The sequence below is a fragment of the Rhineura floridana genome, chromosome 11, assembly GCF_030035675.1.
Source record: "Rhineura floridana isolate rRhiFlo1 chromosome 11, rRhiFlo1.hap2, whole genome shotgun sequence".
NCBI classification, from domain to species: domain Eukaryota; kingdom Metazoa; phylum Chordata; class Lepidosauria; order Squamata; family Rhineuridae; genus Rhineura; species Rhineura floridana.
Genome location: NC_084490.1, coordinates 30,651,554 through 30,723,642, shown reverse-complemented (window position 1 = coordinate 30,723,642; position 72,089 = coordinate 30,651,554). Strand labels below are relative to the sequence as shown.

The following is a 72,089-nucleotide window of genomic DNA, read 5'->3' as shown; positions in this document are numbered from 1 at the left end:
CTGAAAGCAGTGACTGTGATGGCAGTCTGGCCTCCCTCTGCTACTCCTGACCGGGAGAACCCAACAGGACTCTTCTAATATGGTGGCCAACAACAGCTGGCTCAAACATAGGTATCCCAAATTTGGTAATACTTGTCTGCTAGGCTTATGCTAGCTCTTGCTCTATTATCAGTGCTGCATAGCCCAGAAAAGAGAGAGTGAACAGTGATAGCTACCAAGTAAAAAGTATTTATGAGGGAGACTAGGATTTGTGTGCATGAAAGAGACAGTGGGTGAATAAACACGTGTGCATGTCAGGTCCTAAGCTATGCCTCATATCAATCAGTTTCAGGAATATGGTTTTTTATTAAGACTTTACATAAGAAAATCAAGAAAATAATAGGTTGCACTGAATGCAAAAGATAGCAATAACTGTCAGCTGATCCTAGAAATGTGGGAGAAATTATTATTTATTTTATTTATTATTTTATTTTATTAAATTTATATAACGCCCCATAGCCGAAGCGCTCTGGGCGGTTCACAACAATCAAACATCAATACAAAAACCACAAATTTAAACAATTTAAAAACAATTTTAAAATTTGTAAATTCTTAGAAAAATTAAAAACAATTTTAACACATACTAAAATGCCTGGGAGAAGAGGAAAGTTTTAACCTGGCTCCAAAAATATAGTATTGTTGGCGCCAGGCATACCTCCTCAGGAAGATTGTTCCATAATTCGGGGGCCACCACTGAAAAGCCCCTTTTTCTTGTTACTACCCTCCGAGCTTCCCTATGAGTAGGCACCCAGAGGAGGGTCTTCGATGTTGAGAGTAGTGTACGGGTAGGTTCATATCGGGGAAGGCGTTCCGTCAGGTATTCTGGTCCCGAGCCGTATAAGGCTTTATAGGTTAACATCAGCTGAATCGGGCCCGGAAACATATAGGCAGCCAATGAAAGCGGGCCAGAATCGGTGTTATATGTTTGGACCGCCGGGTTCCTGTTATCAATCTGGCCGCTGCTTTTTGCACGAGCTGCAGTTTCCGAACCGTCTTCAAAGGCAGCCCCACATAGAGCGCATTGCAGTAATCTAATTTAGAGGTTACCAGAGCATAAACAACTGAAGCGAGGTTCTCTCTGTCCAGATAGGGACATAGCTGGGCCACCAACCGAAGTTGGTAAAAAGCACTCCGTGCCACCGAGGCTACCTGTGCCTCAAGTGACAGGGATGGTTCTAAAAGAACTCCCAAGCTATGAACCTGCTCCTACAGGGGGAGTGCAACCCCATCCAGAACGGGTCGAACATCCGCCATCCGGTCAGGAGACCCCCCCACTAACAGCATCTCAGTCTTGTCGGGATTGAGCCTCAGTTTGTTAGCTCTCATCCAGTCCATTGTCGCAGCCAGGCACTGGTTGAGCACATTGACAGCCTCACCTGAAAAAGATGAAAAAGAGAAGTAGAGCTGCGTGTCATCAGCATACTGATGGCAACACACCCCAAAACTTCTGATGACCGCACCCCTCGGCTTCATGTAGATATTAAAAAGCATGCGGGACAGAACTGACCCCTGCGGAACTCCATACTGGAGAGTCCAGGGTGTCGAGCAATGCTCCCCAAGCACTACCTTCTGGAGACGTCCCGCCAAGTAGGAGCGGAACCACTACCAAGCAGTGCCGCCAACTCCCAAATCAGCGAGTCTCCCCAGAAGGATACCATGGTCGATGGTATCGAAAGCCACTGAGAGATCAAGGAGAATCAACAGAGTCACACTCCCCCTGTCTTTCTCCCGACAAAGGTCATCATACAGGGCGACCAAGACTGTCTCCGTACCAAAACCAGGCCTGAAGCCCGACTGAAATGGATCCAGATAATCGGTCTCATCCAAGAGTGTCTGGAGCTGGCCGGCAACCACTCGTTCCAGGACCTAGCCCAGGAATGGAACATTTGCTACCGGCCTGTAATTATTAAGATTTTCTGGGTCTAGGGACGGGTTCTTCAGAAGTGGTCTTACTACCGCCTCTTTCAGGCAGCCAGGGACCACTCCCTCTCGCAATGAGGCATTAATCACTTCCCTGGCCCAGCCGGCTGTTCCAGTCCTGCTAGCTTTTATTAGCCAAGAGGGGCAAGGATCCAACCTAGAAGTGGTTGCACGGACCAGTCCAAGCACCTTGTCAATGTCCTCAAGCTGTACCAACTGAAACTCATCCAAGAAATCAGGACAAGGACAAGCTCTGGATACCTCATTCGATTCAACTGCTATAACATTGGAGTCTAAGTCCTGGCGGATGCAAAAGATTTTATCCTGGAAGTGCCTAGCAAATTCATTGCAGCGGGCCACAGATGGTTCCACCGTGTCCCTAGGGCCAGAATGCAGTAGTCCTTGGACAATTTTGAAAAGCTCCGCCAGGCGGGAAATGGATGATGTAATAGTGGCAGCAAAATAATGCTTTTTTGCTGCCCTCACTGCCCCTAAGTACAACTTAGTGTAGGCACTTACCAGTGCATGATTGCATCCATCAGGAGTTCTCATCCATCTGCACTCAAGCCGTCTCCTAGACTGTTTCATCGCTCTCAGCTCCAGAGTATACCATGGAGCTGTATGAGCTCTACACAGGAGAGGGCGCGCAGGAGCGATCATGTCAACTGCCCGGGTCATTTCTGTATTCCACAGTTCAACCAGGGTTTCGACAGGAGCGCCAGCCCTATCAGCCGGAAAACTCCCCAGAGCCCTTTGAAAATCATCAGGAATCATCAGTCTCTGGGGGCAGACCATCTTAATAGGTCCCCCACCCTTGCAGAGGGGAAAAGCCGCTGTAAGTCTAAACCTCAACAAGAGGTGATCTGTCCATGACAGAGGGACTGATGTAAAACTCCCAACATTCAGATCACCATCCCCATGTCCAGTTGCGAAAACCAAATCAAGAGTATGTCCTGCTACATGCATTGGGCCAATAGCATATTGTGACAGCCCCATGGTTGTCATGGAAACCATGAAGTCCTGAGCCGCCCCAGATAAGATGGCCTCGGCATGGATGTTGACATCCCCCAGCACTAACAGTCTGGGGGATCTCAACAATACATCCGAGACCACCCCCGCCCCTTGAGGGCACCCTCCGCATCGCACCTCCAGAACCAAAGCCAAAAAGACGAAGCGGGCGGGGCACACAAGACAAGCGACCGCAAGCAACCGCAAGCAGCAGGACAAGTAGCCGCAAGAGGCACAGGGAAGTGGCAAGGCCACCCTCTCCCCTGCAGCCTGCAATATTGCAATAGATGGCAAGCGGATGACAAGCGGCCGTGATGGCAGATTGGTTGGTCGTCGTGATCCTAAAAAAAAAAGTGGTGGCGGCGGCGGCGATGCAGGAAGCAAGGGAGAGCAGCACAGTCTGGTAGTCTGGCAGCAAAGCCCTACCTGCCCTTTCTTAATCACAGACTGATCCAAGAAATTCATGCCACTTTTGCCCACAACCGGGATGTCCTCAGCGCTGTAGTAGTAACCAAAGCAAGTGAAAAACCCCAACCACACACATGCACTCTCAGCCAGCAAGCATCGTACCTCTCATTCAACCATCTCCTGGACCTCACCCTACCACCAACTAAGGCACACCTGTCCAAGCAAACATTTTCTCCTGGGTTTCAAAAATAATTAAAACACTGCAAATGCAGCAAAGTAGCCAAGAAGGGCAGCAGAGGCCACTTCACGTGCCAAGTGCAAACACAGTATTCATACACATACAGACACACACACACACACACATGTCATCTTCTCTCATCCCCACAGTACTTCATCTCCATTCTGCTGCTGCCTCCTTCTCTTCCTTCATCCTAGAGTTGCCAGGTCAGAAGCATCTCAAACCCTCCAATTTTGGGGGCAGGCCCTAATGATGTCATGGATGGGTCCTAATGATGTCATGGGATGGGCCCTAGTGTGGTTTCCTCCTCCCTCCCCCGATGGGATGCAGGCAGTCCCAAAGCCAGGACTGCAACAACAGCCCCAAATCTCCTTTCCCAGAGTCTTCCTTGACTCCAGGGATTGCTGGTTGGGTGACAGTGGCTGTGAAGTATCAGGCAGCCTGCGTGAAGACAGTTTGTCAGCTGCAGACAAGCTCGTGGTATGTCTATTTAGAAGTAAGCCCTATTAACTTCAATGGGACTTATACCTAGGAAAGTGTCTTTCAGATAGCAGCCTAACTCCACCATGCTCTAAGTACTTTTCACTAATGCTGTAAAATGGATCAGGCATTACACAAGCCCCTTTAATACTCTGGAGTAGTTACTGACGAACAGGTACACACTGGATCATGTTGCACAGAACATTGCCTTGCATAAGGATCCATCCTTGCAGTGCCACTTTATGCATATTTACTCAGAAGTAAGTCCCACTTGTATTAGGCTAGGCCCTAGTAGGTGCAATCTTGCAGCACAATCCTTGATAAGTTTACATGGACATAACTCTCACTGTGGTCACTCAAGCCTGTTTCCAAGTACGTGTGTGCATACGATTCTCATCCTAAAGATGTTTGCACCTCTATCCTTAAATCTGAAGTAAACCTGCCTGAACCTCATTGATTTCAGTAAGGTTTACTTTCAAGGTAAGGAAAGTGTACCACCAGACCAAGAAATATATCCCACTTATCTGTTTTTCAATGGCTGTTCAAAATGCAGTGCTTCTTTCTCCAGGAGAAAGGACCACTGAAGTTATCAGAGGTCCAAGAACTGCAGATTCTACATTTTGGCTGCCTGGCTGCCAGTCAGATTGCTAACCAACACTAAAAAACTCATGGCAGCCAGTCAGCCAAGGTCACAGAAATCTTCATGCAGCACAGCCTGACCCAGGGGCTACAGTTAGTGCAGAATTCTGTTGCACAATTGCTAACATGAGTAAGACCCTATGAGCACATAATACCTCTGCTCTGAAATCTGCACTGGTTGCTGATTTGATCCCAGGCCAAGTTCAAGGTGTGATTTCCACATTATGGGTTCCACATAGTACTTGTTCTACTGTTGTAGAAAATCCATCACTTTGTGTGGCAGTATCTATGCTTTGGAACCCCCTACCTATTTACAAAACAACTGCCCTCTTGAACACTCCAGTAAAAATTAAACTTTTTTGACTCCTTTTTTGACATCTCAGGTGTCAAAAGCCAGTGCAAATATGTGCATCTTCAGCATTCTCCTAAAACTGTATAGTAAAGTTACCAAACACACCTCTATGGGGAGATAGTCCCTCAACTTAGGGGCTGCCACAAAGAATGTCCTCTAATGGGGCTACCACCATCATCCCAAGATTCTGAGGGTGGTGGAACTACCAAAAGAGCCCCCTCTGCTGAACTGAACACCCAAGAGTGTCTATAGGGAAGGAAGCAGTCTTCCAGCTATTTGGGACCTAAGTCCTTTAGGGTTTTGGACACTAAAGAAAGTGTTTTGAATGGACCTTAAACTTCCTCATTAGCATAGCTCCCTAGAAATGCAAGTTCCCCTATTGCGAGTGCAGCAGGACCTTTTCTTGGAGTTATTTGCATGTCGCTCCTAAAGCATGTATAAATCTACCATTAACCCAATGACACACACAGAGAAAGTAAAATAAATAGTGGTTTTATTAAGAGAAGAAACAAGGAATAATATTGCAGTGTGCAATTACAGTTAATATTTGAACAGTGTCTAACTATTACTCTTTCATTCATTTTGTAGTGCTAGACAGACTAAACTAAAGAGACTAAACCCTATACACACTTTCACGTCAAACTCAGGAAAGAAAAAGGAAAGAGAAGGAAAGGAAAGGAAAGGAAAGAGACCCAGAAGTTGTGTATACCTTTCCTGGAGAGTTGCTGTGAGTCTAAGCCTGAAAGAGAAACTTTTGTATCTAGCCCAATGAGCCAAGGTTTCACCCTCGTGTAACCAGTGTTAGCTTTGAAAGATCTCACCCAAATCCTTAGCTCTGAAGCTCTGCAATCGTCCCAAAGATTCTGGGGAGCGTTGGTAAGAAAGGCAGCTGTTGGAGCCCTCCAGAAGAGAAACTGCTGACCCCTTCAACCCTCATGTTTTATAACTTTTCTAACTGAACTGACCTCTCTGAGAACCTGACCAGGAAGATGTGAACATGACAAATAAGAACAATGAAAGAGTTTAAGTGTACTGGTCAAGGAATCTGTTTTTTTCCAGAAACCATTACCTAATAAGTTCCCAGACAATCCTTCCAGGGGAGACCAATCCTACCCATAACAGGCCGACTCCCCACCTCTAGGACATGAGCATTCTGGACACAAAACACCTGTATCTTTTTAGGATTCAGCTTCAATTTACTGGCCCACATCTAGCCCATCCCTGCTTCTAAGCACCAGTTCAACATCTCAGCCACCTTTCCTGATTCAGATGGAATAGAGACGTAGAGCTGGGTTTCATCTGCATATTGATGACACCTCATTCCAAATCTCCTGATGACAACTCCTTGTAGCTTCAGATAAATGTTAAATAGCATGGGGAACAAGGTGAAACCCTGTAGAACACCACAGGACAGTTCCCATAGTACTGAACAAGAGCCTCCCATGAATATTTTTGGAAGAGGTTCCGGAGATATGAATAGAACCACTGAAGCAGAGTGTCTCTAACCCAATAGCCCTGAGATGCTTCAGAAGAATACCATGGCCAACAGTATCAAGAGCCACTAAGAGATCAAAAAGGTCAAGCAGGGTTGCATTCCCCCTATCTCTCTCTGACCAGGTGTTATCAACAAGGGTGACCAAGGCAGTTTCAGTGCCATGGCTAGGCCTGAAGCCGGACTGGAACCATACCAAGTAATCAGATTCTCCCAAGCATGTTGGAAGCTGGACTGCCACCACCTTCCCAAGCACCTTGACCAAAAAGGGGATATATTGCCATTGGCTGATTGTTATTGAACACTTCTGGGTCTAGGGAGATCCTCTGAAAGAGGGGGAACACCACAGCCAGAGAAGGAAGTAATCACTCCCGAGACTCACCCATACAATCCCCTATAGCTACCTATAAGAAACCATATATGCAATTGTACTTTATTTGTATCCATTATAAAAGAAAGAAAATTAAAAAGAGGGTGAAGATGAACAAATAAAGATGAATGACATGGAGAAAAATCTGAATGGGTGAGTGAGAAATCTGTGTGACATAATTCCAAATATTGAAATAGTTCTAGTACAAGGTTGCCACTCTGGGCTTCCCCCAGGCACCTGGTTGGCCACTGTGAGAACAGGATGCTGGACTAGATGGGCCACTGGCCTGATCCAGCAGGCTCTTCTTATGTTCTTATATTCTTATGTTCTAAGGGTGGGATATAAATTTAATTAATAAATAAATACAAATAAGGTTAAATATTGCAGGACCAACCATTCAAATGCAGTAGAATCCAATTCTCAAAGAAGTCTAAATACTGTTTTAGAGGCATCTCCAACATCTAATAAATTCCACAAAACAGTCTTGATCTCTTTGTTTCTCATGCAGTAGATAAATGGGTTCAGCATGGGAGGAATTATGGTATATATTATGGTAAAAGGTATATCTAGATCTGAAGGAGCATCAGTGGGAGGCCTTACATAGGCAAAGAGTTCAGTGAAGGTACGCACCGAGACAACAGTGAGGTGGGGCAGGCAAGTGGAGAAAGCTTTTTTCTTGCCATGAGCAGAAGGAATTCTGAACACTGTAGAAAAGATGTGCATGTATGTTATGATGATGAAACTGAAGCATCCTAGTCCAATAAAACATGATAGAACAATAAGCCCAATTTCAACTAAGTAAAAGTCAGAGCAGGAGAGCTTCAGTAACTTTGGAATTTCACAGAAGAACTGGCTGACAACATTAGAACAGAATGTATTTGCAAAAGTGCCACAAGTGTGTAACAGGGCATAAAGAAGACTAGTAAACCACACAATGGCTGCCATCTGAAGGCAGGCTCCTCTGTGCATAATTGTCTCATATTGTAATGGGTTGCAGATGGCAACATACCGGTCATGTGCCATTACAGTTAGAAGGAAAAAATCTGATGCTACAAAGAAGAAATAAAAGAAAACTTGAGCTACACATTCAGAATAAGAAATTGACCAAGTGTTCATAATGGAATTGGTCATAGATTTAGGTACGATGACAGAAACAATGCCTAAGTCCATCAGGGCCAGGTTTGTTAGGAAAAAGTACATTGGTGTATGAAGGTGATGATCAAAGGCTACTGCGGCAATGATGAGAAGATTCCCAGTGATGGTTGTCAGGTACAATGCTAGAAACAGAAAGAAGTATAAGATCTGTAGTTCCCGTACTTCCGAGAATTCCTGTAGCAGAAATGTAGACACAGAAGTAAAATTGTTCATTTTGTATTCAGTATTTGTTTGCTATCTGTAGAAAAAGAGAAGTTATGTTGATTGAAACATGATTCATCAATTATAACAATAAAATATATTTATTTATTATTTGATTTATTATTTGATTTATATCCCACGCTTCCTCCAAGCAGGAAGGGAGGTGGAGTTCGGATTAGTATTGAGTAAAACCATATGCTTATGTGCCTTAAGAAGAAATCTTGTTAATCTTGTTAGCTTTGTTATCTGTAATAAAAGTTAATTTGGTTTACCAAAGGCCTGATCCTTGGCTGGGGTTTCACAGACCAGAAGGGAGGGTAAGGTAATGACCAAGGCTGAAGGGGAACTGTAACAAATGGTGGCAGCGGTGAAGAGAATAACAATACCAGTATTCAGAGTCTCTGGGAGTACTAGTATTGGGACGTTACTGGTGGTTGCCTAGCAGGGGGATCTGTTGAGATCTGTGCTAGAGAGGGGAGAGAAATCATAAGAGAGAGCGGTCCGGACTGGTGGAGTCCCTGGTGGTGCCTAGAGACAGGCAGTAACTACGAGCAGGTAGGAACCTGACAGGGAGAGCCAGGGAAGGACGCCTCACAGGGGTCAGGGGAGGGAGGATATGTTTTGTATCTTTCCTCCCCCTCCCCCAATTGAAAGCAGGAAGATACCATCATGTGGGATGCTACTCATTTGTGATTTGGATGACAAGAAAATGATGATGTGTGATAGACGTTAACTATCTGTATCAGGTTTATTTGCGTGTTCATCTCCTGATGATTGCAACAAAAGGTGACTATTTGCAGGTCAGAATTCATTGATCTCCCAATAGCTTACATATCACCTCACACACAATACTAGTCTATCTGAAGGCAGTTCAAAGAAACATAGGAACCTGCCTTATACAACTTCAGACCATTGGTACAACTACCTTAATGGTTTCTACGCTGGCTAGCCATGTTTTTCAGGATTTCAGGCAGGAGTCTTTCCCAGTCCTACCTCGAGACACTAAGAACTGATCGTGGGATATGCCACCAAGTTATGACCCTTCTCCATGACTATCTTTCCTAGTATTGTTTTCTCTGTCAGGGGAATAGGAGTTTCCTCTCAGCACCCTTCACAAACTACACTTCACAGGATTCTTTGGGGGAAGCCATGACTGTCTCAAGTGAAATCAAAGTCTGGTGTGGGTGTGGCCCCATGATTAGGCAAGCCAAGCAGATGTGAGTCTGGCTTTTAGAACACTGACAGTTGGTTCTTACTGAGCATGCCTGACATTATCACTGAGTTCAAGCCAAAATCTCTTAAATTAATCAAAAATCAGTCAGGTGTTATGTTAACTTTTAAAGTGCAGAAGATGAAGGTCAAACTATGGGGCAAGGTCAGTAATAGAATTACAGGTACTCTGTGAACATGGCTGATTTTAATGAATTTCAACAAATTATGAGCTCTGACAGAAAAAGATCCAAAGAGGGTCTGTTTTTTCCTGTTTTTACACTTAGAACTGTCCATTCTCTCTGACTTTTTTGTGTATCACCATGAAAATTTAGAGGGTTGTTAAGCAAGTGTTTCTGAGTTCAGGACTATGTGTTTTGTAAGATTTTGTTTTGAAATGTGCTTATGGGAAGTATCAGAATGGCATGTGGGGGTATTTTCAATTTAACATTGCAGAATGAGAAAACTCCACACTGGCTATATTCTCATAATATGGAAGAGGAGCAGCATAGTTGATCACTATGCTCTGCAGGTGAGAGCCTCCTGCAGTCATTGTCTTATCAGGAGGTCCATTATGCGCAACGTAGTAGATGGACCATTAGTGTAGTGGCACTTACCCTTTGGAATTCCCTCCCTTTAAATTTTAGAGAGGCACCATCTTTTTGGCGCCTACTGAAGACCTTCTTCTTTCAACAAGCCATTTAGTTAGAAACATTATCCCAGTCTGTGTTGGTATTGGAAATACTTTTTAAGATGCTTTTAAAGCTTTTCTTAAAAGATGCTATTATATATCTTTGTTTTAATGTGTTTTTAAAGATGTTTTTTGTTTAAATCTATTTTCAAGCCTTTTAATGATATTTTAAACTATTTGATGTTTTTGTTTTCCACTCTGGAACCCTAGTGAGAGGAAGGGTGGGATATAAATTTAATAAACAAACAAATAAATAAATAATATTTGGCATAGGTTCATTCTTCCATCATCACACACATGCAGCACCATTGAATAAACAGTAATTTGCAGAGCGTTAGTGGGATACAATAATTCTTGCATTGGTTTGTACTATAGTATTATACTGTTCATGTTAATATATGAGACCATTTGAAAATAGATATGTGACAGGAAAAGAAATAGCTGACAAACACATCTCCTCTTAAATAGCTTTGTTTTGTTTGTTTTTAAAGTTGTTTTGTTTTTAGTGTATTTTAAGGTCTGTTTTTATGATGTTTTAAAGTTTTTAGCATTTTTGTTTGCCGCCCTCTGCTCCTGCTGGGAGGAAAGGCGGGATATAAATCAAATCATCACCATCACCATCACCATCACCATCACCATCATCATCATCATGTAGATTGAAGCAAAATAATAAGAAGCAACTGAATCCCCTTAAAAGTTTTGGACTACCTTTAATTGTAAGATCCAATTTCTCCTCCAGCTGCTTTAAGGGTTCAGTGTATTGATGAGGTGCAAGTTCATGCATCCTCGTAACCAGGCACTTTCTATTATTCTCTGGCACTTAACACAGTAGATGCAGATGTAGATTTTGCCTTTTAAGATTGCATATGTAAAGATGATAGTTGCCAAATATTGCATCAGGAAATAGTGACAGCATGAATGGGAAGGAGAGTTATTAAAGTATGTTTGGGCTTTGGGGATCTTACTCCTAAGAGTCTGGTACACCTGATCAGAAAATGCGGTTGGAAACCTCCTGAGCTCTGTGTTGCTTCTTCTCATTTCTAGGAAACATAAATAATTAGTGCCTACAGTATGCATCCTCTCAATGCATGTAAAACAGTCACATTTGTGGGTGAAATCTGTGTATAACATTTTCTCAAATATCCAAGTACAGTTGCCAAATCATTTAGTGTTGAGGTACCAGGATAGTCTGGGTGGGGGAACCCCCTATATGAAAGAATGGGATAGAGCACGATATCTGAACTTTGAACCAGAAGGGGCCCTTTGACTGTACCGAGTGCATTTGAAGAAAATCCTTGGCTTCTAAATGGTGATGGAAGATTGTGGATGGAATAGCACCCTCCATTTTAAATTTATGCATGAAAACCAGACTTGCTTTGTATGCCAGCAGAACACTCACATAGTAATCAAGATGTGATGTCTTTTTAGTAACCTTCATTGTAGTGTCATCCAGATACCAATACTGAGAGGCCTGCACCCTGTATTACTACTTCACACACATATTCACCTGGCCCCATTGCCCTCCCTACATCAATTGAGTTAGGCAGGAGCCAGTTCAATCAACACAAGGAGTTATGAAACTGATTGTATTGCATCTCTTGTCAAAATATCATCCAGTGGTACTCCCTACCCTGCTGTGGGCTTACACCAACCCAGCTAGGTTACTGTCTGTCACCATTTTGATTTTCTCACAATAATCTAGTAGGAGTATCATGTTGGAAATTTCACCTCAATTGTGTTGTGTTGCTCTTGCTCTGAATCTAAAACCATTGGGGGCAATAAATATGGTCAGTCAGTTGAAAGGGCCCCTGCTTGAATTATCTCCTTGTTACTTTCCTGACGTTTAAGCTTACCTTTGATTTGTTAGCCATCGAGCCTGTCTTAAACAGTTTCAACTCATTTCACTGTTATTTTAGGCCAGTCACATCATGAAAGTTTCCTTTACAATGTGGGAGGCCATGTTGTTCTCCTGCTCCAGTTTGGTCCATTGAGCTATTTCTTGCATCTATGTATGTAGGTATGTATGTATGCATGCATTAAATTTATATCCCTCCCTTCCTTCAAAAGGAGCCAAGGATGGCAAGAACTAGCAATAAAAAGCTAGCAATAAAAAAATTAAACAAACTGAAAACTATCTAGAAAGAGTTCCAATGCAAATGCAGACTGGGAAAGACCTGTTTTCATTTCTGCAGCACTGTACATTGTGCACATATGCGTACTAGGTAGCCGACAGCTTGGCCTCCTGTCATGAAAACAAGTTTCTACAGGCTGTTTGTGGGAAACAGAAGGAGAGGAAATGGAAGAGGCAATTCTAAGAAGAGGACTCAGAGTGGCTTCTTTCATATGCTACCAAGCCTGCTTCTTTTCTCTGAGTGATACTAGTTGTCTGACAGTGCTGGGACAGCAAAGTGGCCCATCACAATGACTATGATGGCAGTCTGGCCACCATCTGGTTTTCCCACCAGCAGAAGCCAACACAGCTGTTCTAAACATGGTAGTCTAGCAGCAGCTTGACTCAAGTATGATTGTCCAAAATCTGGCAATACCTTCCTGCTTGGCTCATGCTAATAATTTACTCTGTTTCAGTGCTGCTTAGCTCAGAAAAGAAAAGAGAGTGATCAGTTGCAGCTTTTAAACAAAGTGTTTATGAGGGAGACTATGGTTTGTTCTCATGAGAATGAATGAGAGAAGTTGGGTGACTAGGTGTATGAATGAACAGGAAAGGTGGTGGAATGTGTGGGAATTTGAAATTAAGAAAGGAACATTAAAAGATAAAAATAATTGGCTGGATCAGGCCAGTGGCCCATCTAGTCCAGCATCCTGTTCTCACAGTGGCCAACCAGGTAATCAATAAGCAGGACCTGAGTCCTCTCAGCACTCTCCCTTCCTGCATTTCCCAGCAATTGGTATTCAGAAGCATACTGCCCGCAACAGTGGAGGTAGACCATAGCCATCAGGATTAGTAGTCACTGATAGCTTTATCCCCCTGCATTGCTCTAATTCACTTTTAAAGCCATGCAAGTTAGTGCCCATCACTGCCTCTTGTGGAATCAAATTCCATTGTTTAACTATGTGTGGTATATAGAAGTACTTTAGTTTCTCTGAATCTTTGAACATTAGCTTCATTGCATGACCCAAGTTCTAGCAGTATGAGAGAAGAAGAATGTTTTTCTCCATCCTCTCTCTTGGGAGAAGTGGCCTGATAGCAGTGACTGATGGCACTCTGGCCTCCATCTGTTTCTCTTGAGCAGCATAGGCCAGCAGGATTCTTCTAATGATGTGGCTCAACAGCAGCAGGGCTTAAGCGTGGTTATTCAGAATTTGGTAGCACCTGTCTGCAAGGCCTATGCTAGCGCTTGCTCTATTATCAGTGCTGCATAGCCCAGAATAGAGGAGAGAGTGAACAGTGACAGCTACCAAGTAAAAAGTTTTTATGAGCGAGACTGGGTTAGTGTGCATGTGAGAGATGTGGGCAAGTCAGGTCCTGAGCTATGCCTCATATCAGTTAATTTTGGCTAATGGTTTAAAGTATTTTTATTAAATACTTTACATGAGGAAATCAAGAAAATAATAGGTTGCACTGAATGCAAAAGATTGCAATAACTGTTAGCTGATCCTAGAATCGTGGGAGAAATTCTGTTCAGTTTGCCTTCCTAACTCACACGCTTACTAAGTCAATATGTGTGCTTCAGATGTAGTGAGGGTGTGCTGTATTTGAATGTCTGGAAACAGTTGCTCCTTTCTCAATGCCCAAGTTCACTTTGATCACTGCCCACTTTGGCATGCAGCTCTCTGAAGCCAATAATGAAAGCAACCCTTGGACCAAAAAAGGTTATCCCTCACTAGTTTATATGAGCATACTGTTAAGTATTGTGAGATTAGGAGAAGGAATATTAGAAGATATAATTTTAAGAAGAATAATGTAGTGGAATGACATCATACAAAATGTGCCACAGTGGTATTATCTGTTCACTAACAGCTAAAAACCTATGGTAGGAATGTAGTTATTTCTATCAAACTTCAAAAAGCAGGGAAATTGGGCAGTTATAAGGAATGTACCAGGGGAGCAAGAGACTTTACCTCCTCTCTGAAATATTGTACTGCCCTACAAATTTGTAAAAATGCAAACATAATTTGGGTTGGTCTTTCACAGTTCAATATGCTTCCTGAGTAGCTTGGAAGAATTTAGTAATGTGCCTCTGAGCATATGATGAGTGCTGGCAACACCTGCAATCAGCCCAAATAACAGCAACAAGACATGTGCCGTGCTGTGCTGTTCTCATTTGAGCATGGAGGAAGCAACAATACAAAGACAGTTGATTTAGTTCACATATTCCCGTTAAAGACGATTGATTTACTTTGCAATTTTAGTGAATTTTCCTATGGTAATTTTTTTTCTTTTGCTTCTGTGTCTATGATGTGCTAAATACAGTAACACATTCTTAAACTGCAAGGATTTTTAGATATTAGTGAATTTCCCTGTTTTTTAGAACAGAGGATTGCAAGTTTCGGGTTCCTTTGCAAGTTTTCGGAGAATGGTGTGTGTGATCATTGGCATACTTACGCATTATAATAGGATTTATATATTATGGATTTAAAGGGGAAAACTGTGTTCTAGCTTCTACTTGCCTGCAACGTCATGTGAACAATGTGAATTAAACAGGGATGCAAGTATCACCAATCTCACAATAAGTCGCTGTGTGAACGAGCCATTGGACTGTATGGGGGCTCAGAAATGCATTGTCAGCTGCAACCTCTGGAAGTTCAGTTAGTGGCCACCAGAAGGAGTGTTTTCTCTGTGATAGAAGTTTCATTATGTTACCAACTTCCCTTTAAACTTAGGTAAATGCCAATATTAATGGCATTCCAGCACCTGTTAATTAAATTAGTATTATTTTATTTATTATTATTTATTAAATTTATATCCCACGCTTCATCTCAAAAGGAGCCCAGGATGGCAATCATTCCCAGATCATTGCTGCTACTTAATTTCAAGATGAAATAAAATAATTCATCTCATTTTGCCTCTTTCTGGGTTATCTGATGTATTTTTATGCTGTATGGTGATTTTAATATTGATGTTGTTTAAATTGTTGAATAGTGCCTCCAGACTGAGGTTGGAATTGGTATAAAATATTTTAATAAATAAAAATGAATAAACCAGTGCAGCTGTTTCAACACTGGTGTCACACACTCCAATCACCTAGGCCCATCAGAACATGGGCAGCAACATTCTGAACCAGCTGAAATCTCCAAACATGTCACAGATAGGCAGCCATGCCTTTTTTTGCTATTTCACAAATACAGTATATGGTTCCTCCCAATCTGTATTACTGTATTTATTTATATGAAGCATTTGTATCCCCATCTTTCTATATCAATGTTCAAGATGGCTAACACTAATAAAACCATTGAAATGTTCCTCCAGTATATTACCAACATTACCAACCCTTTTTTGTCAGATGACAAAAAGATGGTGATCGTTGTTACCTTCGTCTTTTCAAAAATTCGCTTTAATCAGTTTTCTTTCATCCACGTCTCTGCCATCTCTTCTCTATGAAGCAAGGAAGCCCCAAGCATGCCATAAATTATATGGCACAGATATTGTTCAAGTCATGCTGTTCTGTCCAGTCAAGGTGACCACAAACTGCTAACTCAGTAATGTATTATGGTTCAATTGTGGCTCAATAAAACAAGTTCTCTTTTGCTATCTTCCTGGAATTGTACAGGTCATCATTTATAGAAGCACATAATTCCAGGCCATGGCTATTACTAGAGCTGCAAGAAACCACCTGACCAGTGTGTCTCCTCCTGACTTCACTCACTTGAGATGATTTGAGATGTAATATTTGTTAATGTAATCTTTGTGTAAACAAACAATAAGTGGGGATCAGGAGTGATGCAGAATTCAGATACTTTTGCTACCATGTCCAGTAATGAAAAAGTTGTATAGGACAAACTTCTTGCCTCCGGGATTGTTAGAGACAGTGAGAATTATGTGTTTAAATATTTTAATAGCTATAATTATTATAGTTTACAGACTTTGGTGCTTTACCTTTTAAAGTTTGTGTTTTAGTTTTAGACAGTTACAACATTGTGCAGGAAAAATGAAATGACTATTATGTGCGAATAACTGTATGAGTATGCACAGGTACACAGATTGTGTACTCGCTAAATGTAATGGATTTCCCTACAGAGAATGGGGTAAAGGGTTGAGAGAGTAATCTTTACGACAAAACTATTTATTTATTTAGCAAAAGTTATATCAGAAAAAACACTTCCTTCCCTAAAGAGAATCTTAGGTATTGAGATTGGCAGACGGGACCGTCTTGGTAGACTCATTAACTTCAGAAGTTCAAGGATAGGTGACCCAGGAGAAGGCATTCTCTTTCACAGCCCCTAAGCACTCCACAGAGGTGGATCTGGCACCTCCACTGCAGGGTTTTTGTCATGTGCTGAAGACACACCTCTTTACCCGAGACTTTGACAACTGAGATATAAGTTTTAGGACCCCAAACAATTGTAAATTGTTTTAACTGATTTCAATATTGCATTTTTATATTGTTGTAACTTGTCATGGGATGTTATGGTGAAATGCAGGTAAGAAACCAATAATGATGATGATGATAAAAATAATAAAAAATAATTTCATAATCAAAATAGTGTTCCACATAATAATACAAATTATTCATTAAAAGTGATAAAAACAGTAGACATAGTAAATTTATCACAATGTAGATGAAATCAAGTTGTAAAAATAAATATACATAATAAAGTTACATGTCTGGGCAGGCTTGCCTAAAGGAAAAAGATTTTATCAGGTGTCAAACATAGTACAACAAAGATGCCTTCTTGATATTAATAGTCAAGGAGTTCCAGAGAATAGGTGCAGCCACACTAAAAGTTCAATTTCTCACAAGTGCGGGACAAACATTATCTTGCACTTGTAAAGGTATAAAAATGTATACTCAGTAATTTATTTATATTATTTATTATTTAATTTGTATCCCACCCTTCCTCCCAGCAGGAGCCCAGGGTGGCAAACAAAGCGCTAAAAACACTTTAAAACATCATAAAAACAGGTCTTAAAATACATTAAAACAAAACAGCATTAAAAACATTTTTTAAAAAGCAAGTTTAAACAAGGGTTAAAAACATTATTAAAAAACATATGAAGCAATTCTAACACAGACGTAGACTGGGATAGGTCTCAAACTAAAAGGCTTGTTGAAAGAGGAAAGTCTTCAAAAGGCGCCGAAAAGATAGTAGAGATGGCACCTGCCTAATATTCAAATGATTAAGTAATGAAGCATTTATAGCACGACATAAAATATCACTCAGGTGCAGAAGAAATCTATAAGCCCATTCTTACAGCAATCTGAATATAGTTTTAGAGGAAGGCCCAACATCTAAGAGCTTCCACAAAGCAATCTTGATGTCTTTGTTTCTCATGCTATAGATGAATGGATTCAATGTGGGAGGAATGATGGTATATATCACAGCAAAAGCAATGTCCAGACCAGAAGAATAATTAGTGGAAGAACTTGCATAGGCAACAATTGCACTGAACATAAGCAAAGAGACAACAGTGAGGTGGGGAAGGCAAGTGGAGAGGGCTTTTTTCTTACCATGAACAGAGGGGATTCTGAGCACTATAGCAAAAATCTGCATGTATGTTATGACAATGTAAATGAGGCATCCTAATCCTAACAAACTCCCTACCACAATAAGCCCAATTTCAACTAAGTAAAAGTCAGAGCAGGAGAGCTTCAGTAACTTTGGAATTTCACAGAAGAACTGGCTGACAACATTAGAACAGAATGTGTTTGCAAAGGTGCCACAAGTATGTACTATGGCATAAAGAAGCCCAGTAATCCATGCAATGACTGCCATCTGAAGGCAGGCTCCTCTGTGCATAATTGTCTCATACTGTAACGGGTTGCAGATGGCAACATACCGGTCATGTGCCATTACAGTTAGAAGTGTAAGATCTGATGCTACAAAGAAGAAATAAAAGAAAACTTGAGCTACACATTCAGAATAAGAAATTGACCAAGTGTTCATAATGGAATTGGTCATAGATTTAGGTACGATGACAGAAACAGAGCCAATGTCCATCATGGCCAAGTTTGTTAGGAAAAAGTACATTGGTGTATGAAGGTGATGATCAAGGGCTACTGCGGCAATGATGAGAAGATTCCCAGTGATGGTTGTCAGGTACAATGCTAGAAACAGAAAGAAGTATAAGATCTGTAGTTCTCGTACTTCCGAGAATTCCCGTAGCAGAAATGTAGACACAGAAGTAAAATTGTTCATTTTGTATTCAGTATTTGTTTGCTATCTGTAGAAAAAGAGAAGTAATGTTGATTGAAACATGATTCATCAATTATAACAATAAAATATATTTATATATTATTTGATTTATCATTTGATTTATATCCCACGCTTCCTCCAAGCAGGAGCCCAACTATTCCTTCACTAAACCAATAGAGGGCAAACAATTATGATTAGCACAGATGCTGAAATAATAAATTTGTCAGCTGAAATTTTTATTGTTGTTATGTGCCTTCAAGTCAACTGATGTCAAACTAACAAATATACATATTTTTTGTAATACAAGGTAAGATTGATTATGAGGTAACTTACATTTTCTATTCCTGCATAGTCTTCCTCATGGATAGCAAACTCCAGATGTTGTTGGACTACAACTCCCATCAGCTGCAGTCAGGATGATCAGAGATGGTGGCAACTGTAATCCAATAACATCTGGAGAACATGACATTGCCTACCCCTTTCCTGCATTGTTTCAGTGGGGAGGGATTCTTAGTAAACATGCTAATAAACATATGAGGTGGTCAAGTCGCTTTCTAACCATTTTCTTTACCTTGGGAAGAAAGCTCTCATTGATGTCACTTGGAAACGCATTTCAAATAGAAACTGCAGCTGTATAGCTGTGGTTTCAGGCAGAACTGCCAACTGAAAAATATGTTGTGTCTGCTCCCTAATGCAATACCTGATTGGGACAAATTGTTAATTAAACACCTGTCACAAGTGAATCATTCTATACCATTCCTGACAGGCTAAGATTCCTGACCTCATGGGAGTAGAGGTGCCTTCAATTAGTCAGTTGTAATGATGATCAATAAACTGCTACAGCAAAGAATGCCAGAGCAAATATTTTACAAGGTCACAGATATCTTCTCAGGATGGGCACTACCCCTATGGATGGGTCCCAGAGAAACAATCCCACAGAATCCCAGAGAACTATTTCTTCATTTGACATGTATCTAAGCTAACTTCCACAAAAATGCCTTTCATGTTTTAGGCTAGTTAATGCCAAAGGGGACTGGCTTGTGCTATGGCATGCACATGTAATTTGTTTTTGTGTTAGCTGTGCCAGCCAAATGGGGACACATAGGGACTTTTTTTTACCAGGGCTGTACACAGCTTCTCAATCTGCCATGTGGTTCTGATGTGTAGGCCCCAGTCTTTCATGTCCTGACCAAAGGAACAGACGTCCCAACCTTGGTACAGCTCCAAAGAAATTCAGGAGGTGGGTCAAAATATTTTTTAAACCCTATTTGAAGTATATGGTGAGGAGGGGTCAGGGGAGGGAGGATATGTTTTGTATCTTTCCTCCCCCTCCCCCAATTGAAAGCAGGAAGATACCATCATGTGGGATGCTACTCATTTGTGATTTGGATGACAAGAAAATGATGATGTGTGATAGACATTAACTATCTGTATCAGGTTTATTTGCGTGTTCATCTCCTGATGATTGCAACAAAAGGTGACTATTTGCATGTCAGAATTCATTGATCTCCCAATAGCTTACATATCACCTCACACACAACACTAGTCTATCTGAAGGCAGTTCAAAGAAACATAGGAACCTGCATTATACAACTTCAGACCATTGGTACGACTACCTTAATGGTTTCTACTCTGGCTAGCCATTTTTTTCAGGATTTCAGGCAGGAGTCTTTCCCAGTCCTACCTGGAGACACTAAGAACTGATCGTGGGATATGCCACCAAGTTATGACCCTTCTCCATGACTATCTTTCCTAGTATTGTTTTCTCTGTCAGGGGAATAGGAGTCTCCTCTCAGCATCCTTCACAAACTACACTTCACAGGATTCTTTGGGGGAAGCCATGACTGTCTCAAGTGAAATCAAAGTCTGGTGTGGGTGTGGCCCCATGATTAGGCAAGCCAAGCAGATGTGAGTCTGGCTTTTAGAACACTGACAGTTGGTTCTTACTGAGCATGCCCGACATTATCATTGAGTTCAAGGCAAAATCTCTTAAATTAATTAAAAATCAGTCAGGTGTTTTGTTAACTTTTAAAGTGCAGAAGATGAAGGTCAGACTATGGGGCAAGGTCAGTAATAGAATTAGAGATACTCTGTGAACATGGCTGATTTAAATAAATTTCAACAAATTATGAGAACTCTGACAGAAAAAAATCCAAAGGGGGTCTGTTTTTTTCTCTGTTTTTACACTTTGAACTGTCCATTCTCTCTGACTTTTTTGTGTATCACCATGAAACTTTAGAGGGTTGTTAAGCAAGTGTTTCTGAGTTCAGGACTATGCGTTTTGTAAGATTTTGTTTTGAAATGTGCTTATGGGAAGTATCAGAATGGCATGTGGGGGGTATTTTCAATTTAACATTGCGGAATGGGGAAACTCCATACTGGCTATATTCTCATAATATGGAAGAGGAGCAGCATAGTTGATCACTATGCTCTGCAGGTGAGAGCCTCCTGCAGTCACTGTCTTATCAGGAGGTCCATTATGCGCAACGTAGTAGATGGACCATTAGTGTAGTGGCACTTACCCTTTGGAATTCCCTCCCTTTAAATTTTAGAGAGGCACCATCTTTTTGGTGTCTACTGAAGACCTTCTTCTTTCAACAAGCCATTTAGTTAGAAATATTATCCCAATCTGTGTTGGTATTGGAAATACTTTTTAAGATGCTTTTAAAGCTTTTTTTAAAAGATGCTATTATATATCTTTGTTTTAATGTGTTTTTAAAGATGTTTTTTGTTTAAATCTATTTTCAAGCCTTTTAATGATATTTTAAAGTATTTGATGTTTTTGTTTTCCACTCTGGAACCCTAGTGGGAGGAAGGGTGGGATATAAATTCAATAAACAAACAAATAAATAAATAATATTTGGCATAGGTTCATTCTTCCATCATCACACACATGCAGCACCATTGAATAAACAGTAATTTCAGAGCGTTAGTAGGATACAATAATTCTTGCATTGGTTTGTACTATAGTATTATACTGTTCATGTTAATATATGAGACCATTTGAAAATAGATATGTGACAGGAAAAGAAATAGCTGACAAACACATCTCCTCTTAAATAGCTTTGTTTTGTTTGTTTTTAAAGTTGTTTTGTTTTTAGTGTATTTTAAGGTCTGTTTTTATGATGTTTTAAAGTTTTTAGCATTTTTGTTTGCTGCCCTCTGCTTCTGCTGGGAGGAAAGGTGGGATATAAATCAAATCATCACCACCACCACCACCACCGTCGTCGTCGTCGTCGTCGTCGTCATCATCATCATGTAGATTGAACCAAAATAATAAGAAGCAACCGAATCCCCTTAAAGGTTTTGGACTACCTTTAATTGTAAGATCCAATTTCTCCTCCAGCTGCTTTAAGGGTTCAGTGTATTGATGAGGTGCAAGTTCATGCATCCTCGTAACCAGGCATTTTCTATTATTCTCTGGCACTTAACACAGTAGATGCAGCTGTAGATTTTGCCTTTTAAGATTGCATATGTAAAGATGATAATTGCCAAATATTGCATCAGGAAATAGTGACAGCATGAATGGGAAGGAGAGTTATTAAAGTATGTTTGGGCTTTGGGGATCTTACTCCTAAGAGTCTGGTACACCTGATTAGAAAATGCAGTTGGAAACCTCCTGAGCTCTGTGTTGCTTCTTCTCATTTCTAGCGAACATAAATAATTAGTGCCTACAGTATGCATCCTCTCAGTGCATGAAAAACAGTCACATTTGTGGGTGAAATCTGTGTATAACTTTTTCTCAAATATCCAAGTACAGTTGCCAAATCATTTAGTGTTGAGGTACCAGGATAGTCTGGGTGGGGGAACCCCCTATATGAAAGAAAGGGATAGAGCACGATATCTGAACTTTGAACCAGAAGGGGCCCTTTGACTGTACCGAGTGCATTTGAAGAAAATCCTTGGCTTCTAAATGGTGATGGAAGATTGTGGATGGAATAGCACCCTCCATTTTAAATTTATGCATGAAAACCAGTATTGCTTTGTATGCCAGCAGAACACTCACATAGTAATCAAGATGTGATGTCTTTTTAGTATCCTTCATTGTAGTATCATCCAGATACCAATACTGAGAGGCCTGCACCCTGTATTACTACTTCACACACATATTCACCTGGCCCCATTGCCCTCCCTACATCAATTGAGTTAGGCAGGAGCCAGTTCAATCAACACAAGGAGTTATGAAACTGATTGTATTGCATCTCTTGTCAAAATATCATCCAGTGGTACTCCCTACCCTGCTGTGGGCTTACACCAACCCAGCTAGGTTACTGTCTGTCACCATTTTGATTTTCTCACAATAATCTAGTAGGAGTATTGTGTTGGAAATTTCACCTCAATCAGTGTGTTGTGTTGCTCTTGCTCTGAATCTAAAACCATTGGGGGCAATAAATATAGTCAGTCAGTTGAAAGGGCCCCTGCTTGAATTATCTCCTTGTTACTTTCCTGACGTTTAAGCTTACCTTTGATTTGTTAGCCATCGAGCCTGTCTTAAACAGTTTCAACTCATTTCACTGTTATTTTAGGCCAGTCACGACATGAAAGTTTCCTTTACAATGTGGGAGGCCATGTTGTTCTCCTGCTCCAGTTTGGTCCATTGAGCTATTTCTTGCATCTATCTATCTATGTATGTATGCGTGCATTAAATTTATATCCCTCCCTTCCTTCGAAAGGAGCCAAGGATGGCAAGAACTAGCAATAAAAAGCTAGCAATAAAAAAATTAAACAAACTGAAAACTATCTAGAAAGAGTTCCAATGCAAATGCAGACTGGGAAAGACCTGTTTTCATTTCTGCAGCACTGTACATTGTGCACATATGCGTACTAGGTAGCCGACAGCTTGGCCTCCTGTCATGAAAACAAGTTTCTACAGGCTGTTTGTGGGAAACAGAAGGAGAGGAAATGGAAGAGGCAATTCTAAGAAGAGGACTCAGAGTGGCTTCTTTCATACGCTACCAAGCCTGCTTCTTTTCTCTGAGTGATACTAGTTGTCTGACAGTGCTGGGACAGCAAAGTGGCCCATCACAATGACTATGATGGCAGTCTGGCCACCATCTGGTTTTCCCACCAGCAGAAGCCAACACAGCTGTTCTAAACATGGTAGTCTAGCAGCAGCTTGACTCAAGTATGATTGTCCAAAATCTGGCAATACCTTCCTGCTTGGCTCATGCTAATAATTTACTCTGTTTCAGTGCTGCTTAGCTCAGAAAAGAAAAGAGAGTGATCAGTTGCAGCTTTTAAACAAAGTGTTTATGAGGGAGACTATGGTTTGTTCTCATGAGAATGAATGAGAGAAGTTGGGTGACTAGGTGTATGAATGAACAGGAAAGGTGGTGGAATGTGTGGGAATTTGAAATTAAGAAAGGAACATTAAAAGATAAAAATAATTGGCTGGATCAGGCCAGTGGCCCATCTAGTCCAGCATCCTGTTCTCACAGTGGCCAACCAGGTAATCAATAAGCAGGACCTGAGTCCTCTCAGCACTCTCCCTTCCTGCATTTCCCAGCAATTGGTATTCAGAAGCATACTGCCCGCAACAGTGGAGGTAGACCATAGCCATCAGGATTAGTAGTCACTGATAGCTTTATCCCCCTGCATTGCTCTAATTCACTTTTAAAGCCATGCAAGTTAGTGCCCATCACTGCCTCTTGTGGAATCAAATTCCATTGTTTAACTATGTGTTGTATATAGAAGTACTTTAGTTTCTCTGAATCTTCGAACATTAGCTTCATTGCATGTCCCCAAGTTCTAGCATTATGAGAGAGATAGAATTTGTTTCTCTATCCCGTTTCTTGGGGGAAGTGGCCTGAAAGCAGTGACTGTGATGGCACTCTGGCCTCCCTCTGCTACTCCTGACCGGGAGAAGCCAACAGGACTCTTCCTTTTTTTTTTTTCAATAATTTTTATTCAGATTTTCATAAAACATACAAGACGAAATCATAAAACATTCAAAGACAAAAAACAAAATCAAAAATAGTTAAACAAAAAGAAAAAAAGAAAAAAAAAAAACAAAAATAAAAAATAAAGAGTAAAATATTGACTTCCCATTTGTCAAAGATCAAATCAGTTATAAGTCTATAATATATAACAATCCTGTCTCTTAAGTCATATTATAAAATCACTTTCCTCCAGTAGTTATCTTACTTAATCATCAAATCTCATAAACATTACTTTATTCTTTCCACAAAAAGTCAAAGAGAGCTTTCAATTCTTTAAGAAATATATCTATCAATTTTTTTTCCAGATAAGCATATCGATTAATCCATCTCATTACTAATTATGATAATCTTATTGTCATAACCATAGTCAAAATAAACATTTCAATTAATCCATCACATCAGAATCTGTTAGGTTCAGTAATTTCAGTAGCCATTGTTCTATTATCCCTATTAGTTCCATTTTCCATCTTCCATCTTCAGTAGTCTTGTTAAGTCCAGTAATTTCAGTATCCAATCTTCCATTATCAGTATTCCATAATAATCTTGCTGTCAAAGCCATAGTCATATAGTAAGAGTCTGATGGGAATTACCTCTATCCCAAATATTTTCTTGCCATCCATTCTGAATAGGTTGCTGAAATACTGCTGTAAAATCATATCTCTGTTCTTTTTTTCAAAATACACTGGGTCATCTCTTGAAAGTTTTTCCATTGTCACATGGCTGCAGTTAATTCCATAGATTTTCTCTATATTGGGCTCCATCACATCATTCCAGTCCAGAAGATTATCCATGCCATTGATAACTTTATCTCTAGAATCTTCATTAATTTCTTCAGAGATAACATTGAGTTCCAAACAATAGATTTTATTTCTAAAGTCCATAGACTCCAAATCTTGTTCCTGTTCCACGTTTGTTCCAATCTCCGGGATCTCCTCTCTCACAGGGACCCCTGTTCCAGTCTCCAGGGTCTCCTCTCTCACAGGGACCCCTGTTCCAGTCTCCAGGGTCTCCTCTCTCACAAGGACCCCTATGTCTTTAATCTCCTGTGTCTCCAAACAATAGATTTTGTTTCTAAAGTCCATAGACTCCAAATCTTTTTCCTGTTCCACGTTTGTTCCAATCTCCGGGGTCTCCTCTCTCACAGGGACCCCTTCCAGGGTCACCTCTCTCACAGGGACCCCTATATCTTTAATCTCCTGCTTCATTTTACTCAATTCAATTTTCAGCTCCTTACAACCCTGTCGCAGGTTTTGTTTCGTTATCTCAATCTCATCCATTATTTTCTGAAACATAGTTATTTCCAGATTCTCAGCCACTTTCTTAATTGCCATTTTAAAAGAAAAATATAGGAAAACCACTTCTTATTTCAGCAACAATTGGGTTAATACTCCAAACTTGGTGACATCACAGTATAAACAGAGCAGACAGCCTTATCTCTCCATGCTTAAGTAAACAAAATGCAGTTCCCAGGATCGAAACAATTAATGGCGGTCGTCAGGAAACAGATTCGTCAAAATAAAATAGACCAAAAAGAGAGTAGTCTCAGACAATATAATATTCTTCAAAATAAAAATCTGGAATAGAAATCCCTCTTCTGTGTATATCTTTAGAATGCAAATCCAGGACAGCTTTTTGCAACAAAAACAGAGATAAGCTATTAATTAGTGAGTAGCAGAGAGAAGTTATGGCTCCCCAGTGAGATGTCAAAAACCGATCAATCTGGCAAATCTCTTTTAAACAGCAACAATTTAAGTCAAGTAAAAGAAAAATATAGAAAGAAGGGTGCTTGCCTGTTAGTGCGTTCTCTCTTAGAAGATAAGATGAACGTTCGCTTTATCAGATAGAGCTTGTTGTTGAAAATCCGTCCCACCTTCGTCGGCTGGACCTCGTCCCATAAATTAATGAGATCTGGTCGTCCCAACAAAAATAGGCTTTGAGGTTAATCTCTTCGTTTCTCCCTACCCGGGAGAAGTTTAATCAGTCAAAAAAAAAAAAAATCTGACTGATATATCTGAATAAGCTTCTTTTGAGGCAGGAGCCCGTCTCAAAAGCAGGCACAGGCTAAGTCACCCTTCCCGGAAGGACTCTTCCAATATGGTGGCCAACAACAGCTGGCTCAAACATGGGTATCCCAAATTTGGTAATACTTGTCTGCTAGGCTTATGCTAGCTCTTACTCTATTATCAGTGCTGCATAGCCCAGAAAAGAGAGAGTGAACAGTGATAGCTACCAAGTAAAAAGTATTTATGAGGGAGACTAGGATTTGTGTGCATGAAAGAGACAGTGGGTGAATAAACACGTGGGCATGTCAGGTCCTAAGCTATGCCTCATATCAATCAGTTTCAGGCATATGGTTTAAAGTATTTTTATTAAAGACTTTACATAAGAAAATCAAGAAAATAATAGGTTGCACTGAATGCAAAAGATAGCAATAACTGTCAGCTGATCCTAGAAATGTGGGAGAAATTATTATTTATTTTATTTATTATTTTGTTTTATTAAATTTATATAACGCTCCATAGCCGAAGCTCTCTGGGCGGTTCACAACAATCAAACATCAATACAAAAACCACAAATTTAAACAATTTAAAAACAATTTTAAAATTTGTAAATTCTTAGAAAAATTAAAAACAATTTTGTCACGTACTAAAATGCCTGGGAGAAGAGGAAAGTTTTAAGCTGGCTCCAAAAATATAGTAATGTTGGCGCCAGGCATACCTCCTCAGGAAGATTGTTCCATAATTCGGGGGCCACCACTGAAAAGCCCCTTTTTCTTGTTACTACCCTCCGAGCTTCCCTATGAGTAGGCACCCGGAGGAGGGTCTTCGATATTGAGAGTAGTGTACGGGTAGGTTCATATCGGGGAAGGCGTTCCATCAGGTATTGTGGTCCCGAGCCGTATAAGGCTTTATTGGTTAACATCAGCTGAATCGGGCCCGGAAACATATAGGCAGCCAATGAAAGCGGGCCAGAATCGGTGTTATATGTTTGGACCGCCGGGTTCCTGTTATCAATCTGGCCGCTGCATTTTGCACGAGCTGCAGTTTCCGAACCGTCTTCAAAGGCAGCCCCACGTAGAGCGCATTGCAGTAATCTAATTTAGAGGTTACCAGAGCATAAACAACTGAAGCGAGGTTCTCTCTGTCCAGATAGGGACATAGCTGGGCCACCAGCCGAAGTTGGTAAAAAGCACTCCGTGCCACCAAGGCTACCGGTGCCTCAAGTGACAGGGATGGTTCTAAAAGAACTCCCAAGCTATGAACCTGCTCCTACAGGGGGAGTGCAACCCCATCCAGAACGGGTCGAACATCCGCCATCCGGTCAGGAGACCCCCCCCACTAACAGCATCTCAGTCTTGTCTGGATTGAGCCTCAGTTTGTTAGCTCTCATCCAGTCCATTGTCGCAGCCAGGCACTGGTTGAGCACATTGACAGCCTCACCTGAAAAAGACAAAAAAGAGAAGTAGAGCTGCGTGTCATCAGCATACTGATGGCAACACACCCCAAAACTTCTGATGACCGCACCCAGCGGCTTCATGTAGATATTAAAAAGCATGGGGGACAGAACTGACCCCTGCGGAACTCCATACTGGAGAGTCCAGGGTGTCGAGCAATGCTCCCCAAGCACTACCTTCTGGAGACATCCCGCCAAGTAGGAGCGGAACCACTTTCAAGCAGTGCCGCCAACTCCCAAATCAGCGAGTCTCCCCAGAAGGATACCATGGTCGATGGTATCGAAAGCCACTGAGAGATCAAGGAGAATCAACAGAGTCACACTCCCCCTGTCTTTCTCCCGACAAAGGTCATCATACAGGGCGACCAAGACTGTCTCCGTACCAAAACCAGGCCTGAAGGCCGACTGAAATAGATCCAGATAATCGGTCTCATCCAAGAGTGTCTGGAGCTGGCCGGCAACCACTCGTTCCAGGACCTTGCCCAGGAATGGAACATTTGCTACCGGCCTGTAATTATTAAGATTTTCTGGGTCTAGGGACGGTTTCTTCAGAAGTGGTCTTACTACCGCCTCTTTCAGGCAGCCAGGGACCACTCCCTCTCGCAATGAGGCATTAATCACTTCCCTGGCCCAGCCGGCTGTTCCAGTCCTGCTAGCTTTTATTAGCCAAGAGGGGCAAGGATCCAACCTAGAAGTGGTTGCACGGACCAGTCCAAGCACCTTGTCAATGTCCTCAAGCTGTACCAACTGAAACTCATCCAAGAAATCAGGACAAGGACAAGCTCTGGATACCTCATTCGATTCAACTGCTATAACATTGGAGTCTAAGTCCTGGCGGATGCAAAAGATTTTATCCTGGAAGTGCCTAGCAAATTCATTGCAGCGGGCCACAGATGGTTCCACCGTGTCCCTAGGGCCAGAATGCAGTAGTCCTCGGACAATTTTGAAAAGCTCCGCCAGGCGGGAAATGGATGATGTAATAGTGGCAGCAAAATATTGCTTTTTTGCTGCCCTCACTGCCCCTAAGTACAACTTAGTGTAGGCACTTACCAGTGCATGATTGCATCCATCAGGAGTTCTCGTCCATCTGCACTCAAGCCGTCTCCTAGACTGTTTCATCGCTCTCAGCTCCAGAGTATACCATGGAGCTGTATGAGCTCTACACAGGAGAGGGCGCGCAGGAGCGATCATGTCAACTGCCCGGGTCATTTCTGTATTCCACAGTTCAACCAGGGTTTCGACAGGAGCGCCAGCCCTATCAGCCGGAAAACTCCCCAGAGCCCTTTGAAAATCATCAGGAATCATCAGTCTCTGGGGGCGGACCATCTTAATAGGTCCCCACCCTTGCAGAGGGGAAAAGCCGCTGTAAGTCTAAACCTCAACAAGCGGTGATCTGTCCATGACAGAGGGACTGATGTAAAACTCCCAACATTCAGATCACCATCCCCATGTCCAGTTGCGAAAACCAAATCAAGAGTACGTCCTGCTACATGCATTGGGCCAATAGCATATTGTGACAGCCCCATGGTTGTCATGGAAACCATGAAGTCCTGAGCCACCCCAGATAAGGTGGCCTCGGCATGGATGTTGACATCCCCCAGCACTAACAGTCTGGGGGATCTCAACAATACATCCGAGACCACCTCCGTCAGCTCAGTTAGGGAGTCCATTGGGCAGCTAGGTGGGCAGTACACCAACAGAATCCCTAATCTGTCCCGTTGGCTCAACGCAAGATGTAAACACTCCAGATCAGTAGTCACATGGACAGGGTGCCTGGAGAGGGAGATGGAACTCCTATAGACCATAGCAACCCCCCCTCCCCGACCCTCAGATCTACCCTGATACTGAATCAAGTACCCCGGTGGGCATAGCTGGGAGAGACTAACTCCTCCCTGCTCACCCACCCAGGTCTCAGTTATACATGCCAGATCGGCTGCCTCATCCACAATTAAGTCATGAATGAGAGAGATCTTATTATGTACCGATCTGGCATTTAGAAGCAGCATCCGGAGATCCGAGAGTTGGCTGATAGGACAACCAACAAACCTGTGGGTGTGGGGGAGACTGGAACAAGGCACAGTCATTAACTGCCTGGGCCGCGTTCCTCTCACCTGGCAAGTCTTCCCCACAACGCCATATCTCCCCCTACCCGTCACTACACCAATTGGGGCCCCCTCAAATCTTCCCACTTGGCTCTGAATCCTCTCTCCCAGGCACATGATGCAAACCCAAAAACTTACACACATAATCCACAAACACATTAACTCACATCACACATCACCACACTCTCACACAAAAACAAGCTGCAAATAAATACTAAAGCAGCAATAATAACAACTCTCTTTCCAAATAAAAATTGGGCAACGATGATAACAGCCAGAAGAGCAGCAGCAATAGCAACTGACAGCAGTCACAACTCTCCTTCCTCGAGCAGCGGTGACGCCTCTCTCCCGGCAGGCAGGCAGAAGAATTAACCACAGCTGAGCAAACGTCCGGGATCCAGTCCTGCAAGGCGCTACACCAGCCGATCTGCAACAGTCCAACTGGGAAAGACAACGAGGGCAACGACCAAAAAGAGCAGCAGCACTGTCACAAACGACAACAGCACTGTCCCTCCAGCAAACGACAACAATAGCGGCAACACCCCCGCCGCTTGAGGGCTCCCTCCGCGTCGCACCTCCAGAACCAAAGCCAAAAAGACAAAGCGGGCGGGGCACACAAGACAAGCGACCGCAAGCAACCGCAAGCAGCAGGACAAGTAGCCGCAAGAGGCACAGGGAAGTGGCAAGGCCACCCTCTCCCCTGCAGCCTGCAATATTGCAATAGATGGCAAGCGGATGACAAGCGGCCGTGATGGCAGATTGGTTGGTCGTCGTGATCCTAAAAAAAAAAGTGGTGGCGGCGGCGGCGATGCAGGAAGCAAGGGAGAGCAGCACAGTCTGGTAGTCTGGCAGCAAAGCCCTACCTGCCCTTTCTTAATCACAGACTGATCCAAGAAATTCATGCCACTTTTGCCCACAACCGGGATGTCCTCAGTGCTGTAGTAGTAACCAAAGCAAGTGAAAAACCCCAACCACACACATGCACTCTCAGCCAGCAAGCATCGTACCTCTCATTCAACCATCTCCTGGACCTCGCCCTACCACCAACTAAGGCACACCTGTCCAAGCAAACATTTTCTCCTGGGTTTCAAAAATAATTAAAACACTGCAAATGCAGCAAAGTAGGCAAGAAGGGCAGCAGAGGCCACTTCACGTGCCAAGTGCAAACACAGTATTCATACACATACAGACACACACACACACACACACACATGTCATCTTCTCTCATCCCCACAGTACTTCATCTCCATTCTGCTGCTGCCTCCTTCTCTTCCTTCATCCTAGAGTTGCCAGGTCAGAAGCATCTCAAACCCTCCAATTTTGGGGGCAGGCCCTAATGATGTCATGGATGGGTCCTAATGATGTCATGGGATGGGCCCTAGTGTGGTTTCCTCCTCCCTCCCCCGATGGGATGCAGGCAGTCCCAAAGCCAGGACTGCAACAACAGCCCCAAATCTCCTTTCCCAGAGTCTTCCTTGACTCCAGGGATTGCTGGTTTGGTGACAGTGGCTGTGAAGTATCAGGCAGCCTGCGTGAAGACAGTTTGTCAGCTGCAAAGGGCCTAAAAAAACCTGGAGACAAGAGGAGGGAGCAGAGGCGATAGATAAGTGATGAATTGTGTTGCATTCTCAGAGTTCCCTGAGATGAGAGACTGATTATTAAACCACTTTGGGAATGGTTGCTGTGTGAGGGGAATAGGGGTCTCCTAAAAACTTTCAGCAGATTAAGAAACCACACTTTCCAGGATTCTTTGGAGGAAGCCATGGCTATTGATAGTGGAATAAATGCATGGTGTGAAAGTGGCCTATGAGTTCTAATGTTCCGGAGGGGGAGAAAAACTATTCACTGTCCACTTTCTCCATGCAATGCATAATTTGATACACACTTTATGTATATGTACAGTACATACATATTTTATGCATAATGTCACCTCTTACCCGCGTCTTCTATAAACGAAAAAGCCCCAAATGCTGTAACTTTTCCTCATAGGGGAGATGCCCCTGAAAAGGTTGAAACACATTTATGTTATAGTTCCACAAAGGATAAAGACTGTAACAATGAGAACACAATTAATCAACAGTCTTTTAGTCCTGATAATTTATGCCACATTAAATGCTAGTTTCAAGGGGAAAGACTGTAGCTCAGTGACAGAGCATGGAGAAGGTCCTGGGTTCAAATCTCGTCATTTCTAGGTAGGGCTGAAAATGTCCCCTATCTAGAGAGCAGTTGCCATTTAGTACTGAGCTAGATAGACCAATGGACTGACAAGGCAACTTCCTGTGTTCAGCTGCCATCTGCTATCCTTCTTTCATTATTTTTTTATTATAAAAATCTTAACAAATTACTGATACCGAGACTCCCCCTGGCCTCTCTGAAGAAAATGGCAATGTTTAATAGAACACACCTTATTATCCCTATGTAACCATTATATTAAGCCAAGATAAAACATACAGAGATGTGTATCCAAGACTGTGATCCTAAACAGACATACTTGGGAATACGCCCACAGAACTCAACAGATATATAACACCTTGAAAGTTATATACAGGTGGCTCTAAAGTTACGGAGACCCTAAGCAAAAGTAATATGCCCAAGTGCATAGGATCATGCTGTATGCATAGGATTGCAGTCTAGCTGTGATTTCACATGTTTCCTCGGAAACAATTATCAAGCCTGGGGGGGGTGAAGGAAAAAAAGGGGTGGGCCAGGTACTAATTTTGTTCAAATTTAGAAAAGGCAGGCAGATGAATTTACAAATCATTATTTTATTTTATGGGAAATAATTTTTAAACAGTAAATTGTATCTTTGGTATCAACCAATAATATCACCATTAATTGCAACCAACAATAAAGCCTATAAATGGAAATGTTTCACTTTCTCTGGGCTTTCAAGCTCGTGGTATGTCTATTTAGAAGTAAGCCCTATTAACTTCAATGGGACTTATACCTAGGAAAGTGTCTTTCAGATAGCAGCCTAACTCCACCATGCTCTAAGTACTTTTCACTAATGCTGTAAAATGGATCAGGCATTACACAAGCCCCTTTAATACTCTGGAGTAGTTACTGACGAACAGGTACACACTGGATCATGTTGCACAGAACATTGCCTTGCATAAGGATCCATCCTTGCAGTGCCACTTTATGCATATTTACTCAGAAGTAAGTCCCACTTGTATTAGGCTAGGCCCTAGTAGGTGCACTCTTGCAGCACAATCCTTGATAAGTTTACATGGACATAACTCTCACTGTGGTCACTCAAGCCTGTTTCCAAGTACGTGTGTGCATACGATTCTCATCCTAAAGATGTTTGCACCTCTATCCTTAAATCTGAAGTAAACCTGCCTGAACCTCATTGATTTCAGTAAGGTTTACTTTCAAGGTAAGGAAAGTGTACCACCAGACCAAGAAATATATCCCACTTATCTGTTTTTCAATGGCTGTTCAAAATGCAGTGCTTCTTTCTCCAGGAGAAAGGACCACTGAAGTTATCAGAGGTCCAAGAACTGCAGATTCTACATTTTGGCTGCCTGGCTGCCAGTCAGATTGCTAACCAACACTAAAAAACTCATGGCAGCCAGTCAGCCAAGGTCACAGAAATCTTCATGCAGCACAACCTGACCCAGGGGCTACAGTTAGTGCAGAATTCTGTTGCACAATTGCTGACATGAGTAAGACCCTATGAGCACATAATACCTCTGCTCTGAAATCTGCACTGGTTGCTGATTTGATCCAAGGCCAAGTTCAAGGTGTGATTTCCACATTATGGGTTCCACATAGTACTTGTTCTACTGTTGTACAAAATCCATCACTTTGTGTGGCAGTATCTATGCTTTGGAACCCCCTGCCTATTTACAAAACAACTGCCTTCTTGAACACTCCAGTAAAAATTAAACTTTTTTGACTCCTTTTTTGACATCTCAGGTGTCAAAAGCCAGTGTAAATATGTGCATCTTCAGCATTCTCCTAAAACTGTATAGTAAAGTTACCAAACACACCTCTATGGGGAGATAGTCCCTCAACTTAGGGGCTGCCACAAAGAATGTCCTCTAATGGGGCTACCACCATCATCCCAAGATTCTGAGGGTGGTGGAACTACCAAAAGAGCCCCCTCTGCTGAACTGAACACCCAAGAGTGTCTATAGGGAAGGAAGCAGTCTTCCAGCTATTTGGGACCTAAGTCCTTTAGGGTTTTGGACACTAAAGAAAGTGTTTTGAATGGACCTTAAACTTCCTCATTAGCATAGCTCCCTAGAAATGCAAGTTCCCCTATTGCGAGTGCAGCAGGACCTTTTCTTGGAGTTATTTGCATGTCGCTCCTAAAGCATGTATAAATCTACCATTAACCCAATGACACACACAGAGAAAGTAAAATAAATAGTGGTTTTATTAAGAGAAGAAACAAGGAATAATATTGCAGTGTGCAATTACAGTTAATATTTGAACAGTGTCTAACTATTACTCTTTCATTTATTTTGTAGTGCTAGACAGACTAAACTAAAGAGACTAAACCCTATACACACTTTCACGTCAAACTCAGGAAAGAAAAAGGAAAGAGAAGGAAAGGAAAGGAAAGAGACCCAGAAGTTGTGTATACCTTTCCTGGAGAGTTGCTGTGAGTCTAAGCCTGAAAGAGAAACTTTTGTATCTAGCCCAATGAGCCAAGGTTTCACCCTCGTGTAACCAGTGTTAGCTTTGAAAGATCTCACCCAAATCCTTAGCTCTGAAGCTCTGCAATTGTCCCAAAGATTCTGGGGAGCATTGGTAAGAAAGGCAGCTGTTGGAGCCCTCCAGAAGAGAAACTGCTGACCCCTTCAACCCTCATGTTTTATAACTTTTCTAACTGAACTGACCTCTCTGAGAACCTGACCAGGAAGATGTGAACATGACAAATAAGAACAATGAAAGAGTTTAAGTGTACTGGTCAAGGAATCTGTTTTTTTTCAGAAACCATTACCTAATAAGTTCCCAGACAATCCTTCCAGGGGAGACCAATCCTACCCATAACAGGCCGACTCCCCACCTCTAGGACATGAGCATTCTGGACACAAAACACCTGTATCTTTTTAGGATTCAGCTTCAATTTACTGGGCCACATCTAGCCTATCCCTGCCTCTAAGCACCAGTTCAACATCTCAGCCACCTTTCCTGATTCAGATGGAATAGAGACGTAGAGCTGGGTTTCATCTGCATATTGATGACACCTCATTCCAAATCTCCTGATGACAACTCCTTGTAGCTTCAGATATATGTTAAATAGCATGGGGAACAAGGTGAAACCCTGTAGAACACCACAGGACAGTTCCCATAGTACTGAACAAGAGCCTCCCATGAATATTTTTGGAAGAGGTTCCGGAGATATGAATAGAACCACTGAAGCAGAGTGTCTCTAACCCAATAGCCCTGAGATGCTTCAGAAGAATACCATGGCCAACAGTATCAAGAGCCACTAAGACATCAAAAAGGTCAAGCAGGGTTGCATTCCCCCTATCTCTCTCTGACCAGATGTTATCAACAAGGGTGACCAAGGCAGTTTCAGTGCCATGGCTAGGCCTGAAGCCGAACTGGAACCATGCCAAGTAATCAGTTTCTCCCAAGCATGTTGGAAGCTGGACTGCCACCACCTTCCCAAGCACCTTGACCAAAAAGGGGATATATTGCCATTGGCTGATTGTTATTGAACACTTCTGGGTCTAGGGAGGTCCTCTGAAAGAGGGGGAACACCACAGCCAGAGAAGGAAGTAATCACTCCCGAGTCTCACCCATTCAATCCCCTATAGCTACCTATAAGAAACCATATATGCAATTGTACTTTATTTGTATCCATTATAAAAGAAAGAAAATTAAAAAGAGGGTGAAGATGAACAAATAAAGATGAATGACATGGAGAAAAATCTGAATGGGTGAGTGAGAAATCTGTGTGACATAATTCCAAATATTGAAATAGTTCTAGTGTAAGGTTGCCACTCTGGGCTTCCCCCAGGCACCTGGTTGGCCACTGTGAGAACAGGATGCAGGACTAGATGGGCCACTGGCCTGATCCAGCAGGCTCTTCTTATGTTCATATATTCTTATGTTCTAAGGGTGGGATATAAATTTAATTAATAAATAAATACAAATAAGGTTAAATATTGCAGGACCAACCATTCAAATGCAGTAGAATCCAATTTTCAAAGAAGTCTAAATACTGTTTTAGAGGCATCTCCAACATCTAATAAATTGCACAAAGCAGTCTTGATCTCTTTGTTTCTCATGCAGTAGATAAATGGGTTCAGCATGGGAGGAATTATGGTATATATCATGGCAAAAGGTATATCTAGATCAGAACGAGCGTTAGTGGGAGGCCTTACATAGGCAAACAATCCACTGAACGTGAACACCGAGACAACAGTGAGGTGGGGCAGGCAAGTGGAGAAAGCTTTTTTCTTGCCATGAGCAGAAGGAATTCTGAACACTGTAGAAAAGATGTGCATGTATGTTATGATGATGAAACTGAAGCATCCTAGTCCAATAAAACATGATAGAACAATAAGCCCAATTTCAACTAAGTAAAAGTCAGAGCAGGAGAGCTTCAGTAACTTTGGAATTTCACAGAAGAACTGGCTGACAACATTAGAACAGAATGTATTTGCAAAAGTGCCACAAGTGTGTAACAGGGCATAAAGAAGACTAGTAAACCACACAATGGCTGCCATCTGAAGGCAGGCTCCTCTGTGCATAATTGTCTCATATTGTAATGGGTTGCAGATGGCAACATAGCGATCATGTGCCATTACAGTTAGAAGGGAAAGATCTGATGCTACAAAGAAGAAATAAAAGAAAACTTGAGCTACACATTCAGAATAAGAAATTGACCAAGTGTTCATAATGGAATTGGTCATAGATTTAGGTACGATGACAGAAACAATGCCTAAGTCCATCAGGGCCAGGTTTGTTAGGAAAAAGTACATTGGTGTATGAAGGTGATGATCAAAGGCTACTGCTGCAATGATGAGAAGATTCCCAGTGATGGTTGTCAGGTACAATGCTAGAAACAGAAAGAAGTATAAGATCTGTAGTTCTCGTACTTCCGAGAATTCCCGTAGCAGAAATGTAGACACAGAAGTAAAATTGTTCATTTTGTATTCAGTATTTGTTTGCTATCTGTAGAAAAAGAGAAGTTATGTTGATTGAAACATGATTCATCAATTATAACAATAAAATATATTTATTTATTATTTGATTTATTATTTGATTTATATCCCACGCTTTCTTCAAGCAGGAGCCCAACTATTCCTTCACTAAACCAATAGAGGGCAAACAATTATGATTAGCACAGATGCTGAAATAATAAATTTGTCAGCTGAAATTTTTATTGTTGTTATGTGCCTTCAAGTCAACTGATGTCAAACTAACAAATATACATATGTTTTATAATGCAAGGTAAGATTGATTATGAGGTAACTTATATTTTCTATTCCTGCATAGTCTTCCTCATGGATAGCAAACTCCAGATGTTGTTGGACTACAACTCCCATCAGCTGCAGTCATGATGATCAGAGATGGTGGCAACTGTAATCCAATAACATCTGGAGAACACCACATTGCCTACCCCTTTCCTGCATTGTTTCAGTGGGGAGGGATTCTTAGTAAACATGCTAATAAACATATGAGGTGGTCAAGTCGCTTTCTAACCATTTTCTTTACCTTGGGAAGAAAGCTCTCATTGATGTCACTTGGAAATGCATTTCAAATAGAAACTGCAGCTATATAGTTGTGGTTTCAGGCAGAACTGCCAACTGAAAAATATGTTGTGTCTGCTCCCTAATGCAGTACCTGATTGGGCCAAATTATTAATTAAACACCTGTCACAAGTGAATCACTCTATACCACTCCTGACAGGCTAAGATTCCTGATCTCATGGGAGTAGGGGTGCCTTCAATTAGTCAGTTGTAATGATGATCAATAAACTGCTACAGAATGCCAGAGCAAATATGTTACAAGGTCACAGATATCTTCTCAGGATGGGCACTACCCCCATGGATGGGTCCCAGAGAAACAATCCCACAGAATCCCAGAGAAATATTTCTTCATTTGACATGTATCTTAGCTGACTCCCACAAAAATGCCTTTCATGTTTTAGGCTAGTTAATGCCAAAGGGGACTGGCTTTTGCTATGGCATGCACATGTAATTTGTTTTTGTGCTAGCTGTGCCAGCCAAATGGGGACACATAGGGGCTTTTTTTTACCAGGGCTGTACACAGCTTCTCAATCTGCCATGTGGTTCTGATGTGTAGGCCCCAGTCTTTCATGTCCTGACCCAAGGAACAGACTTCCCAACTTTGGTACAGCTCCAAAGAAATTCAGGAGGTGGGTCTAAGTATTTTTTAAAACCTATTTGATGTATATGGTGAGGAGGGGTTGTGATGTTCCTATATATTAGTGTATATATGTTAAGAACTGGTTGTTTAGAGTATACATGGTAAGTAGTGAAAGAGGAGGGGGAGTGAATGGGCAATAGAATGCTTGATGATTGGCTGAAAGTTTAAAATGGCTGACAGTATAAATGAAAGGATGACAGGTAAATCTGGGTGAATGTGCGGTGGTGAATTGTGGAATCTGGGGGGGAGAAGAGAAAGAGTGGATTGCTTGGTGGGGTTTATAGAGTTGTTTACCAGGAGGGAGGTGGAGTTCAGATTAGTATTGAGTAAAACCATATGCTTATGTGCCTTAAGAAGAAATCTTGTTAATCTTGTTAGCTTTGTTATCTGTAATAAAAGTTAATTTGGTTTACCAAAGGCCTGATCCTTGGCTGGGGTTTCACAGACCAGAAGGGAGGGTAAGGTAATGACCAAGGCTGAAGGGGAACTGTAACAAATGGTGGCAGCGGTGAAGAGAATAACAATACCAGTATTCAGAGTCTCTGGGAATACTAGTATTGGGACGTTACTGGTGGTTGCCTAGCAGGGGGATCTGTTGAGATCTGTGCTAGAGCGGGGAGAGAAATCATAAGAGAGAGCGGTCCGGACTGGTGGAGTCCCTGGTGGTGCCTAGAGACAGGCAGTCACCACGAGCAGGTAGGAACCTGACAGGGAGAGCCAGGGAAGGACGCCTCACAGGGGTCAGGGGAGGGAGGATATGTTTTGTATCTTTCCTCCCCCTCCCCCAATTGAAAGCAGGAAGATACCATCATGTGGGATGCTACTCATTTGTGATTTGGATGACAAGAAAATGATGATGTGTGATAGACATTAACTATCTGTATCAGGTTTATTTGTGTGTTCATCTCCTGATGATTGCAACAAAAGGTGACTATTTGCATGTCAGAATTCATTGATCTCCCAATAGCTTACATATCACCTCACACACAATACTAGTCTATCTGAAGGCAGTTCAAAGAAACATAGGAACCTGCCTTATACAACTTAAGACCATTGGTACAACTACCTTAATGGTTTCTACTCTGACTAGCCATGTTTTTCAGGATTTCAGGCAGGAGTCTTTCCCAGTCCTACCTGGAGACACTAAGAACTGATCGTGGGATATGCCACCAAGTTATGACCCTTCTCCATGACTATCTTTCCTAGTATTGTTTTCTCTGTCAGGGGAATAGGAGTTTCCTCTCAGCACCCTTCACAAACTACACTTCACAGGATTCTTTGGGGGAAGCCATGACTGTCTCAAGTGAAATCAAAGTCTGGTGTGGGTGTGGCCCCATGATTAGGCAAGCCAAGCAGATGTGAGTCTGGCTTTTAGAACACTGACAGTTGGTTCTTACTGAGCATGCCCGACATTATCATTGAGTTCAAGGCAAAATCTCTTAAATTAATTAAAAATCAGTCAGGTGTTATGTTAACTTTTAAACTGCAGAAGATGAAGGTCAAACTATGGGGCAAGGTCAGTAATAGAATTACAGGTACTCTGTGAACATGGCTGATTTTAATGAATTTCAACAAATTATGAGCTCTGACAGAAAAAGATCCAAAGAGGGTCTGTTTTTTCCTGTTTTTACACTTAGAACTGTCCATTCTCTCTGACTTTTTTGTGTATCACCATGAAAATTTAGAGGGTTGTTAAGCAAGTGTTTCTGAGTTCAGGACTATGTGTTTTGTAAGATTTTGTTTTGAAACGTGCTTATGGGAAGTATCAGAATGGCATGTGGGGGTATTTTCAATTTAACATTGCGGAATGAGGAAACCCCATACTGGCTATATTCTCATAATATGGAAGAAGAGCAGCATAGTTGATCACTATGCTCTGCATGTGAGAGCCTCCTGCAGTCATTGTCTTATCAGGAGGTCCATTATGCGCAACGTAGTACATGGCACTTACCCTTTGGAATTCCCTCCCTTTAAATTTTAGAGAGGCACCATCTTTTTGGTGCCTACTGAAGACCTTCTTTCAACAAGCCATTTAGTTAGAAACATTATCCCAGTCTGTGTTGGTATTGGAAATACTTTTTAAGATGCTGTTAAAGCTTTTTTTTAAAGATGCTATTATATATCTTTGTTTTAAAGTGTTTTTAAAGATGTTTTTTGTTTAAATCTATTTAAATGCCTTTTAATGATATTTTAAAGTATTTGATGTTTTTGTTTTCCACTCTGGAACCCTAGTGAGAGGAAGGGTGGGATATAAATTTAATAAACAAACAAACAAATAAATAATATTTGGCATAGGTTCATTCTTCCATCATCACACACATGCAGCACCATTGAATAAACAGTAATTTGCAGAGCGTTAGTGGGATACAATAATTCTTGCATTGGTTTGTACTATAGTATTATACTGTTCATGTTAATATATGAGACCATTTGAAAATAGGTATGTGACAGGAAAAGAAATAGCTGACAAACACATCTCCTCTTAAATAGCTTTGTTTTGTTTGTTTTTAAAGTTTTGTTTTTAGTGTATTTTAAGGTCTGTTTTTATGATGTTTTAAAGTTTTTAGCATTTTTGTTTGCCGCCCTCTTTTCCTGCTGGGAGGAAAGGCGGGATATAAATCAAATCATCACCATCACCATCACCATCACCATCACCATCACCATCACCATCACCATCACCATCACGATCACCATCACCATCATCATCATCATGTAGATTGAACCAAAATAATAAGAAGCAACTGAATCCCCTTAAAAGTTTTGGACTACCTTTAATTGTAAGATCCAATTTCTCCTCCAGCTGCTTTAAGGTTTCAGTGTATTGATGAGGTGCAAGTTCATGCATCCTCATAACCAGGCACTTTCTATTATTCTCTGGCACTTAACACAGTAGATGCAGATGTAGATTTTGCCTTTTAAGATTGCATATGTAAAGATGAAAGTTGCCAAATATTGCATCAGGAAATAGTGACAGCATGAATGGGAAGGAGAGTTATTAAAGTATGTTTGGGCTTTGGGGATCTTACTCCTAAGAGTCTGGTACACCTGATCAGAAAATGCAGTTGGAAACTTCCTGAGCTCTGTGTTGCTTCTTCTCATTTCTAGGAAACATAAATAATTAGTGCCTACAGTATCCATCCTCTCAATGCATGAAAAACAGTCACATTTGTGGGTGAAATCTGTGTATAACATTTTCTCAAATATCCAAGTACAGTTGCCAAATCATTTAGTGTTGAGGTACCAGGATAGTCTGGGTGGGGGAACCCCCTATATGAAAGAATGGGATAGAGCACGATATCTGAACTTTGAACCAGAAGGGGCCCTTTGACTGTACCGAGTGCATTTGAAGAAAATCCTTGGCTTCTAAATGGTGATGGAAGATTGTGGATGGAATAGCACCCTCCATTTTAAATTTATGCATGAAAACCAGACTTGCTTTGTATGCCAGCAGAACACTCACATAGTAATCAAGATGTGATGTCTTTTTAGTATCCTTCATTGTAGTATCATCCAGATACCAATACTGAGAGGCCTGCACCCTGTATTACTACTTCACACACATATTCACCTGGCCCCATTGCCCTCCCTACATCAATTGAGTTAGGCAGGAGCCAGTTCAATCAACACAAGGAGTTATGAAACTGATTGTATTGCATCTCTTGTCAAAATATCATCCAGTGGTACTCCCTACCCTGCTGTGGGCTTACACCAACCCAGCTAGGTTACTGTCTGTCACCATTTTGATTTTCTCACAATAATCTAGTAGGAGTATTGTGTTGGAAATTTCACCTCAATCAGTGTGTTGTGTTGCTCTTGCTCTGAATCTAAAACCATTGGGGGCAATAAATATAGTCAGTCAATTGAAAGGGCCCCTGCTTGAATTATCTCCTTGTTACTTTCCTGATGTTTAAGCTTACCTTTGATTTGTTAGCCATCGAGCCTGTCTTAAACAGTTTCAACTCATTTCACTGTTATTTTAGGCCAGTCACGACATGAAAGTTTCCTTTACAATGTGGGAGGCCATGCTGTTCTCCTGCTCCAGTTTGGTCCATTGAGCTATTTCTTGCATCTATGTATGTATGTATGTATGCATGCATTAAATTTATATCCCTCCCTTCCTTCAAAAGGAGCCAAGGATGGCAAGAACTAGCAATAAAAAGCTAGCAATAAAAAAATTAAACTGAAAACTATCTAGAAAGAGTTCCAGTGCAAATGCAGACTGGGAAAGACCTGTTTTCATTTCTGCAGCACTGTACATTGTGCACATATGTGTGCTAGGTAGCCGACAGCTTGGCCTCCTGTCATGAAAACAAGTTTCTACAGGCTGTTTGTGGGAAACAGAAGGAGAGGAAATGGAAGAGGCAATTCTAAGAAGAGGACTCAGAGTGGCTTCTTTCATATGCTACCAAGCCTGCTTCTTTTCTCTGAGTGATACTAGTTGTCTGACAGTGCTGGGACAGCAAAGTGGCCCATCACAATGACTATGATGGCAGTCTGGCCACCATCTGGTTTTCCCACCAGCAGAAGCCAACACAGCTGTTCTAAACATGGTAGTCTAGCAGCAGCTTGACTCAAGTATGATTGTCCAAAATCTGGCAATACCTTCCTGCTTGGCTCATGCTAATAATTACTCTGTTTCAGTGCTGCTTAGCTCAGAAAAGAAAAGAGAGTGATCAGTTGCAGCTTTTAAACAAAGTGTTTATGAGGGAGACTATGGTTTGTTCTCATGAGAATGAATGAGAGAAGTTGGGTGACTAGGTGTATGAATGAACAGGAAAGGTGGTGGAATGTGTGGGAATTTGAAATTAAGAAAGGAACATTAAAAGATAAAAATAATTGGCTGGATCAGGCCAGTGGCCCATCTAGTCCAGCATCCTGTTCTCACAGTGGCCAACCAGGTAATCAATAAGCAGGACCTGAGTCCTCTCAGCACTCTCCCTTCCTGCATTTCCCAGCAATTGGTATTCAGAAGCATACTGCCTGCAACAGTGGAGGTAGACCATAGCCATCAGGATTAGTAGTCACTGATAGCTTTATCCCTCTGCATTGCTCTAATTCACTTTTAAAGCCATGCAAGTTAGTGCCCATCACTGCCTCTTGTGGAATCAAATTCCATTGTTTAACTATGTGTTGTATATAGAAGTACTTTAGTTTCTCTGAATCTTTGAACATTAGCTTCATTGCATGACCCAAGTTCTAGCAATATGAGAGAAGAAGAATGTTTTTCTCCATCCTCTCTCTTGGGAGAAGTGGCCTGATAGCAGTGACTGATGGCACTCTGGCCTCCATCTGTTTCTCTTGAGCAGCATAGGCCAGCAGGATTCTTCTAATGATGTGGCTCAACAGTAGCAGGGCTTAAGTGTGGTTATTCAGAATTTGGTAGCACCTGTCTGCAAGGCCTATGCTAGCGCTTGCTCTATTATCAGTGCTGCATAGCCCAGAATAGAGGAGAGAGTGAACAGTGACAGCTACCAAGTAAAAAGTTTTTATGAGCGAGACTGGGTTAGTGTGCATGTGAGAGATGGTGGCTGAATAAACATGTGGGCAAGTCAGGTCCTGAGCTATGCCTCATATCAGTTAATTTTGGCTAATGGTTTAAAGTATTTTTATTAAATACTTTACATGAGGAAATCAAGAAAATAATAGGTTGCACTGAATGCAAAAGATTGCAATAACTGTTAGCTGATCCTAGAATCGTGGGAAAAATTCTGTTCAGTTTGCCTTCCTAACTCACACGCTTACTAAGTCAATATGTGTGCTTCAGATGTAGTGAGGGTGTGCTGTATTTGAATGTCTGGAAACAGTTGCTCCTTTCTCAATGCCCAAGTTCACTGTGATCACTGCCCACTTTGGCATGCAGCTCTCTGAAGCCAATAATGAAAGCAACCCTTGGACCAGAAAAGGTTATCCCTCACTAGTTTATATGAGCATACTGTTAAGTATTGTGAGATTAGGAGAAGGAATATTAGAAGATATAATTTTAAGAAGAATAATGTAGTGGAATGACATCATACAAAATGTGCCACAGTGATATTATCTGTTCACTAACAGCTAAAAACCTATGGTAGGAATGTAGTTATTTCTATCAAACTTCAAAAAGCAGGGAAATTGGGCAGTTATAAGGAATGTACCAGGGGAGCAAGAGACTTTACCTCCTCTCTGAAATATTGTACTGCCCTACAAATTTGTAAAAATGCAAACACAATTTGGGTTGGTCTTTCACAGTTCAATATGCTTCCTGAGTAGCTTGGAAGAATTTAGTAATGTGCCTCTGAGCATATGATGAGTGCTGGCAACACCTGAAATCAGCCCAAATAACAGCAACAAGACATGTGCCGTGCTGTGCTGTTCTCGTTTGAGCATGGAGGAAGCAACAATACAAAGACAGTTGATTTAGTTCACATATTCCCGTTAAAGACGATTGATTTACTTTGCAATTTTAGTGAATTTTCCTATTGTAAATTCTTTTCTTTTGCTTCTGTGTCTATGATATGCTAAATACAGTAACACATTCTTAAACTGCAAGGATTTTTAGATATTAGTGAATTTCCCTGTTTTTTAGAACAGAGGATTGCAAGTTTCGGGTTCCTTTGCAAGTTTTCGGAGAATGGTGTGTGTGATCATTGGCATACTTACGCATTATAATAGGATTTATATATTATGGATTTAAAGGGGAAAACTGTGTTCTAGCTTCTGCTTGCCTGCAACGTCATGTGAACAATGTGAATTAAACAGGGATGCAAGTATCACCAATCTCACAATAAGTCGCTGTGTGAACGAGCCATTGGACTGTATGGGGGCTCAGAAATGCATTGTCAGCTGCAACCTCTGGAAGTTCAGTTAGTGGCCACCAGAAGGAGTGTTTTCTCTGTGATAGAAGTTTCATTATGTTACCAACTTCCCTTTAAACTTAGGTAAATGCCAATATTAATGGCATTCCAGCACCTGTTAATTAAATTAGTATTATTTTATTTATTATTATTTATTAAATTTATATCCCACGCTTCATCTCAAAAGGAGCCCAGGATGGCAATCATTCCCAGATCATTGCTGCTACTTAATTTCAAGATGAAATAAAATAATTCATCTCATTTTGCCTCTTTCTGGGTTATCTGATGTATTTTTATGCTGTATGGTGATTTTAATATTGATGTTGTTTAAATTGTTGAATAGTGCCTCCAGACTGAGGTTGGAATTGGTATAAAATATTTTAATAAATAAAAATGAATAAACCAGTGCAGCTGTTTCAACACTGGTGTCACACACTCCAATCACCTAGGCCCATCAGAACATGGGCAGCAACATTCTGAACCAGCTGAAATCTCCAAACATGTCACAGATAGGCAGCCATGCCTTTTTTTGCTATTTCACAAACACAGTATATGGTTCCTCCCAATCTGTATTACTGTATTTATTTATATGAAGCATTTGTATCCCCATCTTTCTATATCAATGTTCAAGATGGCTAACACTAATAAAACCATTGAAATGTTCCTCCAGTATATTACCAACATTACCAACCCTTTTTTGTCAGATGACAAAAAGATGGTGATCGTTGTTACCTTCGTCTTTTCAAAAATTCGCTTTAATCAGTTTTCTTTCATCCACGTCTCTGCCATCTCTTCTCTATGAAGCAAGGAAGCCCCAAGCATGCCATAAATTATATGGCACAGATATTGTTCAAGTCATGCTGTTCTGTCCAGTCAAGGTGACCACAAACTGCTAACTCAGTAATGTATTATGGTTCAGTTGTGGCTCAATAAAACAAGTTCTCTTTTGCTATCTTCCTGGAATTGTACAGGTCATCATTTATAGAAGCACATAATTCCAGGCCATGGCTATTACTAGAGCTGCAAGGAACCACCTGACCAGTGTGTCTCCTCCTGACTTCACTCACTTGAGATGATTTGAGATGTAATATTTGTTAATGTAATCTTTGTGTAAACAAACAATAAGTGGGGATCAGGAGTGATGCAGAATTCAGATACTTTTGCTACCATGTCCAGTAATGAAAAAGTTGTATAGGACAAACTTCTTGCCTCCGGGATTGTTAGACAGTGAGAATTATGTGTTTAAATATTTCAATAGCTATAATTATTGTTTATAGACTTTGGTGCTTTACCTTTTAAAGTTTGTGTTTTAGTTTTAGACAGTTACAACATTGTGCAGGAAAAATGAAATGACTATTATGTGTGAATAACTGTATGAGTATACACAGGTACACAGATTGTGTACTCGCTAAATATAATGGATTTCCCTACAGAGAATGGGGTAAAGGGTTGAGAGAGTAATCTTTATGACAAAACTATTTATTTATTTAGCAAAAGTTATATCAGAAAAACCACTTCCTTCCCTAAAGAGAATCTTAGGTATTGAGATTGGCAGACGGGACCATCTTGGTAGACTCATTACCTTCAGAAGTTCAAGGATAGGTGGCCCAGGAGAAGGCATTCTCTTTCGCAGCCCCTAAGCACTCCACAGAGGTGGATCTGACACCTTCACTGCAGGGTTTTTGTCATGTGCTGAAGACACACCTCTTTACCCGAGACCTTGACATCTGAGATATAAGTTTTAGGACCCCAAACAATTGTAAATTGTTTTAACTGATTTCAGTATTGCATTTTTATATTGTTGTAACTTGTCATGGGATGTTATGGTGAAATGCAGGTAAGAAACCAATAATGATGATGATGATAAAAATAATAAAAAATAATTTCATAATCAAAATAGTGTTCCACATAATAATACAAATTATTCATTAAAAGTGATAAAAAACAGTAGACATAGTAAATTTATCACAATGTAGATGAAATCAAGTTGTAAAAATAAATATACATAATAAAGTTACATGTCTGGGCAGGCTTGCCTAAAGGAAAAAGATTTTATCAGGTGTCAAACATAGTACAACAAAGATGCCTTCTTGATATTAATAGTCAAGGAGTTCCAGAGAATAGGTGCAGCCACACTAAAAGTTCAATTTCTCACAAGTGTGGGACAAACATTATCTTGCACTTGTAAAGGTATAAAAATGTATACTCAGTAATTTATTTATATTATTTATTATTTAATTTGTATCCCACCCTTCTTCCTAGCAGGAGCCCAGGGTGGCAAACAAAGCGCTAAAAACACTTTAAAACATCATAAAAACAGATCTTAAAATACATTAAAACAAAACAGCATTAAAAACATTTTTAAAAAAGCAAGTTTAAACAAGGGTTAAAAACATTATTAAAAAACATATGAAGCAATTCTAACACAGACGTAGACTGGGATAGGTCTCAAACTAAAAGGCTTGTTGAAAGAGGAAAGTCTTCAAAAGGCGCCGAAAAGATAGTAGAGATGGCACCTGCCTAATATTCAAATGATTAAGTAATGAAGCATTTATAGCACGACATAAAATATCACTCAGGTGCAGAAGAAATCTATAAGCCCATTCTTACAGCAATCTGAATATAGTTTTAGAGGAAGGCCCAACATCTAAGAGCTTCCACAAAGCAATCTTGATGTCTTTGTTTCTCATGCTATAGATGAATGGATTCAATGTGGGAGGAATGATGGTATATATCACAGCAAAAGCAATGTCCAGACCAGAAGAATAATTAGTGGAAGAACTTGCATAGGCAACAATTGCACTGAACATAAGCAAAGAGACAACAGTGAGGTGGGGAAGGCAAGTGGAGAGGGCTTTTTTCTTACCATGAACAGAGGGGATTCTGAGCACTATAGCAAAAATCTGCATGTATGTTATGACAATGTAAATGAGGCATCCTAATCCTAACGAACCCCCTACCACAATAAGTCCAGCTTCAACTAAGTAAAAGTCAGAACAGGAAAGCTTTAATAATTTTGGGAGTTCACAGAAGAACTGATTAACAGTATTGGAACAGAAGGTGTTTGCAAAGGTGCTACTAGTGTGTACTATGGCATAAAGCAGACCAGTAGTCCACACAATGGCTACCATCTGAAGGCAGGCTCCTTTATGCATAATTCTTTCATATTGGAGTGGGTTGCAGATAGCAACATAGCGATCATGTGCCATTACAGTCAGGAGGGTAAAATCTGATGTTAGAAAGAAGAGATTAAAAAAAACTTGAGCAACACATCCAAAATAAGAAATAGACCTGTTATTCGTGAGTGAAATAGCCATAGACTTCGGTACCATGACCGAAACTGAGCCAACATCCAGCATGGCCAAATTAATTAGGAAGAAGTACATGGGGGTGTGCAGTTTCTGATCAAGGACAATTGCGATCACTATGAGAATATTTCCTGTCATTGCCATCAAGTATATTGCTAGGAACACAAAGAAATGTAAGAGCTGTGATTCTCGGGCCTCTGAGAATCCCAGCAGCAGAAATGTTGACAAAGAAGTAAGATTACTCATTTTGTCTCCAACGTTTGCGTGCTACCTGTAGGTGGAAGAAGCCAAGAACTAGTAATAGTGTTTACCCAGTTAATTTTTGACAGGATTCTTCTAATTTAACAATCCAAACTATCAGATACCCTTCTGCTAATCCAGAAGTGGGCAAACAATTGCCATTGATTGTTTCATCAGTGTTGCTATGAAGTGACCATATTCCTTCCTGCATATTGCAAATCATGCTCGCCAGCCCTGCCTCAGATGTCTACATATTCAGTGGAATGTCAGTTGTATGCACATTGGCAGCATTTGGTCAGAAATCTTAACTGTGTAGTTTCTAATCAGGTGGCGATGTTTGGTTCAGGGGGCACTCCAAGCATGCACATAAACTCCTTTGCTGTTTTATTTCCAATCTATAAGGGGCTGTACAAGGCAGTAAGCTTGGACAATTATACAATGGAAACAAAGATTGGTGTATCCCAACTATCCTCATGAATTAATAGTAGACACATTTGCCGTCAGTGTCTCAGAGATAATATGGGTAAAGATGCATGCTAATGCCTAACTATACAACTGATCTATATGCCATTTCCCAACATGAACATACACCACTAGTTGATCATTAGCCCCAGTGAGAACAAACGCCCCTTTTCCAGTTGGCCCTACTCTACGGTTACCTAGTCAATAGCTCTTTGCATCTGTTAAGGAGAGCATCCTTTGCATCCATTTTGCACATGGAACTCCATTGGCATAACCCCTCATTTTGGCCTTGTAACTCACATACAAATATGGTAGGAATTGGGTTTCTTGCCATGAATGGCTGCAGGATGTCACCTTTGCTGCCTAAGACTGCCCGATCATACTGTGACAGGAAGCTCGCATTATACCTCTGCCTGATTAACCCAGCCCTTTTTGTCTTGAAGCATTATTTTCCTTCTCTAGCATCAGTCTTCCTCTATTGCCCTTTTTTCTTAGGTACTGTAATTGTTTGTCCTCAAAATACCACATTCATTCATTCTCTGTATGGCTCCCTCACTTACCCTGTACCAGTCTGGTTCAGTTTGGTCCAGCTCCTGTCCAGTCAGTTAACAATAGTTAACAATATGCATCAGTATGACACAAAATTACTTGATGAATTTCACAAATGAAAATGAAAATACTATTTATATCAAACCATGCTTGTAACAGTTCAGTGGGTGGTACTGATCCAAGATGGATTTGTGTTCCTATGAAATGTAACACAGAACTGGTACATCCAGGTAACTCTACCAATCACATGACAATACTGCATGTGAATTCCTGTGTGAAACCATCCTTTTCTTTCAGTCACCTTGAAAAATAGCATTTTGAAAATAATGGAAAAGGAGCTTTGATCTGGTTCTGGGTTCACTCCTCAGAATTAACCTGATTCATAATAATAATAATAATAATAATAATAAAATTTTATTTTTAAGCCGCCTATCTGGCCGGGTCAACGGCCACTCTAGGCGACGTACAGAAATAGAATAAAATACAGCATAAACATATAATTCGGAAACTACAACTAGTGCAAAATGCAGCAGCCAGACTGCTGACGAGGACCAGACGGTCTGCACATATAACACCTGTTCTGGCGCGTTTGCACTGGCTACCTATTTGTTTCTGGGCCAGATTCAAAGTGCTAGTTTTGACTTACAAAGCCTTACACGGTGCGAGACCACAATACCTTGTGGAACGCCTCTCCTGCTATGAACCTACCCGCTCACTACGTTCAACATCTAAGGCCCTCCTCCAAGTCCCATCCCATAGGGAAGCTCGGAGGGCTGTTACTAGATCTAGGGCCTTTTCAGTAGTAGCCCCCGAATTGTGGAACAGTCTCCCCGATGAGGTGTGCCTGGCACCTACTCTTCTATCTTTTCGGCGCCAGGTTAAAACCTTTTTATTCTCCCAGGCATTTTAATTGCTTAATGTTAAGTTAATTTTATATCAAGTTGTTAAATGCTTAAGCTGTCTGTTTTAGGGATTTTATCTGATTTCTTTTTTACTGTATTGTATTTTATTCCTTGCTGTGAACCGCCCAGAGAGCCATAAGCTAGGGGCGGTATAGAAATGGAATGAAATAAATAAATTAAATAAATAAATAAATATAAATCAGAAACCCCAATCTCTAATTAATCTAAAACCACCCACGTCTATAACAGATAAAACTAGTCTAACCCTGAAATCATATAAGCCTGCCTGAATAGCCAGGTTTTCAGGGCTCAACGAAAACTTTCCAGGGAGGGGGCATGTCGAAGATCATACGGCAGGGAATTCCAGAGGGTGGGAGCCACAATCGAAAATGCCCTCTCTCTGGTCCGCACCAGCCTAGCTGTTTTAACTGGTGGGACTGAGAGATGATTCCATCATCTCACTCATACAGCCCACCTGAGAAAAGTATTTTACAAGTTATAAGCAGGATACAATCATGTCTGCATATCCACTTATTGTATTTATTTGGAATATTCATACCATACTGATTACCATTGTTTTTCTCAAGCAGTATAAAGAATGACTCCCTGAACATTTTAATCTTGCAAATACTTAAGAGACCACTTGAAAATAGATCTATGACAGGAAATGAACCAGTTGACCAACAACTCTAGATTACAACAATATCAAAGGAAAACTTACCGAAATCCCTTAGAATTGTTTGAAAGAAATCCCTTAAATTATAAGATTCCATTTCTCCTCCAAGTACTTTAGGTTATGATGTGTCAATGATGTGCAAATCCATGCATCCTCTCAGCTAAACGCTTACAGTCTTGCTGTGACACTTTCTATAGTATTTGCTAATATCAAACAGACTGCATAGGTCTTGTGTGAAATCCTACAGAGCTGCTGCTAGTCACTGAAGACAATACTGAGGATGGACCGGTGGTCTGACTGCACATATAACATCTTCCTTTGCTGCTAAGTAATAGGTACAGGGACCAAATTAGATCAGCAGTTAGTGACATCATGCATGGGAAGGAGAGCCATTTAAGTCTGTTTTGGCTTCTTTGTATCTTACTCCCAGGAGTCCAGCACACCTGATCAGAAGACATGGCTGAAATTCTCCTACCCATATAACTTTGTTGTAACAAACATATACAAATAATTAACATGTGCAATACAAGTCTCTCAATATATGAAAAATGATCACACTTTTGGGTGAAATCTATGTCTAGCCTTATCTTAGATGACTTTAGTTATATCCAAGTACAGCTGGCAAATGATTTCATATCAAGGTGCCAGTATGTGTCTGAGTGTTTCTCTCTGTATAAAACCTTTATTTATAACTATGCCTAGTACGTCATTGTACAAACCAGGTTATACATCACACAACAAGGGAAATCTATATGTAGCATTGCCAACACACCCATAAAGAAAATTCAAGTAGTAAATTAAGTAGTAAAATTGTTATATTTAATAAAAATAACAAATGAGAAGATCTGCAAAAATAATTAACCAAATCATAAAGAGTCCAGGCAGATGGGGGTAAAGGAAAGGGGTGCTGCAACAAAGAAGGAAGAGTTGGGGGATGGAGCCAGTTTAAGAAACCTGACACCCACCCCTTCTCAATCAGCTAGGAAGCCCTACATGTCACTCCACCACCTCTCCTTTTGGAGAAACTGCTCTTGAGGCTTCTTGGGGAAAGGATGTCTGTGGCAAATCTGCCCCTACTCAAGAGTGGGAGTGACATTATCTCACTGATTCTCTTTTCTTGTTATATTCGGGTTCTTCTGGGAAGTGGCTTGGTGTCCAGGTGCCAGGATGTGTGCATGAGAGAGAAAAAATGTCTTTATGTAAGAGGAAGGGAATGGAGTAGAGCACAAGATCATTTGAACTCAATCCCTTTGACTGGCCTAAGATTTCAACAAAAAAGCAATGCTTCCCAATGGAGATGGTGGAATAGGGATGGGGTAGCTCCCCTTCCTGGGAAATCAGATTTGGGATTAAGCAGGAAAAGCAAATTTATTTTTTGTATGCCATCTGGACATCCAGAGAATAATATAGATGTATTATTATTATTATTATTATTATTATTGTTGTTGTTGTTGTTGTTGTTGTTATTGTTATTGTTATTGTTATTAATTGCATTTATATACTGCCCCATAGCTGAAGCTCTCTGGGCAGTTTACAACAATTAAAAACATTAAAAACAAAAAAGCAATTTAAAAACACATGCTAAAATGCCTGGGAGAAGAGGAAAGGATTGACCTGTCACTGAAAAGATAACAGTGCGGGACCCAGGCACACCTCGTCAGGGAGATCATTCCATAATTTGCCACCACTGAGAAGGCCATCTCCCTTGTTGCTAGCCTCCCAGCTTCCCTCGGAGTAGGCACCCGGAGGAGGGCCTTTGATGTTGAGTGTAGTGTATGGGTGGGTTCGTATTGGGAGAGGCATTCCATCAGGTATTGTGGTCCCAAGCTGTGTAAGGCTTTATAGGTTAAAACCAGCATCTTGAATCGAGCTCGGAAACATACAGGCAGCCAATTCAAATGGGCAAGAATTGGTTTTATATGATCAAAACATCTGGTCCCTGTTACCAGTCTGGCTGCTGCATTTTGCACAAGCTACAGTTTCTGAACCACCTTCAAAGGCAGCCCCACAGAGAGTGCATTGCAGTAATCTAACTTGGAGGTTACCAGAGCATGGACAACTGAAGCCAGGTTATCCCTGTCCAGATAGAGGCATAGCTGGGCCACCAACCGAAGTTGGTAGAAGGCACTCCGTGCCACCGAGGCTACCTGAGCCTCAAGTGACAGAGATGGCTCTAGGAGAACCCCCAAGCTACAACCTGCTCCTTCAGTGCAACCCCATCCAGGACAGGTTGGACAACCATCATCCGATCAGAAGAACCACCCACTAACAGCATCTCAGTCTTCTCTGGACTGAGTTTCAGTTTATTAGCCTTCATCCAGTCCATTGTTGCAGCCAGGCACCGGTTCAGCACATTGCCAGTCTCACCTGAAGAAGATGAAAAGGAGAAATAGAGCTGCATGTCATCAGCATACTGATGGTAACACACTCCAAAACTCAGGATGACTGCACCCAATGGTTTCATGTAGATATCTCTATGTTTCATCATATTCCTTATCTTAACATCAGCAGTGCAGGATTGCAAAGGTGTAACCCCACATAACTAGTTAATGCACATATTGACCTGCTCCCATCGCCCTCACCCCTTCCAAAGAGTTCAGAAGGGCAATCCAATAAAATATGGAGAGTATTAACTTACAAGATCAGAACAGGATGGTTCATGACAGATGCTCTTGGAGGTCACTTATTCATAGGGTCGCCATAAGTCATAATCGACTTGAAGGCACATAACAACAACAACAATTAAGGTTCAAGGTTGAAGCAGCCCTTGGCAAAGTACTACCCAATGGGACTACCTACACCAGTGTGGGCCTATACCCAGCCAGCTGACTTAGGGAGAGAACAGGCTGAATAGGGGAAACTGGAAGAAAATGAGGAACGAGAGTAATCTTAACAAAGTAGATTAGAGTTTTGCATGGATTTGTGAATATTAAGGCTATGCAGCTCATTTGAGCAAATCCCAAATCTTGAGGCAAATAAAGTCCCTTTCTGGACTGGGCAGAATTGAAATGAGAGCTCTGTGATGCATTAGAATTGAAGTTGTGTTCCCTGCCTCTTGTGTGCTGCTATTGCTCAAAGGTCAGAACAGGAAAGTCTCTTTAAAATGAGTTTTATAATGTAGTGGAATGACCATGTATAAGATCAAGCACAATAATATGTTCTATTAGGAATGTCATAGCAGGGATTGGTAGATGAACATCAGCTTAGTAATATTGACAATTATGATGGGAAAATGATATGCTTTTTATGTTTTTCAACATTCTTTTTCTTACTAAATGGAATAGTATTCCATTACCATTGCATTCCCCTTCGGCAATGAATTTAATGATGTTTCCTTCTGGAAGAACTATCTTCTTCTTGAGGTGGAATTTCAGGTTATGTCCAACACGACTTGTGGACTAGGCTTTGGAATGTTCTTCAGGGACCAGTGGTCTTCGGAGACCACTACTGATTTGACATTCCTGAAGCTCTTTTCTATTGCTCATATGGTGTACCTGTGACCTGATGAGTTTCTGAATCACACAATGCAGTTCTGGTGTCATATTCAGGCTACAGTGTGAGTCATCAATGCCCAGACATCACAGTCAGCTCAGGTGATGCACCTTGTGAAGGCATTTGTGTTGTTTGTTGCCTGGCATGTCCCAGGATTGCAAAATAGCTTTTGTCGTCTCTCACTTCCAGGTGGACCAGTTCTAGGAGTTGGCAATAGGTACTTCCCCTGACCAGGTGTGGATGCCATCCAGTTAATGACACATTGGCAGCTAGCCACAGTCCTGGCTCTTTCCTCTGCAATAGCACCAAGCACTAGGAAGGCATACAGCTTTAAGGAATTTGAGGAACTTCAGGGTCTTTCACAAACATGAACCATCCCAGATGAACACATTATGCAGTTCTTGATGCTCTTATGGGTCTAGGGAAGAGCAGTTAGCCCTATGACAAATCATCTGTCAGAACTTGTGTTCAATGCTCGAGTAAGTGCCTTCCCTGACTCTACATCTGACTTACATCCATAAGATGTTGGAGAGTTGGGCACAGAACTTCTCAAATCCAATGAATAACAGAAGACCTTTTGCTCATGATGTTATTATGCAGTTATTGCCTCAGTTTCATAGGTTATGTTCTGTTTATGAAACCATGTTTTTTACTGCTGTGCCTTTGATAGCCTTCTATGGAGCTTTCAGACTGAGTGAACTACCAGCTGGGTCTAAGTATGATGAATGCTGCTGGGCACTGCTGTAGGGAAATTGCCTTCTTACTAAGACAGTAGTTTGAATCACATTGAGGTGCACTATAAACCAGAGGTGTTTTTGGAGGAAGAGTCAATTGTCCAGCTGTCAGCTCTCCCAATTGTGCCCTGTTTCCAACCCCTCCCTCCAATTCCTCCAGCACGCCTGCAGACCAGGGCTATTATTTCATCCACCAACAGTTCTGTTTTGACCCAGTTCCATTTTTGGGCTGTGTTGTGTAAGGTCTTGTTGGCATGTAGTTGAGACCCAGTGGTGTATGGCTTGCATTCATTCCAGAACAGGGCCAACACTGCTGTGACTCGGTGGGCTCCCCCCAAAAAATATATATATACAGGCTATTAGCAGGTGCCAAACTGCAGCTTTTAAATCAATGTTGAGTTATCATTGTTAAAGATTCTGTTCATATTATTTTTTCCTTTCATCTTTGGCAGGTCTGTGCCACTTACAGCATCCTGCAATGGTGCTACTTAGTGCCCGTTCTATCCTGTTCTGACCCATAGGAGATCTAGTTCATCCATTGTGGGAACACAGTTCTATATGACCAAGAGAACCACGTTCCAGTGGGAAGCCACGCAGGACATACTTTGTTATATGGGTGCTGCAACTCCTCGACCTCATGTCCTTGTCGTTCATTTTGGGGGAAATGATGTTGTCCAATGTACAAGTCCAAATCCATTTCACAGAGTGATCAAGGACCTGTGGTGGATAAAACATTGTACTGCCAATTTGTTATTGGTATGGTCCAAGCTGCAAACATGGAGGGGAGTAGTTCATCCCAATAAAGTGGATAGGGCCAGGAGTGGGTTGAACCACATGTTAAGAAAATCATTCTGGCAGTGGATTGAGCTTATATCTCCCATGACAGGATTAGTTATGTCTCCCCCACATATTTGAGAGAGAGAGACATAGTGCACCCATCTCTCCAGGGTTGTGTATATTTTTGGAAGATCTGCAGAGCTCTTTTTGATGTATTTTTATATTTGTGTTTACTTTTTCTGTAAGCCACCTTGAGAAGAACTGATTGACAGCATTAGGACAGAAGGTGTTTGCAAAGGTGCTACTAGTGTGTACTATGGCATGAAGAAGACTGTAATTCATCCAATGGTGGCCATCTGAATACAGACTCCTCTGTGCATAATTGTCTCACATCATAATCGGTTGCAGTAATGGGGAATTCTATATATCCACACACATATAGTGATAGATATTAAGAAGGCACATTTCTTTTATAATCATAAGGAGTTTAATATTGAACTTCAGGCCTATTGGGGTCCTGAGATTCATGCTTATAGGGAAACCTGAATCTTAATGTTTAATTCAGACTTGTAGGTAAAAACTTGTTGCCATTGGCAACAGTTCACAGCGATCTCCTGTTTTCCTGCCAAATCAGCTGGTATATGACTAGGCAGAAAATTAATTACTTTATTTTCGGAATCAAGGAGCGGCTAAATTGTGAGATTGTAAATTGTGATTGCCAATGTTTGATTCTTGAATGTCATCTAAAGGAGAAAAGTTTCATAGCATAATCAAATGTTTTAATGAGGAGAAACAGTGATATTTTAATGGTTTTAAAACAATCTAGTGTATTAAATTCACAACTTGGATGTCTTTATGCTGTGAACCACCCAGAGAGCTTCAGCTATTGGGCGGTATAGAAATATAATAAATAAATAAATAAACTTTATAAATGTGTTTTCATAAAGAAAAGGGTACATCTGAGATGGCCTGCTTGCCTGTCTCCTCTATATTTCTGAGGATGAAAAGATACTAGTTAGCTAGAGTCACCCAGTTTTCCTTTGTCTATGTGGTTTCACAATATAGCTCAGAGATTTAAACAAAATCCTTTTTCATGAGTTGTGTAGTTTATAAATAAGGAAATGGGATTTCTGAGAAAGTATAAGGACATAAGAAACCCCTATGGCAAAGGAATAGAACTGGGGGTGCTCATCCATTCACAAACATCCTGAGTTAAGTTCCAAAACTTAACTCAAGGGAACTTGTCCAAATTTCTCCGGTGTACCTGAGTCAGCCTGACCCATCAGGAAACAATGGCATACTGAATGTACCAAGTATGCCTGAAAGCATATTCACAATAGTAGCTGTTCCAACTAGAACCAAAATTCATTAGTCTTGAAAAGACAGAAGGACAATGGAAATATTAACAAGATGGACAGAATCTTGGAATCACCACTGGAGTTAGCTAATGCTTTCTGATTGGTTTGGAACGATGTTATGTGGGCAAGGACTCATGAGATTGGTGAAATCATTGTCACATGCTGTAACTGTACTCTATAAAAGAGCTTGCACACAGTGCCTCAGTGCAGTCTCTCCTGGATGTTTCTGAGGGGCTGACCCTGCATATGGCCTTGCATATACTTCTAAAGGCCTACCTTTTGCTTCAAGCCTGTGTCCTCAAATATTTTCTTTAAGGACCCGCAGAAAAATATCCCAATGGAGAAATAATTCTCCTACAGCAGATGGCAACATAGTGATCATGTGCCATTACAGTTAGAAGGGAAAGATCTGATGCCACAAAGAATAAATAAAAGAAAACTTGAGCCACACACCCAGAATAATTGATGTGCTGTTCATAAGGGAATTCTTCATAGATTTGGGTATGATGACAGAAACAATGCCTATGTCCATCATGGCCAAGTTTGTTAGGAAAAAGCACATTGGTGTATGAAGGTGATGATCAAGGGCTACTGCGGCCATGATGAGAAGGTTCCCAGTGATGGTTGTCATGTACAATGCTAGAAACAGAAAGAAGTGTACAATCTGTGGTTCTCATACTTCTGAGAATTCCCACAGCAGAAATGTAGACATGGAAGTAAAATTGGTCATTTTGTCTTCACTACTTCCATGCAGTCTGAAGAAGAAAGAAGGAGTGAAGTATTAAACTACTCATATTTTTTGATCACTTAATTTAAACAGCATTCATCAATTTTAGAAATAAAATCAACTATAGCTGTCCAATTTCCCTGCTTTTTAAAGTTGGATAGAAATATCTGTTGGCTATAGGTACGTTCTTAAACCTCAAGGGGTTTTTGCCTATTAGTTACATATGAGAAACAGGTCAGTCTCCACTTAAAATGATTAATGCTCATACCCAGTGACTGCAGAAGGAAGGGGACCACCACTGCCCAGGGAAGAAGGAGAGCCGTTTGCTGCTGCTGCCTGCCTGCCTGCCTGCTTGCTGCTGCTGCTGCTACTCGGCTACCACCACCGAGTGGTAACACTGATATTTAAATGACTGCATATGGACTGCTAATAATGACAATATTTTGCATCAGAAAACAGTGACAACATATGCAGTGTTATTAATGTCTGTTTTGACTTTGGGGAGCTTAGTCCCAAGAGTCCAGCACACCTGATCAGAAAACTTTGTTATAACTCCTCAATTCCAGGCTAATGTGTCGCTTAATCTACTTTTTTAGCAACGCTAAAAAAATAATTGACACTTGCACTATGTGTCTCAGTGCATGAAAAACAATCACAATTAAGTGTGAAGTTGATATCTAGTGTTATCCCAGATAACCAAGTGCAATGGGAAAATACCTCTATTTACAGCTATGACCCAACAGACACAAAGCAGATTATAAAGAAACAATCACACAGGAAATGGTGGCTCCATGAAGTTTATGTAAACCACATAGAGATTTTTACAGTTAAGCGATATACAAATTTTCTTTGAAAACTATGGAACTCACTACTAACTCTCTCTCTCTCTCTCTCTCTCTCTCTCTCTCTCTCTCTCTCTCTCTCTCTCGGACACCTTGGCATTTCACTCCATTCCATTAGAAGATGATTTGGATGAATCTGATGCATTTTCTTCTCATGCGCTGTTTTATGATGTTGTCTTTCTCTGTTGTAATTTTAATTTGGTATACTTCCTGTTCAGTTTGAACATGCATTATTTCTGTACACCAGTCTGTAGCCATAAGATTAAGGATAGTATATAAATATTCATATAAATAAATACATTAAATATGCTGTACCAACTGTCTCTAAAGGTAGCCCCACTGGCTTTAGAGTAATCCCAGAAAATAGATTAGATTTCTGCATGGGGCAGTGAATATTAGGGATGTCCAGTGGATTTGGACCAATTCCAAATCCTGAGCTGAAGCAGAGTGCCTTGGGATGTATGTTTCGAAACTTTCCTGACTTGAATTGTGATCTATATTAATAATAATAATAATAATAATAATAATAATAATAATTTAATTTGTGGGTCGCCTATCTGGCCAATGGCCACTCTAGGCGACGTACAATTTAACAACAATACATTACATCATAATAAAATACATCATAAAATACAATATAACAATAAAACAATTATATTAGGCATTCTGAGTCAAAGCAGGGCTTCCCTTGTTTATCTATTTATCTATTTATTTATTATTTGATTTATATCCCGCCCATCCTCCTGGCAGGAACCCAGGGAGGCAAACAAAAATGCTAAAAACACTGTAAAACATCACAAAAACAGACCTTAATATACATTAATAACAAAACAGCATTAAAAACATTTTAAAAAGAAGCTTTAAAAACTCATTTCAAAAAGGGTTAGAAACTTATTGTTAAAAATATTAAAAAGCATTTCTAACACAGACACAGACTGGGATAGCTCTCAACTTAAAAGGCTTGTTGAAAGAGGAAAGTCTTCAAAAGGCACCAAAAAGATTACAGAGATGGCACCTGCCTAATATTTAAGGGGAGGGAATTCCACAGGGTAGGTGCCATCACACTAAAGGTCCGTTTCCTATATTGTACAGAACGAACCTCCTGATAAGATGGTATCTGCAGAAGGCTCCCACCTGCAGAGTGCAGTGATTGACTAGGTATATAAGGGATAAGACAGGCTTTCAAGTATCCTGGTCCCTAGCTGTATAGGGCTTTGTAAACCAAAACTAGAACCTTGAACTTGATCCGATAACAAATGGGTAGCCAGTGAAATTCTTTCAGCAGTGGGGTGATATGTTGGCAATACCCTGCCTCAGTGAGCAGTTTGGCCACTGCATTTTGCACCAGCTGCAGCTTCCGGACCAACCTCAAGGGCAGCCCCACATAGAGTGCATTACAGTAATCAAGCCTGAAGGTTAACAGTACATGCACAACAGTGGTCAGGCTATCCCGGTCCAGAAACAGCTGAAGCTGGTATAAGGAACTCCTAGCCACAGAAGTCACCTGGGCCTCTAGCGACAAAGATGGATCCAGGAGCACCCTCAGACTACGGACCCACTCTTTCAAAGGGAGTACTACCCCATCCAAAGCAGGTAACCGACCAATTATCCGAAATCAGGAACCACCAACCCACAGTGCCTCCGTCTTGCTAAGATTCAAAGTCAGTTTATGGGCCCTCATCCAGACCACCACCGAGTCCAGGCAACAGACCAGGGCTTCCACGGCCTCTTCCGATTCAGATATTATGGAGAAATAGAGCTGGGTACCATCAGCATACTGCTGACACCTTGCCCCAAAACTCCTGATGACCGCTCCCAAGGGCTTCATATATATATTAAACAACATGGGGAACAAGATGGTACCTTGTGGCACCCCACAGCACAACTGCCAGGGGGCTGAAAGACAGTCACCCAATGCTGTTCTCTGAGAATGACCCTGGAGATAGGATCGGAACCACTGTAAAACAGTCCCTCCAATACCCATCTCACTGAGTTGGCCCAGAAGGATACCATGGTCAATGTTATCAAAAGCCACTGAGAGATCAAGTAAGAATAATAGGGTCACACTCCCCCTGTCTTCCAATAAAGGTCATCCATCAGGAAAACCAAAGCCAATTCAGTCCCATAACCAGGCCTGAACCCAGACTGGGATGGGTGGAGTGCTCATTCCTGTTTCCTCTGCACCTCTGACCTGCTAGGTGTGGCAGTGCATGAGAAGGTCCCTTTGCAGGGTCAGATAGTGACACCTTTGAAAAGTAGCTTTCTCCCCAACGTGGTGCTGGGTTAAGCTATGAGGGATTTCTCCTGTCCCAGCTCAGACCTGTGCTACTGGGAAAATCCCACACATGCAGCTTCTCTGATTGGCACAGATTGGCAGAAGAATGGAGTTGTATGTCTTCCAGTGTATGTGTGTGTCAGCGTAGGGTAAGTGTGTTTATTGTGTGTGAGCGCATCCCTGTCTACATGTGTGTGTATGTGTGCTATATGTGTGGGTGCGGTGGGTGTGGGTGTGACAGAGGAAGGACACATTGACCTCACACATTTATTCCCTTATCGTTCCAATTTAAATAGTCATGGCTTCCCTCAAACCACCTGGAAAATATAATTGGTGAATAATTACTGAGAGTTTTTAGGAGAACCCCATTACCCTCATAGAGCTGCAATTCTCAGAGTTCCCTGGTAAGAGAGACTGACTGGTAAACCACATGAGCAATTGTAGCTCAATGAGAGAAAAACAAGGGTGAAGATGAACAGATAAGCAGAAGTGACATGGAGAATAAGATGAATGAGATGAGAGAGTAATGTCTAGTAAATATTGAAATGGTTATAGTGCAAGGTTAAAAATTGCAGGGCCAATCATTCACAGGTAGAAGAGCATAGAATCCAATTTTTATAGAATTTTAAATATATTATAAAGGAATGCCCATATTCTAAGAGTTTCCACAAAGCAGTCTTGATCTCTTTGTTTCTCATGCTGTAGATGAATGGATTCAACAAGGGAGGAATTATGGTATATATTGCAGAAAAAATAATATCCAGATCAGAAGAAGCATCAGTGGGAGGCCTTGCATAGGCAAAAAGTGCACTGAAAATGAACACAGAGACAACAGTGAGGTGGGGAAGGCAAGTGGAGAAAGCTTTTTTCTTTCCATGAGCAGAAGGAATTCTGAAAACTGTAGAAAAGATCTTCATGTATGTTATGATGATGAAAATGAAGCATCCTAGTCCTATATTGCAGGCTAGCAGAAGTAGACCAACTTCAACTAAATAAAAGTCAGAGCAGGAGAGCTTCAGTAACTTTGGGATTTCACAGAAGAACTGATCGACAGCATTAGAACAGAAAGTGTTTGCAAAGGTGCCAGAAGTATGTATTATGGCATAAAGAAGACTCAAAATCCATCCAATGGTGGCCATTTGAATACAGGCTCCTCTGTGCATAATTGTCTCATATTGTAATGGGTTGCAGATGGCAACATAGCGATCATGTGCCATTACAGTAAGAAGTGAAAGATCTGATGCGACAAAGAATAAATAAAAGAAAACTTGAGCTACACACCCAGAATAAGAAATGGATGAGCTATTCGTAAAGGAATTGGTCATAGATTTGGGTATGATGACAGAAACAATGCCTATGTCCATCATGGCCAAGTTCGTTAGGAAAAAGTACATTGGAGTATGAAGGTGATGGTCAAAGGCTACTGCAGCAATCATGAGAAGATTCCCAGTGATGGTTGTCATGTACAATGCTAGAAATAGAAAGAAGTGTAAGATCTGTAGTTCTCGTACTTCTGAGAATTTCCACAGCAGAAATGTAGACACCGAAGTAAAATTGCTCATTTTGACTTCAGTACTTGTGTGCTATCTGTAGAAGAAAGAAACTTGTTATCTTAAACAGGATTCATAAATTATAACAAAATCCACCAGATATGTCTGTGTTAAACCAATATAGGGCAAACAATTGTGATTAGCAAAGATGCTGAAATAAATCAATGTGTCAGCTGAAACTTGAATATGCATTATTATCATGAGTGCTGATGTCAATCTAACAAAGATTAAACTTTTAGTATTGCAAAGCAAATAGTAAATACTAAATACTTTTACATATATGGAGCAAGAAATGCCAGAATTCCAAGCTGGATTTATAAAGGAAAAAGGCACCAGAGATCATATCGCAAATGTATATTGGATAATGGAACGGAGCAAGGAATTTCAGAAGGAAATCAACCAGTGCATTATAGATTACAGCAAAGCCTTTGATTGTGTAGATCATGAAAAACTATGGAATGCTTTGAAAGAAATGGGGGTGCCACATTGTCCTGAGGGGCAACCTATACTCTGGACAAGAGGTTGCTGTAAGGACAGAATATGGAAAAACTGATTGGTTCCCAAGAGGAAAGGTGTGATACGGGTGTATTTTATCATCCTATCATATGGAAAGCAGGACTGGGCCAAGATTAAAAAGGTGTGAAAATTGGAGGGAGACATATCAATAATTTAAGATATGCAGATGATACCATACTACTAGCAGAAACCAGTAATAATTTGAAACGAATGCTGATGAAAGTTAAAGAGGAAAGCACAAAAGCAGGACTACAGTTGAATGTCAAGAAGACTAAAGTAATGACAACAGAAAATATGAGGTTATCATACTGTGGACACATAATGAGAAGACATAATTCACTAGAAAAGACCATAGTGCTGGGAAAAACAGAAGGAAGTAGAAAAAGAGGAAGGCCAAGCAAGAGATGGATTGATTCCATAAAGTAAATAACAGACCTGAACTTACAAGATCTGTACAGGGTGGTTCATGACAGATGCTGTTGGAGGTTGGTGATTCATAAGGTCACCCTAAGTCGTAATCGCCTTGAAGGTGCATAACTATAACTGCAAAATCATATTGATGAAACTTTCATCAGCTGCAGTCAGGGTAATCAGAGATGGTTGCAACTGTAATCCAAGAATATCTGGCGATGATGACATTGAGTACCCCTTGTCTATATGGTTTCAGCTGCAGCGGGGGGGATTCTTAGGACATATGTTAATAGACACATGAGGTAGGCAAGTAATATTATAACCCTTTTCTTTATTTTAATTACCTTGGAAAGAAAGTTCCCACTGTCACTTGGAAATATATTTCAAATAGATACTGCAGCTGCATAGCTGTGATTTCAGGCAGAACTGCCAACTGAAAGATACAATTTGTCTCTACTCCCTAATGGAGTACCTGATTGGGCCAATTTGTTGATTAAACTCCTGTCACAAGTGGGTCACCACTTCTGACAAGCTAAGATTCCAAGTCTCATGAAGGTGCCTTTACCGCAAATATTCAGTCGTTATGATGATCAGTACGCTTCATTAAAAGATATCTCTATTACATAAAAGAATTCTAGAGCAAATACTTTACAAGGCTACAGATATCCTCTCAAGATGTAAATGACCCCCTTGGATGGGGACCAGGCAAAGGATCCCACAGAATCCCAAAGAAAGACTTGTATGCTAAACATGAATCTTAGCTGACTTCCCCAAAGGCTAGCTTATGGCAAAGGGGCCTAGCTTTTGCTATGACATGTACATGTACTTTGTTTTAGTGTTAGCTGTGCCATCCAAAATGGGGGACACAGAGATTTTTTACTAGGGCTGTGCACAGCTCCCCCACCTGCCATGTGTCCCTGATCTGTGGGACCAAGACTGGTCTGGTCTTCCATGTCCTGACCCAAGGAACAGCTGTCCCCACAATGGTCCATTCCAAAGAAATTTAGGAGGTAGGTCTAAGTGTTTTTGAAACGCTATTTGAAGTATATGGTCAGGAGGGGGTTGGGGAAGATGGAGATGTTTTGTCTCTTTCCTCTCCCCCTGACTGAGAACAGGAAGTTTCTGTCATGTGGGGTGCTACGAGTTTGTCATTAGGATGACAAGAAAATTATGATGTATGATGGACATTATTTCAATCAAATACATTTACATGTTTGTTTCTTGATGACTGCACCATAAAGTGCCTATTTGCATATCAAAAATCATTGACCATCCAGGATCTGCCATTTGGCATGGGTTCATTCTTCCATCATCACACACATGCAGCTCCATTGAATAAAGAGTAAATAGCAGGGCATTAGTGAGATGCAGAAATCCTGCATTGGCTCATACCATCATATTATATTAATTTTCAACATTTTTACTGTACCAGGTGACCCTTTTTCATGTTAATATATGAGACCTTTTCAGAATAGATAGGTGAGAGGAAAAGAAAAAGTTGACAAACACCTCTAGATTGCACCAAAATAATGGACACCAATCCAATCCCCTTAAAATTTTTGGAATACCTTTAATTGTAAGATCCAGCTTCTCCTCCAGCTGCTTCAGGGTGCAATGTATTGATGATGTGCAAGGTCATACATCCTTGTAACCAAGTGCTTTCTATTTTCCTCTGGCACTTACCACAGTACATGTAGCTGATATATCTGCTTTTAAAACACTGCATATGTAACAATGATAGTCACCAAATGTTGCATCAGTAAATAGTGACATCTTGCATGGGAAAGGGAGTTATTAAAGTCTGGGCTTTGGTGATCTTACTCCCAAGAGGCCATCACACCCAATCAGAAAATGCACTGGAAAACCTCCTGAGCTCGGTGTTGCTTCTTCTACATTTCTAGCAAACATAAACAAATAATTTGTGCCTGCAGCATGTATCTTCTCAGTGCATGAAAAACAGTCATATTTGTGGGTGAAAGCTATGTATAACATCTTCTCAGATATCCAAGTACAGTTGCCAAATGATTTCATGTTGAGGTGCCAAGATAGTCTGGGTGGAGGAACCCCCTATTTTAAAGAGTGAGATAGAACAACATCTGAAATTTGACCCAGAAGGGCCCTTTGAGTGTCCTGAGTAAATTTGAAGTAAATGCTGTCTTCTCAATGGTGATGGAAGAATATGGATGGAATAGCACCCACCATTTTAAATATATGCATAAAACCCAGACTTTCTTTTGGATGCCAGCAGAATACCCACATAGTAATCAAGATGCAATGTCTTGTTAGTATCCTTCACTTTAGTATCAGCAAGGCACCAGTAATGAGAGGCCTACACCCTGCATCACTATTTTACACACATGTTGACCTTGCCCCATTGCCCTCCCTACCTCAAGAGAATTAGGGAGGAGCCTATCAATCATCATAGGGAGCTATGAAGACTGATTCTAGGTTTCAAACATCTGTTGCCAAAGTATCAGCCAGTGGTAGTACCTACCCTGCTGTGGGCTTTAGGGTTGGAAAGATCTGTCTGTTTCAGTTCTCTCAGACTCTCCTCTTTCCAATGTTAAATTCAGTTTCTACATTTCTACAGCGATCTGTGATTTTTTTTAAAAAAAACTCCTCATGAAAATTCTCCACCATTTTGGTGCAAATTTCTCCAAAGTAACACATTTCTGTAGGCAGTTTTGACAAAAGTACACATTTTTGCAAGCCATTTCTCATCATGTCATGCCTTTTTGCATGTTATTTTCACTCATGTATTCATTTTGTTGCACACATTCCCCTAATATCTGTATTATTGCAAACTTCATCCCAAAATGCTAATAAATGTGAATTTCAAGGGGTGGCTCTGTTCGGTTCTCATATTGTTTTGGAAATTGTGAATTTGATAAATTCTGCTTGAAATGCAAACTGAATTGAAATTCTCGCCCATCCCTAATGAGCTTACACCACCCCAGCTGGCTTACTGTCTGTGACCTGTTTGATTTTCTCACAATAATCTAATGGTGATATTCCACCTGTTTACTCAGCTGGTCCATTAGGGCAAAGGGGTCACTACCTCACCAGTCTCAGTCTGCCCTCAGCCAGCCCCTCCTCCTGTCAGCTTCCTCCTCTTAGCCTCACTGTTGCCCTTTATAGAACTTAGCAAGAAGGAGGAGAACAGACCTAGAATATGTCAGGTATGTCTGTCATTGTTTCTGGCTGTACTTAGATTGGGCACTCTGCCTTCCACCCTACCAGTCCCAATGGGCACCAGCCACCATGATGTTTACTGCTGGCACTCAGGAAACATGGTCCAAAATATGTGAGAAGCCCCCTCAAACGTCAGTGTGCCTCATCTAGTTATATAATTGTGAAAGCTCAATCTACAATATAGCAGAAGAATGTTAAGGCCAGTAAAAAGAATAGGCTTGCTACAGGGCCTGTTTGAAACAGCTTCAATTCATTTCATTGTTATTTTATGCCAGTCAATACATGTGGATTCTCTTGCTCCTGTGTGGTCCATTGAACCATCTCTGTGGTTTCATTCAATCATGTTTGTATGTATGCATGCATGTATGTATACACTGTATGCATGCATTTAAATTTATATCCCTCCCTTCCTTTCAAAGGAGTCAAGGGTGGCAAGCAATAAAAAATTAAACAAACTAAAAACTATATAGGAATAGTTCCAATACAAATGCAGACTGGGAAAGACTTGTTTTCATTTTGTGCCAGTGTACATTGTGCTCAAAGGTCAGAACAGGAAAGCCTCTTTAAAATGAGTTTTATAATGTAGTGGAATGACCATGTATAAGACCTACCACAATGATATGCTCTATTAGGAATGTCATTGCAGAGATTGTTAGATAAACATTAGCATAGTAATATTGATAATTATGATGGGAAAATGATATGCTTCTTATGTTTTTCAACATTCTTTTTCTTACTAAAGCCTTTAGTATTCCATTACCATTGCATTCCCCTTCTGCAATGAATTTAATGACATTTCCTTCTGGAAGAACTATCTTCTTCTTGAGGTGGAATTTCAGGTTATGTCCAACACGACTTGTGGACTAGACTTTGGAATGTTCTTCAGGGACCAGTGGTCTTCGGAGACCACTACTGATTTGACATTCCTGAAGCTCTTTTCTATTGTTCATATGGTGTACCTGTGACCTGATGAGTTTCTGAATCACACAATGCAGTTCTGGTGTCATATTCAGGCTACAGTGTGAGTCATCAATGCCCAGACATCACAGTCAGCTCAGGTGATGCACCTTGTGAAGGCATTTGTGTTGTTTGTTGCCTGGCATGTCCCAGGATTGCAAAACAGCACTGTCAATGCCGTCTCTCACTTCCAGGTGGACCAGTTCTAGGAGTTGGCAATAGGCACTTCCCCTGACCCAGTGTGGATGTCATCCAGTTTATGAAGCATTGACAGCTAGCCACAGTCCTGGCTATTTCCTCTGCAATAGCACCAAACACTATGAACGCATACAGCTTTAAGGAGTTTGAGGATATTCAGGGTCTTCCACAAGCATGAACCATCCCCGATGAACACATTATGAAGTTGTTGATGCTCTTACAGGCCTAGGAAAGAGCAGTTAGCCCTATGGCAAATCATCTGTAAGTACTTGTGTTCAATGCTTGAGTAAGTGCCTTCCCTGAGTTTACGTCTGACTTTAGAATCCATAAGATCTTGGAGAGTTGGGCACAGAAATCCTCAAATCTAATGAATAACAGAAGGCCCTTTGCTCATGATGTTATTATGCAGTTATTGCCTCAGTTTCATAGGTTATGTTCTGTTTATGAAACCATGTTTTTTACTGCTGTGCCTTTGATAGCCTTCTATGGAGCTTTCAAGGTGAGTGAACTACCAGCTGGGTCTAAGTATGATGAATGCTGCTGGGCAAGGCTGTAGGGAAATTGCCTTCTTACTAAGACAGTAGTCTGAATCACATTGAGGTGCACTATAAACCAGAGGTGTTTTTGGAGGAAGAGTCAATTGTCCAGCTGTCAGCTCTCCCAATTGTGCCCTGTTTCCAACCTTTCCTTCCAATTCCTCTAGCATGCATGCAGACCAGGGCTATTATTTCATCCACCAACAGTTCTGTTTTGACTCAGTTCCATTTTTGGGCTGTGTTGTGTAAGGTCTTGTTGGCATGTAGTTGAGACCCAGTGGTGTATGGCTTGCATTTATTCCAGAACAGGGCCCCCACTGCTGTGACTCTGGTGGGCTCTCCCCCCCCCGAAGATGTACAGGCTTTTAACAGGTGTCAAACTGCAGCTTTTAAAGTCGATGTTAGTTATCATTGTTAAAGATTCTGTTCATATTATTTTTTCCTTTCATCTTTGGCAGGTCTGTGCCACTTACAGCATCCTGCAGTGGTGCTACTTAGTGCCCGTTCAATCCTGTTCTGACCCATAGGAGATCTAGTTCATCCATTGTGGGAACACAGTTCTATATGACCAGGAGAACCACGTTCCAGTGGGAAGCCACGCAGGACATACTTTGTTATATGGGTGCTGCAACTCCTCGACCTCATGTCCTTGTCGTTCATTTTGGGGGAAATGATGTTGTCCAATGTACAAGTCCAAATCCATTTCACAGAGTGATCAAGGACCTGTGGTGGATAAAACATTGTGCTGCCAATTTGTTATTGGTATGGTCCAAGCTGCAAACATGTAGGGGAGCAGTTCATCCCAATAAAGTGGATAGAGCCAGGAGTGGGTTGAACCACATGTTAAGAATATCATTCTGGCAGTGAGCTTTTATCTCCCATGACAGGATTAGATATGTCTCCCCCACATTTTTGAGAGAGAGAGGGAGAGAGGGAGAGAGGGAGAGTGGGAGAGTGGGGGAGTGGGGGAGAGAGGGAGAGAGGGAGAGAGGGAGAGAGAGAGAGAGGGAGAGAGGGAGAGAGGGAGGGAGAGAGAGAGAGAGAGTGCACCCATCTCTCCAGGGTTGTGTATATTTTTGGAAGATCTGCAGAGCTCTTTTTGAGCTCTGCAGTGTTTATGGTGGGAGATGAATTGGCTGGAGGTGACTACTTCCTGTGACCTTTAGTGCAGGCATGTAAGGAGGTTAACAACAGAGCATTATTGGGTTAAAGGCTTTCTTTAGGCAATTGACTTTACCAGTGGCATAGTGGGTCCATGGGAAGGGTGGCCTTTATGCCTGCCACATGCAGTTTGGTGAATACTGAACAGCAGGTCCAGGGTGAGCATGTTGGGTTCACATACCCAAAGCTGACTTCCAGGGGAATGGATGGATGATTTATACACAACCTCACCTGCCCATACTTTCTGAATTTCACTATTTAGGTTCCAGAACTTGATTTTGTTATATTACTAAATATAACCTTCTTTACCGAAGCATTGCCTCTTGAATCTTCATAGTGGGTGTGAGGGCAATTCCATTCCCAATCTTAGGGATGGGACATGCTTACTTCCATCCCTCTCCTTCTTGCAATGGACACTCTGGGATTTCCTAAAAGGAGGAGATTGGAGGGGGAAGTGATGTGGAATGTAAAGCCCGATGGAAGAAGGACTGTAGCTAAAGCCAACCTTGAACTCTCTCACAGAAGCAGTGTGGGCTTTGCTAGTCACTTTTCCAAAGACCTGAGTAGGGATTTGGGGGAGAATACTTGGTTGGTCTTTAGGAGCCCTCTTTTCTGCCTATTCCACACTACTGCAAATTCTAATTCACTTTCTGGGAGTGGTGTTTCTTTGTGTTTATAGTCTGACATTCGTGTGGGCAGGTGAGGAGATTAAGAATATAAAGGATTGGGTTAAGGGCATCACTTAGACATCTGCATGGTGGGTCCTTGGGGTGGGTGACCTTTCCACCTGCCATGCAAATTTTGGTGAAAGCTGGACAGCAGAGCCAGGGTGTACATGTTAACTTCACATACCCAAGACTGACTTAGCAAGGAGGGAGTAATTTGCTGTGGTTGTAAACATGCACAACTGAATGGAAATATGCATTTTTTTCAACTCATCTGGCTGCTCTTTCTGAATTTAAGTAATTAGGTTGCATTTCTTTGAATTTGTTATATTAAAAAATAACCTTTTTGCCTAATACATTGGCTCTTAAGTCATGATAGTGGGTATGGGGGCAAAGCATATTTCTTGATATGCTTACATCTGATTGTACTATATCTAAGTCACTTGCAAATGAAATGAGCAACTGTGAAACCAGGTGAAGAAGAGCATCAGTGATTAATGGCATAGAGGTCAGAGAACAATATCTAATGAATATTGAAACTGTAGCAGTGCAAGGTTAAAAATGTCAGCGTAACCATACCAATGCAGAAGAGCATACAATCACATTTTTATACACTCTAAATATCATTTTAGAAAAATGCCCCAAATCTAAGAGTTTCTACAATGCCATCTTGATTTCCACAATGCCCATTTTGATTTAGTTGAATCTCATACTATAGATGAATGGATTCAACACGGGAGTAATCATGGTATACATCACAGAAGAAGCTATACCCAGCTCAGAAAAGGATTCAGTGGGAAGCCTTGCATAGGCGAAGAGTCCAGTGAACATAATCACAGAGGAAACAGCGGGGTGGGCAATGCAAGTGGAGAGAGATTTTTTCTTACCATGAACAGAGGGGATTCTGAGTACCATAGAAAAGATCTGAAGGTATGGTAATGATGAAAACAAAACAGTCTACTCCTATAATACAACTTAGCACAAGAGACCCAATTTCAGCATTAGAACAGAAGGTGTTTGCAAAAGTGCCAGCAGTGTGCAACATGGAATAAAGGAGATTAATAATCCACACAGTGACTGCCATCTGAATATAGGCTTCTCTGTGCATAATTGTCTCCTATCATAATGGGTTGCAGATGGCAACATACCAGTCATGTGCCTTTACAGAAGGGAAATATCTGATGCTGCAAAAAAGAAGTAGAAGGAAACTTGAGACACACACATGAGAATTAGAAATTGAGTTGCTGCTCATGATGGAATTGACCATAGATTGGGTACAATGACAGAAACAGAGCCAACATTCATCATGGCCAAGCTGCTTAGGAAAAGGCAGTGACTGGCCCAAGGTCACCCACTGAGCTTTA

The 72,089-nt window shown here is 41.2% G+C and overlaps 4 protein-coding genes across 4 annotated transcripts; all 4 read right to left on the bottom strand.

The window, feature by feature from the left end:
* Positions 1 to 17,570: 17,570 nt before the first annotated feature.
* LOC133366863 (olfactory receptor 14A16-like) lies at positions 17,571 to 18,518 on the bottom strand. The gene has a single exon (XM_061590401.1). It carries the CDS (start codon positions 18,516 to 18,518, stop codon positions 17,571 to 17,573), a length of 948 nt encoding a protein of 315 aa, XP_061446385.1.
* Positions 18,519 to 36,176: 17,658 nt separating this feature from the next.
* LOC133367725 (olfactory receptor 14I1-like) lies at positions 36,177 to 37,124 on the bottom strand. The gene has a single exon (XM_061591823.1). The coding sequence runs from the start codon at positions 37,122 to 37,124 to the stop codon at positions 36,177 to 36,179; it is 948 nt and encodes a 315-aa protein (XP_061447807.1).
* A 10,679-nt stretch (positions 37,125 to 47,803) lies between these two features.
* Positions 47,804 to 48,760, bottom strand: LOC133367249 (olfactory receptor 14A16-like). Its single transcript, XM_061591262.1, has one exon. The coding sequence runs from the start codon at positions 48,749 to 48,751 to the stop codon at positions 47,804 to 47,806; it is 948 nt and encodes a 315-aa protein (XP_061447246.1). The 5' UTR covers positions 48,752 to 48,760.
* Positions 48,761 to 62,120: 13,360 nt separating this feature from the next.
* Positions 62,121 to 66,375, bottom strand: LOC133367723 (olfactory receptor 14I1-like). Its single transcript, XM_061591822.1, has 2 exons — positions 66,362 to 66,375; positions 62,121 to 63,114 (listed from the first exon to the last, which is right to left on the bottom strand). The coding sequence occupies exons 1-2, from the start codon at positions 66,373 to 66,375 to the stop codon at positions 62,121 to 62,123; spliced, it is 1,008 nt and encodes a 335-aa protein (XP_061447806.1).
* Between the last annotated feature and the right edge of the window lie 5,714 nt (positions 66,376 to 72,089).

Bases quoted from the DNA above. Each gene is read 5' to 3' on its own strand.
- LOC133366863 (XM_061590401.1), bottom strand. From the start codon at position 18,518: ATGAACAATTTTACTTCTGTGTCTACATTTCTGCTACGGGAATTCTCG.
- LOC133367725 (XM_061591823.1), bottom strand. From the start codon at position 37,124: ATGAACAATTTTACTTCTGTGTCTACATTTCTGCTACGGGAATTCTCG.
- LOC133367249 (XM_061591262.1), bottom strand. From the start codon at position 48,751: ATGAGTAATCTTACTTCTTTGTCAACATTTCTGCTGCTGGGATTCTCA.